The sequence below is a fragment of the Thermobia domestica genome, chromosome 9 (genome assembly GCF_964235325.1).
Source record: "Thermobia domestica chromosome 9, izTheDome1.hap1.1, whole genome shotgun sequence".
NCBI lineage: Eukaryota > Metazoa > Arthropoda > Insecta > Zygentoma > Lepismatidae > Thermobia > Thermobia domestica.
The window spans coordinates 248,349,032-248,421,120 of NC_137462.1; positions in this window are offsets into that span (position 1 = coordinate 248,349,032).

Sequence of the window (72,089 nt, forward strand, 5' to 3'; positions counted from 1 at the left end):
TAAATATATGTTATTAGAGGCAGTAAATGCTACAAGCATATGCCACGTCATTTAAAAAGGTACACAATTGCAATATTAATTGATTTGAATTCGATTTAAATTCAAGTCCTGTAGCTTTCTTAACTCCACAGGAAGGCAAATGACCAATACGTACTCACGCAACGGCAAATATTATATGGCATCATTTTTTTCTATGAACCAGTAATACATACAAAAACTTTACATTTCCAAATGAAACTATACACATTAGAGTGGGCCGATTTTTTTTGAGAGGGGCAATTTCGATTGGCCGGGTTGCGGAAAAGTTCCTCTGGGTTAGTGATAGATCGCACACAAAATTAGGATTTCCTTGGTCCACCCCTTCCTTTGCCTCATGGGACTTGAATATTTTTATAGCTGCGGCTATGCAACCCGCACAACATTACGAAGAAAATTATGCTGCACAGCTATACCTTTTCTTTTTACACTGAAACATTCACGATATACGTTGTTCACGATATACGTGAAACAAGCTGCAATATAAAGTTGACAACATATTTTTCACGCTATATATGAAAAACGTGAATTGACACATAAAAATAGTTTTTCATCTAATTCATTATCATTTTTAACCAGATAGGAACAATATATCATCTCACTTTTCTCTTCCGTTTTATTTGCAGCCTCAGAATGCTTCAGGGTAAAAAAAAGAACCAAAGGTTATAGCTATGGAACACAATTTTCTTCGTAATGTCGAGCTGGTTGCATAGCAGCAGCTATAAAAATATTCAAGTCTCATAAAGCAAAGGAAGGAGTTCACCAAACAAATCCAAATTTTCTGTGTAGACTACCACTAGCACGAAGTAACTTTTCCGTAAACCGGCCAATCAAAATTAAAGAAGAAAAAAGGTGTGCAGAACAATTTTCTTCGTAGTGTTGTGTGGGTTTCATAGCCGAAGCTATAAAAATATTCAAGTCCCATGAATTTACATTTTTGTGTTGCCTACTACAGACACAATGCAACTTTTCCGCAACCCGCCAGTCGAAATCTCCCCCCCCCCCAAAAAAGTCGGTTCATCCTAATACACGTTAAGGGGTCACTTCAAAGAAGTGAAGGTCAACTGTCCCTCTAATCGCTGCCCATGATCTTTATAGTAGTAGAGAGAATGTCTTTATAGTTGCTCTTAAGAAACGTAGTTTAGAGTTTCTACAACACGGAGCTCCACTCGTTACAAACACCCTTAAACATTTTCTTCAAAATGTTGACACGTAGCTCGACTTTTGACACTCGAAAATGTAACTGCAGCATATGAAGTGAAAACCAAGAATGTTCCTTTCAATTCCAAAATAAAAAAAAAAATATGTATATAAGTCCCCAAATAGCTAGATGTGGAAGAATAGACAAATAGCTTTGTGGTATCAGGAAACGATATTTAACCAAATGTGACATTTGTTACTTTAAATTACTTTTTTTAAAAAAAATCCTTTTTCTCTGGGTTACATGCAGAATTGCTAATGGTTGATTTCTATAATTGAGGTTAAAAAATTTTTATATACTTTACAATATGTTTTCAGCTATATCTTAATGTAATCAGAACTATACGGTGAAAATGCTGAAAACTTTTATATGAAAACACCCCTCGTTGCTTCGAAAGGTTCACCTTTAGTAACCAAAGTACAGCATATTTCTACAAGATGTTGCAGCAGCGAAAAAGATGTCTTTCCCGGAAATGTGATAGATAATAGAAAAGTTGAAGATTGCTATTATCGTTCTCCCAATAAAGTAAAAAATACAAAGTACATTTTATCAAATTATATTCATTTCAAGTTATATACTATCTTCTGTCACACGATGTTCGGAATGTACGACAGATCAACCCCCCACCCTCCATGTGAATCATCCAGTGGCTACGGTTTCAAAATTATACTTATTGAAATGTGCCATAAACCAAATATATGGTATAGTGTACCACACAGACTCACTGGTAAAGCGTTCACATCTGTTGAGTGGGCTCTACGATTTCATTCCGGCGTTTAGTAACCAGGCTTTGTGGTGGACAAAACGGTGATTGTTTTCTCGGTGTTTCTCCGTTTCCTTCCTCTTCCTTCATTCAAAAATTTTTATTATAATTGAATTATCAGTTCATCATGTCTCTTTTAGTCTCATTGCATTCTAATGAGACGATAACCTTAATGATTTAATATCATAACAGACCTACGCTACGAAAATCTAGGCCAGAATTCTCCCTGAGCGAAATCTATCCTTTACACTAGTAGGAAATAATAAAATTTCATATTGTATAGAAACGGTTTTCGTCTCCTCTTACGGAAATGTAACAATAGTAGAATGTGAAGAAATACACGCACTAACTGCAACATCAATTAATGAAATAGCGAGATATTAAAAAAAAGCACCACTCTAGTTCTTTTAGTGCAAGTCAAAAAAATAAAAACAAAATTTTACATTTTACATCAAGCATTTGCATATAACGAAGGATGGGTTTACGACAGTAGAATCTACTTTATAGAGCATTCTTTATTACATCCTGAAATTGGAAAAAATGAAATAATGCACAAATGACATTCAAAACTTATAGCAGAGGATATCACTTAACACTGTATTTTCAAGTAAAAGAAAAATACAATTTAATGAAATTTCTAGCTCTATCTAAATATTGATTCCTGTAGTTGTTAAAAAACAAAACAAAATGTGTAATAACTTTATTAGCATACCTCCGCTTTGCAAAAATCGAAACAAATCGTATGCAATAAAAATGTTGCTACGTACCTTTCTCTTCAAGAAGAAAAATAATGTAAAGTTGACAGAGGAAATTCTGTATTTTCAGAGACAAAATAAAAATCGTTATTCTACTTTTGTGCATAATGCTGTTAATAACTGCATGCTTATTTAGGATTTGCGTCTCAATGTTTTACACAACTTCTGAGCAACTCAATAGTCTGATTCATTTTTCACTTTTGAGCGACGATTGCAAATAATATACAATTATGGATATCGTGAAAAAATTCATCCTTATTCTGTTTTCTTGTAAAAGGGAAATTATTAAGTGCATTTTTGTCCAAGTCGAGGAAACATATAAATGAAATGAATTTGAAACTAAAGAAACTATGATTAAGGCAAATGAATGATGGTGGAAGAATTGGTGGAGCGAGAATTTGGAAGGAAACGGAAATACCTCGAAACCCCTGGACAAGATATTATCTACCAATAACTTATTTGGCCGGGGATTGAACAGGGACACCATGTATGTGATATAAGGTCTCTGTAACTAATATACCGTGCCGCTTGCATTTAGTCGCGAAAATTATTTGTGGGCTTTTGTCCTGCTTTTAAAAATTAAAGTAGCCTTTTGTTCGATGGACTTTCTTGCGCGTCCGATTAAATGTGTACATTCATTGAAATCTCGAATTCATTTTCTTGCCGTCTCCATGTTCCATATTCTCTTTTGTTGCCGCTTGTAATCAAAACATTAATTATTCAAATGACTTACTCAGGAGTTACGTAATACACGAACACGCAATTCCCAAATAAGCACGCAGTTAGTTGTATTATACGCGAACGTATATTAATGATTTTCATTTTCGTCTCTGAAGGCAATAGTAATAGGACAAAATTCCATCTGTCAACATCACATTTCCATTCCTTTTTAAAAAGTATGCATGACCACATTTATTACAATTATTGGTTTGGCTTTTTGCAAATAAGAGACATACGAATAAAGGTATTACATTATTTCTTCGTGTTTTAAGAAATATGAACATCAATATCTTTAGAATTACAGTAGAAATTAGAATAGATTGTATATTTTTATCATAATTGAAACGTACAGTTGCGTATTGTTTGCCGGCATACTCTCCAGAAGTGATCACTTTCGCATGAGTCTGTGCTACCAACTATATCAGAAATTTGATTAATGTCATTCTTCAATAATTCTTTATTGAGAATTTTAATAATGGAATGATACATGGGGGTGAAGGTATTGATTCGAGACTTGGGCCCTCTCGTAAAAAAAAGTATAATATATAATAGTGAATCGTCACAATGTTCTAAATGGCACTTTGTGTTTTTACTTTACCGGGGACACGGTGAATGACGATAAGTTTCCTCCAAACAACTTGAAGCAGTTGGCAATGATTATACCCAGTTATTCGAGTCTCAATATAGAATTACGACTTTGGTACACTTCCAAAACGATTTAAGCTTAGCAATAATTACAATTCCGAAATAATCTCCAACACGGAAACAACAACTTCACACTTCGGAAAACTATAATCATGCACCCCGTTAGATATGGTCTGTTAATATATAAGAAGGAAAGTAATATGGAAGTAAAAAAGCTGATAGAAGAGCAGACAGTATAAGTATTGAGAGCAAATAATAGCATTAATTTTATTTTTTTCACAAGAACTAAGGTCAAACACACAATGGTTATCTTTCTTTCATTTGTATTTTTTCAATTATACATATTGGACTTATTTTCTATTTCAGAAAATTTGTGCTGTATCACGAAGAGTTAACTTTGACGATCCTTACACTACGACTGGTAAACTCTATTTTACATAATTAAAGCGCCTTGTATTCCTGGCTGATTAGCTATTTCTAATTTATTTTTGAGATTTGTGAAAATTAAGGTAACAATTTTTGTTTTTAATCTCTGGATGATAGTGCCCATAAAACTTCAAATTCCTTATAGAGTGAAGAACTTTCGGAAACATTATATTTGGTTTAAATATTTATTCTTAAGAAGCTCTATTCCGGATATTACTATACTTCTTCTCGGTATTTTGTAATGACATTATTAAATTTCGTGCAAGAAATTATCTAAAACTGTAACACAATTACGAATTTTATAAAGCAGGGTATTACTAATAACTTCGGAATGTATTCGGTATTCCAGCTATCTTGTAGTAGGAAAAACTGTGGTGGGATTCAACAGATCGCTCTAGCTGTCTTATCAACTGTTGTATAGCCTATGTATGTAATCCGTGTATTGTCAACCGCCATATTGAAACTAAATAAGTACGTATAACACTTATTAGAAACTAAGTAAACTTGAAATTCGTTGAAAACGAAAAGTGAAAAGAAAAGAATTAACTTATTTATTGTAAAATAAGTTCCGCTTCAAGGTTTGGTACAAATAGTGGAGGTTAAGAAGGTTTGTATAAAATTGCATATAGAGTGGGGAAATTAAATTAGCAAGGCGTAAAATAGCAATAAGTTAGTTTCTAAAATTATCTGTTGCACTATATTCAAGAGAAGTTACTTATGTCAGCACCACAATATCACCCTTACCATCTGGTTGACCAAAGCCCTTGACCACTCACTGGGGCTTTGGGTGCCTTAATTACAACTACAGGTCTCACTAAATGATTCCATCAATATGACCCCTCCTTATTCTTCCTTGATATGCTAATCACAATACTAGTTATAATTCAATGATAACGAGATTTGACTCGAGAAAGTACATATCAAGGACTGCACACTATTCAAGTAACATTAGGTATTCGATTAGGCATAATCTTAATCATTGTCTCTGAAGTATTCTTCTTCGTTTCATTCTCCTGACAAGTAGACCTCACCACTTCGCCGTTGCGTTAGCAAAAGGAAACAACTAATGTAGGGTTGAATATAAGACACTGACAAAAATTTTAGCTGCTCATGAGCACTAGAAATATGGGAAAAACGAAATAGAAACATGGATGTGGGAAAGCCAAGTACAATATAATTTGATAGTTGCAAGACCGATATCTTTTCGAAATAGATGAAGGAAAAATAGTTATGACTTCAACTATGTAAATCGAGTTAGAAGGGATGTTTCTATGGCATTCCGAATCATGACCGCCATCTTGAAATCCGCCATATTGGATCGACGTCAACTTTTTCAAATGGAAAGAGGGCCTTGTGACGTATCAACTAACACTGATTGTTTCCACCCAATCTCATACACTAATTAGTTTGTCCATATCTAGAATGGTTTACAACTTACAGTTCTTTGAATGTTTGAAAAATTCGTTGTTTGTAGCAGATAACAGATAACTACAGTTGCAATGAACATAGCTCCAGAGACAGCATTCTTACAGAACAAAATTACGGCAATCCAAGAATGAAAGTCCTCGGTATTCATAAAGTAGTTCTGACCTCGCAACTTCGTGCGTGCGTTTCTACATTTGAACTGAAACTATAAGCAGTAGGGGCAGTACGATGAAGAGAATGGCAATATTGGTTGCCAATCGCATTCCTGGTCGTAGCAGCTACGGTATAAGGTAGGAGCTTCGTGTACCATTCTACAGCGACAGACTCTTTGTAAGGAGACAAGTGCAGGAAATATATTATTTTCAGTGTCAGTTCTACCCTTGGACTTGGAAGTGTTTGAGAAATAGTTATTTCGTTTATTACACTGTGCCTGTAATTCTGTGAGGTACGTGCGTGTGTGTGTATGTTAGGGAGAGAGTGTGCAGGCAACAAATATAGACTAAAAACGACACACCATGGCGTTAAATAAGGCAAACATTGCCATGTACCTCTTGCAGCAGTTGCAGACATTATGATTCAAGCACAAAGCAATAAATATATCAGAACAGGAAAGAGTAATCGCAGATGACATAATTGTATTCCTAGCGGATGAAGAACTAGAATTCTAAATGGAATACACTCTGGATATTCTAGGGGATGCACATCATGAGATAAACAATCAAGAAGCTAGTGTGGAAGCGGAAGGGGCTAATCACACAACAGATTCCGAAGATGCCGACAGAACATCAAGTGTCCAAGAAACTACGTCAAACGCATCACTTCCATCACCATCGAAACGCAAGAAAGGTTGCGAAGACGAAACAAATTATTGACTACATGACACAACATCCAAACCACGGTAAAAAGACAATATGTAACTGATTTTGCATTAGCGAGTGGACCTACGATCGTGTTGTTTAGAAAAAAATAAATTAAAGGACTATCACGCGAAGTCAAGCGTTCTCTTTCACATGAGGCATTGTACGTGCAGTTTATCCACTTACGTGAAGTAGTTTTCCAAAAGGTATCAAACAGTGATCTTCAGCGAATGGCATGCCACGTTGCCCCTGATATTGGGTATGAACAGTTTAAAGCCTCGGAGGCCTGGCTACTGAACTTCAAACGACATTATAATATCGGGCTACGGAAAGTGAGAACCTTTAAAACAAGACTTCAACATGAGCGCCAGCCACACTTAATGTAGACTGCTAAAGAGTATGTGAGTTTAAATATGTCTGTAATGCTGACCAAAATGGTTTTCAATTTGAAATGCATCACCTGAGAACTTTGGATATAAAAGGGAAAAGGAAAATTGAGGCTCTTGCAATAAGTGTAAATGCTATGACACATTCCTACACAATCATGCCTTTAATTATTTAAAGGGAAAGTTAGTTGATAAGCTGTTCATTGTTCTCCAGGAAAAGAACGGAATAGTGCCTGTAACATTGCAGACTGTATTTAATAGGTTAGTACAGAAACTTGGCAATATACATGTGACAGCATCAACATCTGATAAAATGGGATTACATGAAGTGCGAGAATGGTATGTGAATTGATATTGGCTGAATACAGGGAGCAGGAATTCACTTATGTTGGACAGCTGAGAATTATTTAATAATGAAGAGGTACGAAGTACAATAGCTCGACCTGGGAAATCAATTGAAGTGCGACAAATTCCAAAAGCCGGCATATTTCAACCTTTGAATGTATATTTTTTTAGACAATACAAAACATCGGTGTACCATATGTGATTATGCAATAAAGGACGAACATTTCCATTCAAAATTGCATGACAGAGATACTATTGTCACTCTGCATTCCCTTGTGTACAATCAATTTTAGTCTCCTCGCTTCCCAGGAATGATTCAATAAGGATTTTGTAAATCAGCATATATTGATGATCCGAACGAATGGTTCGAGGTGCCGAAGGAGCATACTTTCAATATTCCCGACATTAACTTTTGTGACATTTGTGACGCTTCATTTTTATTAGGTGCTCATGGTGCTCTACAAAATTCTGTTCTGACCAATTTATGAATCTGAGGACTTGCATTTCTTGCATTGCCGTAATTTTGTCCAGTAAGAATGCTATCTCTGGAGCTATGTTCATTGTCACTATAGTTATCTGTTATCTGCTACAAACAACGAATATTTCAACATCCAAACAACTGTAAGTTGTAAACCGTTCTAGATATGGACAAACTAATTAGTGTATGAGATTGGGTGAAAAAATCATTGTTGGTTGATACGTCACATGGCCCTCTTTCCATTTGAAAAAGTTGACATCGATCCAATATGGCGGATTTCAAGATGGCGGCCATGATCCGGAATGCCATAAAAACACCCCTCCTAACTCGGTTTACATACTTGAACTCATAACTATTTTTCCTTCATCTATTCCGAAAAAATATCCGTCTTGGAACTATCAAATTATATTGTACAAGGCTTTCCGAAATCCATGTTTCTATTTCGTTTCCCCATATTTCTAGTGTTCATGAGCAGCTAAAATGTTTGTCAATATCTTATATTCAACCCTACTGTAGGACAGTAGTTGTTTCCTTTTGCTAAAGCAACGGCGAAGCCTTTTTTCACAGTAGACTAGCACCAACAGTAGAAATTTGGTTCATTCTGGCCTCCTGCAGAAATTGTTCTATTTAAGCCTATACACATCCCCCTCCTTAATACTGCAATTCTCCTGGCCTCAGAAGTTACTGTAACATGATCCTATCACAGATTAATGGAAGCTAACCAGACTCAAGCAACATAAGGTCTACTACTCGCAATCCTTTTAGGCCTATATTTTACGCCCTTACAGGCATAGAAATTAGGTTTGTTATAAAGTAGAGTGCTATTATAAAGTGAAGTTATATAAGTACTGTCTAACATTCATATACATTATTTCAAGCGAAATTTGTTGATAGAGGCTTCTGTCGAATTAACCTTACATTTGAGAGATTAGGAGATCTTAAATTATCAACTTAAAACTTTACCAACGTTTCGTTTTAAAAAGTCTTTGGATTTGGAATCCGCCAGTTGTAAGGCGATTCATGGCTGTACGTCGCTATTGTTTCGTGTTTTAGTGAAAGGTCAACATTACGCATTTAAAAACTTTTAATAAAGAATGTAGAAATCGGTTTACCGTTTTGGAAATAATAATTAATAATTAAATATAGAAATATTGTTCGCATCAGTTAAGAAATTTTGCAAAGTGTTAAATAATACTAAAAGAAGCCAATTTATATATGAACAAAAGGGAATTTTGAGGGAGTAAAAATTATCTGTCTGTACTGAAAAGTCGTTTCAAACAATTTTTGTGGGTTCTGTTCACAATCACGGACAGTTTGTTGTTGAAATTTAAATCAAACATCTTCATCGACATTTTGCCACTTCTTTTCTTTGTTTTATTAAATGAATGCCAGGATAGGACCTTTAAAAATACTCCTTAGATAATTGTCTTCAATATTGCAGTTATCAATATTAATAAATTAATGGTTATATCTTTATTTATTGTTACATAGCCAAGAGTGCAATTTTTGTTAGTAAGGTTTTAAATATATTTTAAATCTAGAATATGGAAAAATATGTTGGAAACAAAGACATTAAGGAATGTCCTGAACGCAGCGTTACAGTAAGACCAGAAGATAAAGAAGTAGAGAATAGGACAAATTTGTTTACTGTAAGTGAATTCCAGAGCAAGGATGAACTTTTCAAGGCTATAGCGCCATTGATTCAGGTAAGATAAATATTTACGCATCGAATCAGTTCATGAGTGTTCATGAAATTTTTAAGCTAGAGTAGAATAATAGTTCAACAATGCGTGCATTGTTAACCCTCCATCGCACGCGTGCTTAATTGTAACATTAAGATTTGGCTATGTCAGGCAAAGTAATAAAATATTAGAACTGAAAACATTTAAAAGAAAATATTCAACATTTAAAATCGCTTCAAAACAAAGTACACATTAAAAAGAATATATATATATATATATATATATATATATATATATATATATATATATATATATATATATATATATTGCGGAGACAGACTCCGCGCACCTGGCTTGCTGTTACAATTAAGCACGCGTGTGTCATTTTCATCAGCCGATTGCTCACTTTCAAAATTGCGATCGCTTTCTTCGACTACGTATACATCATCTGAAGCTCCTATTTCATGTTCTATTATAGGCAGTATTCGTTCTTATTCTTTTTCGTCCATATTTGTGTACACCGCACGCTGAGGCAAACTCCTTAACTTTGAAAACACTAAAGCACGCGCGCGGAGCAACACTCCGCACTCGACACTGTTTACTCAGAGCAAACTACCAAACTACTAGCAAACTGCCGATCAAATTCAGTGTAACCAGTGTGCGCGTGCTTGTTAAGAGGGAAGATACGCGTCAGGTTACACCTGGCGGTGGCCTATCAAATTAAGAAAACTAAAATTTATCCTTCCGCTGAGTGTGACTCCGCGTCGCGCGCTACGGAGGGTTAATTGTTCTGAATGATATCACACATAGACCTCATCAAACCAGATGAAGTATGGAAATGAACGTATTATATTAGTTCACACAAGAATTTAGTAGAATGCAAGCAACAGATATGCCGTAGAGAAGAAACAGTAATACCAAAACTCTCGGTGCCACTAGTAGCAAAAAATTGTGCAGGGGCGAGTGGATGTAAAAACGATTAATTTTGTAAAGACTTGAAAATTGGTTAGTGCAAATCGTTTAAGATGTGAAATATAAAATACAGTTCAGCTTCATATCTGACACTGTTGTTTACAAAGCTTACTGCAGGGATTATTCCAACTAAATCGCGAACTAGAAAATCACAGCTACTATATGCTACTCAAACCAACAGTAAGAGAATTTTTAAAATGCAAATCCATTAGACAAAATTAAGATAACTGACATTGTGGAATTAAATGGTATCCTAAAACAACTTTGGCCATTAAAAGCCCCAGGTCCTTGACAAATATATTGATCAGGGAACACTTCCTTTTATCACTTTTGTATTCTACAGCTGTAATGTGTGATGCTCCATTGCGCTTTAAATAAAATAAACACCTCAATACTAAGGGCATGTCATTCAGACACTGCTGGAGTATGGTTTCCATATGATGTAGATATTAGTTTGATGACAACTTGCCAGGCAGGAAATGGGGCCTAATAAAACATTACCACGACACATTCACCTGAGCAATATTTTGATGGTGAGCTTCCACAGCCATGCGAGAATTATCATGAGACCAGCACAAAGCGTTGGGTAAGTTGACAGTACCGTTAAGATGAAAAGTAGATCATAGTAGAATATAATGTTGACCTCTAGATTACTAGGCTGCGTTCGTGACTGCTAGAACTATTCACAAATCTTTGTTATTCTGTTTGCTTCATCCACACTTAATTCTTGGATCAAATATATCTTCTAAGGATGATACTGTTCAAAAATCTCCATATAGTAGATGACAAAAGTGTAGACGGAGTCATATGGCTCATATGCGACCGTCCTTTTTGGTAGTTTCAAACTGCCACATTCACAACCACATTAATACTCATGGTGAATGAAGTTGCACTTCGCGGTCGCCCTCTATGGGGACTTTCTGGCACGCTTCCATGCTTTATTTCCAATTTGAGTCTTGTCATGAGTATCGAAATGAATTGTTGATATTTTGCTACCTGTTTTGAATTACGGTTCTGATACTCTGCTGCTGCTTTCCGTTGACTCATCCAGCTGCATGAGAAAATTCATTTCAACTTTTGCTTGCATTGTAAACATTCCAGTTCCTCAAAACATACGTGTCACAAAGAACCCCAACAGAACAAATTTACATTAACTTGCTCCACAGAGGTAACATTAGACACGACACACTCAGACAGATGCGTTGCACAAGAACACAACTCCAATTGATACTTTATTTCCAATTTGTAAACCACTTTACTTTGGTGATATTGATCAAATTCCACAGAATATGAAACTGTTATAAAAAGGGCAACGCCGTACCACCTTTATTCAGTTGCTTCACATGTTATTATTTAATCGGATTTTTCTTGTCACTGTTTGTCCTTTAGGTTGAAATTAAGACAATTACGATAAACTTTCCATTAACTTCAGAATGTTGAATGTTTTGAAACAAAATAATGACCCATGTGCATCCGCATTCCGCTCATGCGTTGCCCCATGTAGAGGGCGCTGCAGATCTAGAGCTCCACATTTTGTTAATCTAGGCAATATTGGAGGTTAGTAATCAACACGACACCAAGGCTTCCTTTTCTCCCGAGCGTTGCTCTCATTTTTGCATATTGCCGTAAGACTGAGTGGGGCTAGAGCTTGCAAGTGCAGAAATGACGGAAACATTATCTGATTCTGATTATTCTGAAAAGTAAACCCAATTCCACTCCTAGCAGCCAACGGCTCTGTTGCGTTGGTCACCTGATGGTCTTGGCTAGTAGTAGTTTTACTCTTAAATTGTGTTCAGTGCTAATAGTTTGAATTTCTACGGGTACACACTCCAATGGTATCTATAGAAATTTCTAAATAAGATTTCTGACCTTTGACCGGAAGTGACTGCTTGCGATCGTGGGTATAAAATTTAACTGTAATGCGAAATGCAGTGCCTGAAACAGCTCGTTTATCTATCACCGTTCTCAAAATTGCTGAAATGTGATACACTGTGGAGGTATGACAGGAAAATAACAATAGCGTCCATTCGAGACAGTTAATAAAAATAAACTCATAAAGTTATTTTACGATTCAAAGATGAAACGTACTTTAGATGTCAGCTCATTATTTCCTCCTTGGCGGCATTCCAGTTCGAGATAGTAATACTCGGAGTAAGGGTACGAGTCTTTTAATATTAGTCTTACTTAAGTTAATATTAGTAGTATTACGAAATAACTTAAGATAATAATTCAGTAATACGTACCAATAGTTGCATTGTTTTTCACGACATCATGGGTACTTTATATCTGAATCAACTTTCAACTTTTACGAATATCATCCTTTCTACCACATCGCCCCTGCAAAATATTATGTACCGATGCCATCGAGTTTTGCAGTATTCTTGTTTCTTCCTTACGTCATAACTTCTGCTTGCCTTCTGTTCAATTGTTGCGTCAAATAATATTTCTATTGGAATACAATTAGTGGCAAAGTTGCTTTTTCATTTACAAGTGGGGAGGTCATCACCATAGAGTCAAACCTACTAATCCGATTTGATAAATTCCAACACTTTAGGTTGAAAAGATATCGTCTCAATCAATTTCACTCTGTCTTTATTTTTCGTATCTGCACTCGAAAGGAAGTTGATATATGAGTAGGATTCTTTCCTGCACCCTGTATATATACATATAAAGATTCTGCAAAGCTGAGAGTAAATTTAGTTTTTTCTAATTTCAACTCAAATACAAAAGGTGATGGAGAATATCTAAAGAAGTTGCACTCGTTCTTTATTAAAAGTGAGGGCACCGTGGATCAGTAGTAAAGCTGTTACCTGTGGTGTGCAGGATGCTTGGTTCCATCCCCGGCCAAGTGAGTTTGTGGTGAGCGCCATTGTGTCCGTGGGCTTTCTCCGAGTATAAGGTTTCCAAACGCATTCCCATTCCAACAATTACTCCATCAACTTTGTCCTAATCATCTGCCTCCCTTAGCTTAAAGGGCACAATTGTATTACGCAAATTTTAAATATTACATTTCATTTCATAAAATCAAAACTCAATAATTTTTACTGAACTTAACATTGAAAATTTTATGTTGTGGTTTCACTTCTGAGTTAAAACAAGTAGGGGAGATATGTATGTTTTGCCCCACTTTGCCACCTCTACCCCCTAACTGCCCCCAAACATATATGAAGCCGCCACTGACCATTGAACTTTAACACAGAAGGATACCCCCAAGTGAGACTGAATATGCTTTTATGACATTTAAAATCATAAAAACTAACATCTAAAAACTTATAACTTATAGGGCTGTCTTTGATTGAAAAAATAGTTTTTGTTTGATCGAAATCGGTTCAGAAATAGCTGAATTATAAGAAGATAAAGTTTTAGGTTTTTATGACATTTAAAAATCATAAATAAATTTCCAAAGTAAAAAGCAGCAAAACCTGTGCACAGGTGGACCTGAGAGGACTTACGCCTTTCTCTTATTTGTTTGTTTGGTTTGCTTTTGGCTGCCTCTCAGGCTCCTTTTTCTGTTTGTTTCTCTTTCTGCTGCTGCTTCTGCTGCTGCTGCTTCTGTTGTGCCTCCGTTTCTCTTTCTGCTGTTGCTTCTGCTGCTGCTTCTCTTGTGCCTTCGTTTTCTTTTCCCGACTAGCGCTAGTCTCCATTCACGTCAACTCAATCTGATTTGCTGCTTATAGATTAGAGAGTGAAAATCCTTCTTCTGGCTTGGAGGCGACTCGAACCTGCGACGTCCACGCCGATAACTACTTACAGCTGGCCAGACTGCAAGCGAGCGAGCTCGGCTAACACTACGCTCAAGAAATCAAGTGAAAATCGGGCCTTATATATGAACAAATACTTCTACAAGCAACGCCATCTATTAGCGAATTGATAAACTAAGTGATATGTAACGCCATCTATTGAGTAGGTGAGTAACTGCTTGAATGTTCACCTACCCGGCAAATTTAAAACGAAAAATAAGAAAATTTTGGATATCTTGGTTCCTATAAGAGATAGAGGGTTGATATTTAATTTTTGGCAATTAGTGTTTGGCTGACCCATAAGTGTTGCCAACCTATAAAATTAAAAAATCACTAAGTCTAGTAACAAATTTGGTCCTAAGTTTGCAACACTGCAAAAAATAAAATTCATAAATTTGAAAAATAAAAAATACTAGCATAATCTACATAAAATTCTAAGACTTTTTTAAAGAATAACATTTTCCCGAAAACTCAAAAATAAACCCGTAAAAAATTACCGAAATTTTGAATTGGCTGTAACATTGTCAAATATTAACCGATTTTCAAAATTCAAACGTCAATCAATAGAGAAATAAATTGGAATTTTTTGAATGTGTTGTAGGTTGTATAACTCTAAGGATATAATTACAAAAAACTCAAATAAATCTCTTATTTATACATGTATCTTTAAAATTCGAATGACATTCAAAAGTACTGCTTCTCCTTACGCATTGTGTATATCCAAAGATCTCAGTTTTATGGCTTTATCACCATAAAACACTTAGAACATACTTAAAATTACAAGTTCGGATATTGATAATGGAATCTTCTGTTAAACTCGTTCTCTATAGGAAACAATGACTTCTTAAACTCTGTCCATTGATCGTAATTCAAGCTGAATAGACAACCGTTAATATCAAAAACTACTTGAACTTCGGTTTGCACATTTTTCACAATTACATTGAAGTTATTAGTAAGAATAAACTTCTTTTGGGGATCCATTTCTAAACACTCCATTTTTTACTTATGACAACATATTTTTGTTCATTTTCATTCACTTTTGGATTTACATACAGAACTCAACAGTTGGATAGTTTTCTTTTAGACCAGTGTATTTGATTTTTAATCCATCTTTAACGATCTCATCAATCATTTTATCTGTTAAGTGTTTTGTAAATCTAGGTGGAAGAAATATCTTAAACTCTTCACATTCAACTAAAATGCTCTTCCCAAACTTAGTTTTAATCTTTTCCATTTTCACAATCTTATATTCCGTATTTAATTCTAATTCTCTTAATCCAATAACCTTTTTTTGTTCAAGACTTCCAAGGTTGTTTAAAAAATCAACGTGTTTTGCCATCGTGTTTATTATATAGAAAATCAATGAACACTTTTCAATTTTTATCTTCACCAAAAAAATATTTAATCATTTTCGTCAATTTCGTTTGATGGAAAAACTTCCATAAAACAATCGTTAATGAAAACAGTTTGAGGGTATCTTTTCGATACCCTTTAAAGTTGCTTATGGTTAACTGATAAAGGGCCAGTGATACTGACTCTTAGATTCTTGAACCGTGGGGTGAGCAAAACGCTCACTCTTAACATCTCTATATGTCCGTTGATATTTTGCTAACTATCTAAAACTCTTCTACTACTTTCTCATTCTTAGGATCATATGTAAAGTTCTTTCGTCCAATTAAAATCGCATAACATATAGTATTAGCAGCCACAACTTCTGCAAAGTCTACAACAATCTTTATGTTTGTTCTTTCATTTACCGATACATTCTTTCTCTTACTAGAATTAATCACATACATTGGTCTGTTGTCTATAAACTCTTTAGGGTCATAGTACATTTCGGTGTTGCCACATGTTATTCTCTTAAACGCAGTATAATCTTCGTACATCTTGAAATATTCCTTGTTAGCAATATCTAAGTTTCTTGATTCTTTTGGAAATACCTCATTCCTCCCATTCTTAAGATAGATATTCTTTACCTTACAATGATCGAACTTACTTGCATCTGCTGTTTGTTTGCCACTTCTATCAGTTTGGAACATTACAACTACGAAATCAGGCATATCAAATTGTCTAGAATTAAATTGAGTAGTAACATCAAACTCCAAGAAAGAACCTGCAACAGCCTTTTGAACACATTGATAAGTATGGAATGAAAACATGATCTTAGGTTCTTTAAGAATATTCTACTTTAACTTGTTTTCATAATTAGATTCGTATTCAACAATAGGCATTCTTATCTCCATACTTTTTATTGTTATTTTTCCATCATGAGGAGCTGCTCCCGATCCAGTCCATTTGTACAAGACATCGTTATTGTTGTTAGCTTTTGTAAATGTTATTCTCAATCCACCTTTCCACATAACCTCTTTATAATCACTTAAAAAGCCTGGAATTAATCTTAATGGATACAAAACACTAAAGTCCTTTCTTAGACCAAGTTTATCATCTGTTTCAAATCCTGCTTGTTTTAAATATTCAACTTCTGGCTTGGAAATCTTTAATGTTCCGACAGCTGTAGATGTTATTCCAGGTAGCTCAATCTTATCTATAACAACTCCATGCTTTCTAACGTCAATTTGAGAAAAGAAGAATGGGAAGAAGTTATCTACAAGTTTTATAGTATCATTTGCACCAAATGTTCCTCCAACTGATGCACCAACAACTTCAAAAGTCATATGACAATCTGCTTTGTGCGGATATACGAACCCATCACCCACGTCGAAATCAAACTCAATATCTTTGTTAGCTTCATTCAAATTATTAAATGTTCTTGTGTTAGCTTTAAAACTCTGTAACTCGTAACTTTCAACACTCTCCATTTATTATAAAGAAAATCTTGAAACAGCGCTTTGATGGGATATACCCATAAAAGAATCATACATATTAACAATCAAAAACTTATAATCCCCATCCCAACTTAACCTTAGCATTCATAGCAGTACCAACCCCAAAAGCAGCTAATCGTTCACCAATTAGCGCATCACTACTAAATGCTCTTTTCCATGCTTTAGTTTCTAGTTCCTTATCTGCAATATGTCTCGACTCTGTATCTTTATTGTCTCTGTAGTATATATCGTGTTCTTTACAAGCCTCATCTAATGGGTTAATACCTTCATCACCTCTTTCTAATCTTTCTTGAAGCTTAGTCCCAGGCCCGCAAAATCTGAAACCTGGAATATGTAATTCAAATGGGAGCTTATTAATCAAATCATTTACTAATCCTCTTCCAAGCTTCTCATCATTCCAGAATCGTGGTGGTAACGTATTTAAGATCTTAATCAAATACCCTATACCTTTTGGATCATTAGGAATAAATTGCGAAAGCTTATTATTAATCATACTCGCTATACCTACTTTCTCATTGTAAAAGTTATGATTTCCAGCCCTTTCTTCTCCATCTATAACTATTAACCGATCAATTAACTTTCTCACATCATCCATCCATATATATTCTTTAGGTATCTCTGTATATTGTTTAATTCCTTCACCAGTCCTTTTAGGTGTCGTGTTCTTTTTAGGAGTTGGGGGTAAAGTTGGTTTAATATAATTATCCCAAATAGGCTTGATAATATTAATGTACTTTGAACCTCTACTAGATGCTACCTTTTTATCTCGATTATATTTTTGGAAGGCAGCATCTGAGTCTATTTTTATTTCCTTGTACTGTTCAAAATCATCATCATCATAATCTTCAATGGTTTTACTAGTATTCGTCGTTAACAATTCCCACAGACCTTCTGTTCCTTTATAAGTTTTACCATTAATTATCAAATCATCACCATTCACTTTAACTTCCAAATTTCCTATCTTGTTTATTATTTTTCCATCTTCTTCTACAGTTCTTATTCCAAACACAGTATCATTTCTTTTACTATAATATTTCGTTGCAATCTTACCAAATGACTGTGCTGTTGTTAAAGGTTCTACTCCTTCCACTTTGTCTTTAATTTGTTTTCTCATTTGTTTTATTTCTCCCGTTATAGGCGTATCACTACTACTTGGAGAACTATCATAAGTTATCTTTTTAGGTGTTTCTAGTAGACTGGGATCTATTGAAGCCGTCTTATGTGCAACTGGAACAAGTTCAGTTATTAGATTTTTATTTTGTTCTGCTACTTCTTTGATCTCACTTCCCAAGTTTTGAATAGCATCAATTACAGGTTGCTCTTGTGTCTTAAATTTATAGTATATACCTGCTCTTTCTTTCTTCCAAGATTTGAATCCCTTTATCAAGAACTCCTTCAGCTTAATATTCTTATCAATTTCTTTCTCATCCATTTATTGTATAGCAAACGAACGAACGTCAATAATCGTCAAAGAACGTCAATAAACGTCAAAGAACGTCAATAAACGTCAAAGAACGTCAAACGTCAAAAAACGTCAAACGTCTATAAAGTGTTTTATCTTGTTCCTATACTTACCATTGTTTACCTTCCTTGTCATATCAATTACTATGAAACCATAATCTTCTTGCCAACATTTTGAACATATCTCTTTAAACTTATCATAAGACATATCTCCTCCAACAAACTCATTATACACATGTTTGAGATTAGTATCATCTTGCCTGAATATACATAGGAAGTTGACGTTATCTCTTATAAGCTGTTTAGGTACTTTTGAATATGTTTGTGCAAGATAGAAACAGTCTAAATGTCTATGCCTACCTCTTGTAAAGTAATTTCTAACAGTATCTTGATTCTCCAAAATGTAATCGTGAAACACAACAACAGAGTATTTTTCACATTCATCAATAGGTACAATAGAATCATTACCGCTTAAGAACGTTGCTATTTGCTTCTTAAACTTTAGTTCTACCTTTTCAAATCGATCTTTTAACTGCTCATACTTTGGCTGATTCATGCTTTTAGAATATATGTAGAAGTAATTATTGTTTAACCAACCTGGCTGTAATAAAAAATTAAATAGCAAAAACGTTTTACCGCACGCCGACGGACCCACGATAAGGCATCGAACATCATCAGGTATAAGTTCTCCATTTCTTTTCTTAGCTGTTGTTTCTTTTATCATCTCTTTTACATCCCAATTAATAGTTTTCTTACTCATTTATTATAGAGAAAATCATCGCCTTCTACCGGGCTCGTTAATGAAAATTGTATGAGGTTGTATGAGGTTGTATGTTTGAAAGGGGGTGAGCGTTTTGCTCACCCTTAAAATCTCTATATACTCGTTCATGAAGATTGCTTTACCATCACAACGGCCGTCGATTTTCCCGACGTCTATAAAAGACTTAAACTCGCGCCTGTCTTCAATATCAACGTGATTGTTTAAAGCGTCTCTAGTGTTTTGGTATCCAAGAATTCCCCCAACGTCCTTACCCTTGTGCCCGATATGGTGTTATTGATTTTGTTACCTGCTAATTTGACTTCATATGATGCTTGTTTGAAACCCTCGGAATTCCGATGATTAATTTTCTGCTCATAGTACTAGTACAGACCCGGTTCGTTGATGGAAGTTGTGTGAGGTTGTTCATTTGAAAGAGTGTCCATAGGGAGCTCCGATTGGTGCTACCAAAAATATACACGTTGAAGTCTTGGACTTTTTGGACCTCCGAATACAGAGGGGTAAATTTTATGATCTTACATCTTTAAGTTGTTCTCTGATTTTAAGCAACGTATCTTTTATATATTCACCATCCATTTCACCATTCAATGTTATTATCATCTCTAACTGTTCTTTAAATGAGTTAATACAAGTGACAATGGTTTTATACTCGTCTTTCCTTTTGCTTATGTTTAACTTCGAAGACAAACCTGTTATTATAGCACTTCCAGTTGCAAGAGACGTTGTTAATATCGAGTAAATTGTTACAGGTATAAAAATATTAATAAACCCAGTTGTCGCAGAAAGTATAACCGACAACGTGATCAAAGTGTAGTATGCATATTTAACAATTCGTAGTTTTCTCTTTTTCTTCTTTAAACTGCATTCTAACTTTCGAATGACATCTTCTATTAACTTGATTACTTTCTCTCTTGGAATATCTCTAGGTAAATCAAACTCGTTCATTTATTATATAATAAATGGCTAAGGTATTTAAGCTAACGAGTGATACTTCGGTTTTAAAGAAGAAACTCCATTACGAATTAGACAACAAGAGCAACTATTTAAGTATAGGACTAGTTGGGTTTTACAGTACATATCTAACTCCAAACATAACAACAAAGAAAAACAGTTTCTCATATGGTGATAGGCAAGTTTTTATACCAGAAGGACAATACAGCTTAAACAGTCTTAATGAATATTTAAAATCTTAATCCATCAACATAACATTATCAGAAGATCATTTAAGAAATAGAGTTAAAATTGAAACTGATAGTAATGATGTTACAATTGGGAGTATAGGCACTGTCCTCGGGTTTAATGTTTTTGAAGTTTTAGAAAAGAACAAAACACATATTGGAAGTAAGTTGCCAAAGTTTCATCCGTTTGATACTGTAAATGTTCACTGTAATATAGCAGATGGCATGTTTGTTAAAGATACAGAATACACACATAGAGAAACAGGAATTATAGCATCATTATAGCAGAGTTCCAGAGTTCCATTTATGTAAGTTAAAAATAGAGCACAATTGTAGTAAAACAGTAAAATATCAAAAGCATAAACCAATGAGTTTTTGTTACTATGTCAAGTATTCAAATGGAGACTACAAAACCCCTGTTAGTTATATAGGTCCAGATGCTGCGAAAGTATTTATTGAAATGTTACAAAAAGAAGCAATAGAAATTATGAAAATATATAAAAGGGTAGTTAATATGATCCCGCTTAGTGAGGAGGAAATAGAAGTTTATAACAGTTCGGATACTTGTCATATATGTGAGAAAAACTTGAATGACTTACCACCAGCTGTTGAGAAAAAAATAAATATATTGAAGAAAAAAATACAGTTCTACAAGGATAAAGATGATATGAGTGAAAAAGTAGAAGAATGGAAGCATGAGTTAAGAAAATGTCTATATAAGATAACTAAAAATAAAGCAAAGGTAAGAGATCATGATCATTTAACTGGAAAGTTTAGAGGTGCAGCTCACAGTTATTGCAATTTAAACTATAAAAATCCCAACTTTGTTCCTGTATTTCTTCACAACTTAACTGGCTATGATACGCATTTGTTTATTAAGGAGTTAGCTTATGATACACAGAAAATTAAACTGATCGCTAATAATGAGGAAAGGTACATAACATATGAAAAATATGTAAAAGCAGGATCAGAAAAAGATGGAATAAATTTAAGATTTGTTGATTCATTTAGATTTATGTCAAAGAGTTTAGCAGAGCTAACAAAGAATTTAAAGCCAGAACAATTTCGAGAAACATTAAAGTTTTTTCCAATTGATAAGCTTGATCTAGTTACTACAAAGGGCGATTATCCATTTGATTATGTTGATTCATTTGAAAACTTGAAAGAACCTGTTCCATTATCTCCAGACAAATTTACAAACAGATTAACAGGAGAAAAAATGAGCCCTGAACGTCATAAGCTTCATGTGCGAGTTTGTAAAGAATTCAATCTAGAGTTATTGGAGGACTTAACTGAACATTATAACAAAACAGATGTCCTTCAATTAACAGATATATTTGAAAACTTTAGAGATGTGTGTTTAAAGGCATATGGATTAGATCCTGCTTGGTATTATACAGCACCAGGTCTATCGTGGGATGCAATGTTAAAGATGACTAAGATTAATTTGGAATTGTTAACTGATTATGATAAAATACTAATGTTAGAAAAGGGTATAAGAGGAGGAATCTCACAGTGTAGTAAAAGATATGTAAAAGCTAACAACAAATATATGCAAGATTATAATAAAGATGAGTGTTCAACATATCTAGCGTATCTAGACGCAAACAACTTATATGGATGGGCAATGAGTCAATACATGCCTTATAAAGACTTTAAGTGGGTTAAACCATACATAGATATAAAGAACATTCCAGATGACTCAGAAACTGGCTACATATTAGAAGTAGATTTAGAATATCCAAAGCATTTACATAACAAGCATTCTGATTTACCATTAGCTCCAGAGAACATGTGTCCACCCGGCTCAAAACAATCGAAATTATTAACAACGCTTTACAATAAGGAAAGATATGTAATTCACTATAGAAACTTAAAACTTTATATGTCACTCGGAATGAGGTTGAAGAAAGTGCATAGGGTATTAGAGTTTAAACAATCAAACTGGCTAAAGAAATACATTGATTTAAATACCGAGATGAGAACACAAGCTAAAAATGAGTTCGAAAAAGATTTTTATAAGCTCATGAATAACTCGGTATTCGGAAAAACAATGGAAAATATTAGAAAGAGACAGCCCATACAATTAGAATGTGATCCTAAGAGGGTAGAAGCATTAATTGCTAAACCTAACTTTGATTACAGAACAATATTTAGTGAGAATTTGTGTGCTATACATATGAAAAAAGAGCGATTAACGTTTAATAAGCCAATATATGTTGGTATGAGTGTATTAGAACTATCAAAACTGCTAATGTATGATTTTCATTATAACACGATGAAGCCGAAATATGGAAACAATATAGATTTATGTTATATGGACACCGATAGCTTTATATATGAGATTGAGACTGAAGACTTTTACAAAGATATAGCAGAAATAATTGACCAGTTTGACACGAGTGAATACAAGGAAAATAACATATATGGACTACCACTAATAAACAAAAAAGTATTAGGTAAGATGAAAGATGAGAATAAAGGTAAGATAATGACAGAGTTTATTGGATTGAGATCAAAGATGTATGCTTATAGAGTAGAAAATAAAGAAAAGAAAAAAGCTAAAGGAGTAACTAAATGCGTAGTTGCCAAGGAGTTGCAGTTTGATGATTATAAAGAAAGCTTATTTAAAAATGTTAAAACGTATAAGGATATAAACCTCATTAGAAGTTATAAGCACGATATATATAGCATAACCGTTCATAAGCTGGCACTAGATTCCTCGGACGATAAAAGATATATAGCGCGAGATGGCGTAAATACGCTAGCTTGGGGACATTATAAGATAGAAGAGGAGTAGATGTAATTATATGTAGTGTAGTTTTAGTTATAAGTTTTTAGATGTAAGTTTTTATGATTTTAAATGTCATAAAAGCATATTCAGTCTCACTTGGGGGTATCCTTCTGTGTTAAAGTTCAATGGTCAGTGGCGGCTTCATATATGTTTGGGGGCAGTTAGGGGGTAGAGGGGGCAAAGTGGGGCAAAACATACATATCTCCCCTACTAAAACAATACGTACAATTCTGAAAACGATAAATAAAATAAATTTAAAATTAATGCTTAAGAATCTTCTGGTTATGGTATTTTCTGGTTATTACTGGTCATCAATTGTAGTTTACGTGTTGTAGCTTGTGTGATAGTTTAATCTATACATAAGTTTATGTTTCCATCAAAAATACATTTTTCAGCTCTATTAGCTCCGTAATATATATAAAAGACAACTAAGGAAGTTTTTTGTGAAAAACTGTGTTCCATTGGCCTCTCAAACTGTTAGTTGAATGCGAATGGTGATAAAGCGAAGGTCAGTTGTTGATGTGGTATATCCAACGTACTAGCTGGTTGTGGCTGTTCAGTTACATCGTGAACTTGCGTAAGGACAGACTGAACATGGAATCTTCGCAGAGCGTCAGAAGGGTGTGTACCGGTATGCTGAACGAGTTCAAACTTCGTTGCAGTGGAAGATATGCCAGGCCTTTGGTGAGGGTGTCGTGATTACGCCAACAGTGGGCCGATGGTTTAACAAGTCTAAGGACGGTAACGAAATACTCGAAGACGCACCACTTGCCGGAAGACCAACACATGTTCAAAATTAAGATCTTCAGGTAACAATTGAGGTGAACAAGGGCAGACATGTGAGGAACTTGAACTACATTTCAGTGAGTGGAGAAACCCTTTAGCAGCACCTCCATCAACTTGGGATGCACTACAAGTTGGGTCGATGGGTTCCACATGATTCGACTCTGAGCCAGAAGGAAACGTGACCAGACACCTGTGTTTTCATGCTGTCTCGTCTGCGAAAGGATCCACTTCTGCACAGGGCATTGGCATGTGATCAGACGTGGTACCTGTATGAAGCTCCACGGCGCCGTCATCATAGGTTAGCATCTTATGAAGCGATTGCAAAACAGCCCAAACCAGCACGACACCGGAAAAACTCTTCCTGTGTTTTTGGTGGAATATTGTGCATTGGGAAATGCTACCGGTTGGCCAGAGTATCAATGGAACTCTGTACCCTCAATTGTTGATCCGTGTGTAAGAAAAACTCAAAAATCTGGAGCCAGCGCTTCTGAATCGCAAACGGTCCTCTTTTTACAGGACACGCTAAGCCCTATGTGGCTAGGATGACCCGGGACACCATTGTACGAATTGGATCTAAAACATTATTACATCCGCCATACTCCCCAGACATTGCAGAGTCCGATTATCATCTGTTTCATTCTATGGACAATCACCTTACCGGACGCCAGTTTCAATGCCTAGTAGAGGTGCCAAATGCATTTGATAATTTCTTCGCTTCACGGTCCACCAAGTTCTAGAGTAATCGAATCCATGGCCTTCCAGAACGTTAGCAGAAGATCGTAAATGCTGATGGGGACTACTTTTGATCTTCCATTTACGTCTTAAGTTACACATAAATTTTAGAACGTGGTGGGTAAAAAGGCTACAGAACTTTCTTGGTTACCTTTGGTTTTATTCCTATCATTCTGTCTTTAGTAGATTCTAACTTCTTATTTGTGACTCTAGCTCCTGATTTTCTCTGATATAAATCTGATTTTCTAATTCATCTGGAATGTTTAGAATCCTGACATTCAATTTTCTAATATGTGTAGTTTTACAAACAAAGCGACTTATTATTCCTCCCAAACTTCATAGAGCATAGTGGTTTTCAAATATGTAATACTGAGTTTATTCTCTGCTCATTTTGGATAAATAATATTTAAGATTGTCGTTTTCGTGCTTCCTGAAAGTCCACTGTACTTTCTCTGTAGTTTTTGCAACTGTTATTAAAGCTTCTTTTGCTCCAACAGTCATTGATTTTCGCCGTTGCCTACTTCTACAGCAGGCACATTTTGTTCTTCTCTTTGGACTGGACCCCTCAGTATGAAAACCGTTTCATGGGATATAATATCGTTCCCACGATTCCTTCCAAAGAGGCATGTAATATTCTAAACCATAATTTTGTTTTAATCATCTAATAATATGATTTATATTATTCTACACATGCATTAGACATGTGTATATAATTCATATCTGTTATCATTATGATGAAGTATCCGATAAACATCTTGATAAAGTAACTGCTACACAATTCTTATTGTGTTATTGAAGTTTAGAAAGTTAATATTATATTTGGCTAAAGTAATTAATGTAAATGGTAATTATTGCAGTCATAACGATAGTATTTCATCACCTACCATAACAGTGGAAAACACTTAGTTTCCTTTAACCAATTAATCAAAATATTTTAAACGCTACATTCCACAGAGAAGTGCAGTCTAATAGGTATAAACAAGGATCTGGTTTTTGTCCTCAATGCTCGTTATTAATATGTTTTAAGATGTTCATTTACAGCTGTGTACATTGCTGAGAAATGATCACCACCGAAGGTTAAAGGAAATTAGCTTATTTATCTTCAGAAAATAGGTGAAAGTAATTCTATTAATTTGTATGAGTCTCATCATAAGCTAAGCGAGTTATTATAGTTTTCATAGATTTTTATAATATTGTTCGTGTTTATTGTAGGAGAGCCACTGGAAGTGTTTCTCCAAACTACTACTTGTAATCCTGATAGTGCTTTGTTATTATAAAATTCGGAAGAATAATCATTAATGTGCTGAAATTATCTTCAATTCCTCGTGTGCGCAGATTTTCACTGAGTTGTCCCGTTCCTCCCACTTTCTTCATTCTACCATTTCATTCCTTTCTTATCATTACCGTGTCCTTTAGCCTAGCTAGCATAACCGCTGGGTGTAAAACTTAAAGATTTCATTTTAATTCTTATCTTCAATTATTTAGATTTATCTGTTTCTTTTTCACCGTAGTTTAAAGTAGCAATTCAGAAGAATTTGCAGCAGTTCAAAATGCGTTAACGGTTACATAATGTGGTACAGATCGCTCAACGTGCATCCTTCTTTTTGTGTATGGGAACAAGTAAAAATCATAAGGTGTTAAATTAGGTGATTACGTGGTAAAGAATTATTAACTTGACACTTTTAGTGAAGAAGAAATCAGCACTTTACTGTGCTGAGTGGGAAGTGCCGTTGTGGTGCAGACTGATGCAATAATTTGGGATTGTGCTAAAGAAATTCCTGTATACCAATCAACACTTACAGTCCTGCGATCTTCTATGCTATGATTGAAATATACCCGGTATAACTGAAGATATCACTAATCATTTGCTTTCCATCTCTCCTCGAACGAACAACTTTTGTCGGTTTAAACAAAGCAATAGCCTTAAACAAGGAACCAAAGAATAGTTTATAATACTTAAGTCTTTCTTCTGTATTTTATGATAAAACAATACTAGCGTCACTATTAGCACTAGCTTGAAGAGATTTGTACAATAGCCTTTATATATTGTTAGTTTGTTAATTAATCTATAAATCTAAGTTGCAACTATATTTTACGTTTACTCTTACAAAACCATAATTACCTAAATTTAAGACATTGCCATATATTTAACTTTAACAACGATGGTTAAATTCTGTTTTCTCTAATTTCAACAAAGGAGATTGTAGAAGAAAAAGTGCTAAAATATGATAAGATCTCAAAATCAGTGGATCGTCTTGAGAATGAGATCGAACGATTGAAGTCATCTGATAAGGTACGTATAATTTATCAAAAAATTTCCGTTGTCATGCTATTTAAACTTACATCCTTACGTTCCTAATAAGCATAGCTTTTAGCAAACTTTTGAATAGAACTATAAAATTGCAGTCGCATTCAATTGTACTTTCTGTCGGAACGTTTGGAAGATACAAAACAAAGGAGAGTACAATACAATTTACAAAGCCAAGGAATTCTAATGTGATCCCAAGCACTACAGTACCCACTAAGTATTTGGTTACCAAGAACACTTTGTCGCTACAATCCAGGGAAACAATTTCTGCAATAACATATTACCCTTCAAGCATTAGCACACAATGTGAAATAATTATTTATTTAAGGAATGGTAATTCGCACTACCAAATTCTTACTACTTCAGGAAACGTTTATTATTTTATTCACTGTGTAGAAACACGTTTTGTCAATAGCGTCCTTTATATGAAAATTCTAGTACAAAATGTAAATTCGGCGACACACGTAAAAAGTTAGGTTGAAACACCATGTTTCTATAATAATATGATTGAAATTGAAAGAGGGGAATACGGAGCACGTTCAGGAGAACGAAGTAGACAATAAGCAGAGAACAATTTCTGTTCTATATGTAGAATATAAAAATATTATAAAAATAGGATAACTAGGTTAATTCCTGAAGAATCACCTTTAGAGAACTTTAACTCAAAAACTGTTTCTCTATTACGCGTATTATATTTATATGTGAAATCTCTAAATTTGTTTCCAGCTACTTATTCTCTAAGAATGTCAATTAAAAAGGACTTACTTTGTAAAGTAGGAAGATAGTATTCGTCAATTTTATTAACATGAAATAAAGTTAACAATAGCTGTCGTGATCTGATATATACACTCATACAGAACTTACTGTTGAATCAGTTCCCTGTTTCGGAAATATGTGGTCGTAAGAAAACATACTTTTGGAGGGAGAAATGAATACAAATGAAGAATGCATTCAACAAATAATATTCCGTGAGATATTGATTACTTTAAGTACTGTTGATAAAAATAAAGTTACTTGTGCTCTATCTCCTATCATTTCGAAAATACGTGGTCCTGAATGTGATGCTTTTAATAATTACGAGTTCAAATTAATGAATCTGTAAAATATTTCTTTATTTTTCCAGTGGTTTTAAATTATTTCTGCGTTAAGGGATATTGTTTTTTTAAAAATTATTTCACTTCAAATTCAAAATACGAAAAAGTCTAGCAATTAACAACCAGAGATACTTGCAAATTAAAAAAATCGTTCAATAAAATAGTCATGATTCGAGCTTTTATACATATAACTGCATTAAGATTCAAAAAAGACAACTGTTAAATCCGTGTCTCGCTGTTTCTGATGTATAATAAATGTTGGAAACTTACTCCTTGAAATTGCCAGAAATATAAACACTGTTTTATAAGTTTCCAACTATAATTGCTTAGGAAAAACTCGTAATTTTTATAACGTTTAGACTAGACATAATTTATTTTTTCTGTCTTTCTCACGTTTCCAAAATCTATTTACTCAAAGATGAAATCTTCTCATTTGAAAAATGTTAAAGGTGTCTGTTCATAAAAACATTATTATCTAATATTCATTTATTTGATTAACAAGTAGACTTAAAAAAACACGGAGAGAAAAGTGCTCTACAATCTGGACAGGCACTAGGTTCAGCTTGTCCCTTCCGTAGAGAATTGTCCGTAGGAAACATACGTAAGACTGTGAGGAACATACAGCAATCTGTATGGTATACAGCATGGAGTATAAAATGTACGCAAAGTAGAATGCTATCTATTTAGAAAATTTGTTCGTGGGTGCTGCAATCGAATCAGATCTTACTGCCCGAGGCACTAATTCTATAACTCAATCAATTCGCCAGTTTGAGAAGTTACAATAATCTATATATCTTAGTACAGATATTCAGAACGCAAAATGCGTTGCTTTCTGAACTAAACTCATTATGGTCAGCGGTCTGAAGTATTTTTGCTTCAAACAAATCCGCAGTTAACTTCTGATTATCGTCCACTGTCAGTTTTTGGAGTGGTATATATAAATATCCTTGATACCCACTGGAAGCTTCCATAATTGCTAAATATCTGATTTTATAATGATCAAAATGCGTTTTGAATGTCAGGGAGCGACTTATGTGTGGTATTCATAAGTAAAGACGTCCATCATCTTGTCAATTCGAATTTTGTTGTTATATAAAGATAAAATATAATGTATTCGTCGGACATATAAGTTCCTTCTGCTAGGGATGAGCATATTTTCGTACATTACCATGGATTTGTTTTATATATGCACTTGTTTTATGAATTACAGTAACAATTTGCGAGAAGATGGGCAAAATCAACGGTTAATGAAGCGCTCTATAAAGTTACGCTAGGATTTTACTGTTCTTGTTTCTTTTCAACTCCGTGCTTTCCCGAAAAATCTTCGTATCTTAGACTTCACATATTTGACATGCCAATCATTCAATGTCGGGTAGTAGTAACGTTGGAAGAGGCAGTTCATCTTTAGTGCCAAATAGGCGTTTTTCTTCGAAATAAGTAAGAAATTGATTGCTTATTTTGAAAGATGTTTTCTCATAGGTGAGAGAAACACCTATCTTCAAATTATTGTAGAGTGGTCACTGAAACAAACTAGCCTAACCTTTATATCAGTTACAAAGGATATTATATTAGGGGACGTATAAACACGGTTCAAACTAGAAATCATGTTTGCAGTTTGAAAGTTAATTGTATAAACCACCTAGACGCCCAAGGTATATACGGAGAAAAGCAATTGCTGATGAGCGGGGCAACGAATAAACTTTCCAGTTGTGTCTATTCTACTAAAGACAAGCTTAAAATCGTCTCCAAGTATTATGTTAATGATCTAAATTGGATATCATCGTTGGAAGCAACAATGATAATGAAGACGAAAGACTTGGTAAATGCAGATCAGTGTTGCAAACCTTTCGAGAAATAACATGAAACATGTGTTAAATGGAAACGCCGTGACGCACCCAGGGAGTGAGGCACTAACGTTTTGTGCACCTTAAGTTAAATATTGACAAGAACTCTTTACTTTGACACCAAGTCTAGAAGGGTCCGTTGAACAGTACTCCTATCAACATAAAACGAAAGGTGAGTTTGGAAACGGTTCAATAACTCCGAAAAGCTTACTAGTTCAGTATGGTTTAGAACCTATAATGCAAGGCGGTAGAATATGAGAAGCAGTATTGTTTTTATATGGGATCGACAAGTCACGTAATGACCGAGATATTCGGTATCTTGTTAAAGCTGAGCTTTGTAAAAGTAAGTTTTGTAAAACGCTACATAGTTGGTTGGAATCCCAACAACCTGATAAGAAAAATGGAAACAGCGCAATTCGCATGGGTTCATGTATTCGTGGAATTTCCAGGCGCTGGTAGCGATGATGACGTGAAAAGTGACTTCAAAAATGAAGAATGTTATAGAAAAATTCAAATTGTAAAAAGTGTCCGTTATGTGTTTTGCCTTAGATGTAAAAAGGGAAGCAATTAATGTATATTGAAACAGACTCCAAATCAGCCTGAAATTGGTATTATTGTTAAGTTTCTTAGGAGAGTTAAAAGAATAATTCTTGCGAAAACGGAAGGTTAAAAGAAATTTGAACGCGATTGAAGTTACTTCAGTATATCAGTATACCAATCTGTGTATATCAATCAACATCTAACAGGATATAGAAAGGATATTACGAGACAGGCCAGAAAAGTTAAACGGGAAAAGGTTATGCTTATTTGTGGGTGAATGATGCAGGTACAATAAAACTGAGAAAAAGGGTAGATGTCAAGAATGTATTTGTATTAAAAGAACTTGAAGATGTTTTAAATATATAATAGATGGATTATCAATTTTAAAAGAGCGGATTTTATGCAATTATATAAACTCCTAAGTGAAGCTAACTTTAATGTTGTAAATACCTCTTGTAATGTAGAGGACGCAGTTTATATCTTTTATCAGATTTTGAACACAATGTTTGATGTAACTGTTCCCAGGAAAAGGATATATTCATAAAACAGATATAAATATTGGTTCACAAAGAATATTATAGATAAATTCAAATTAAAAATCTATTATAAAAAAATAAAATTTTTCTGAATAGGGGAAGGCGTTGTACCTGTGAACACTTTTAGAGTCTTCGAAATTGTGGTGCTAATATTCAGCACTTTTTCCTCAATTTTTGTCGTACATTTGAAGTGTCATCTCTTTGCTATCAGATAGGATAATTTTTAAACGTGTTACATAATTACAATAGCTTTTATAAGATAAAATAAGAACAAATCCGTTTTGTTCACAGGTACATTATGGTCGTGTACCTTTGAACAGACCCTCTTGTAGAGATCTGCACCGAGCCCAATCCAGCCCGAATGTGCGAAGGCCGAGCCCAGCCCGGGCCCTAAAATTTTGGAGATTTTCGGCCCGATAGGTTTTATAAAGTTCTTGTCCCAAGCCCGGCCCGGGCCCGATAAATTTTAAAAGTTTCATTTTGTAATATTTTTCACGGGCACACTTCTTCAACGTTTGCCTTTATTCTAATTATCGTTTAATGAAAATCAATAATTATTGCAATTAATCGGCCCCAGCCATCCCACCCAAGCCCGGCCCGCGGGCCGGGCCGGGTTTCGGGCCTCGGGCCGAGCCCGGCCCGTGCAGGTCTCTCCTCTCCTGTGTTTTTGAAAAGTGATAATCACAATGTTTCTACGGCAATAATATAAAAAGAAACCACAAATATTAACAGTTATAAATTGCAATAAAAGGTTTAGCTATAAAAAGCTACCCAGAATTAAAATTTTATCAATTAAATTAAAAATTGAAGAGAATTTAAAAAAAAACTTGTGAGCAATAAAGTTGAGCATATACAACTCTTAACATTATGTTATTTAATAAGCGAATATATAGATGCTACTTAAAATTATAATTAATAACTTAATATCCTAACCTAATCTATATAAAATATATCAATTGTTTTAACTACTTACATTGTGTAGCTTTAAACAGTATTATTTATCGTTCAAAGGTACACAATACATTAATGTTTATAGGTACAAGAGGGTCACCATTATGAAAAAAAAGTTCTCCACTAGCTTAAGTATTGAACAGAAGTTAAAACTAAAAATATTACTGTATTCACCAATGATTCTACCCCAAGTTTGGACAAATAAATATCACAAGTTTCGAAAACCGAAGAGCACAAAACTCAAAAGGTAACTACAAAAATCTTCGTTTTGGGGGTGAAAAAATTAAAAGGAACATTACTCGACACAACACTCAGTAAACAACAGCCAAACGCGTTTGTAGTGCTTTTTTTAATTTAATCTTTCAAATGAATTTTAATCACTGCACCTAGATAGCTCTGAATTCGAGAAAAGCACAGGTGTTCAAAGGTACAACGTCTTCCCCTATAATAAATTCTTCCCCTATAATGTCTTGTTTACAATGTTTGTAACATTATAACGTCTTCCCCTATAATGTTCGTACAGATCAGGAGAGAATTAAAGAAAAATGATAAATATTGTATATTCTGATTTTGTAAAGCAAATTGAAAAACCATTAGATGTGATATCCGTTCGTTTTGGAATTTATCTCAAAACCAAGGGTGGATAACTTAACGAAATGTGCAATATTTACAATTTGATATCTGTTGCGGTTACTATTTTGTAACCCATTTCTGCACCTAGTTAATAACGTTATTGGTCAGTGTAACTTTTAAAATGGTACGCTCTGAATTATGTTACGCTGAGTAACGTTACTCAATGGAACATTCTGCATTTTGGTATTGTAGTTACGGTCACCAAGGGATTAGCGTTACTCGAAATACCCACATATGTCGTACCTGCTTGAGATTGTTAAGATAAAACTGGTTCCACTGAATACCAGTTCTCTCTCGAACCCAAAGGGTTTTGTTCCTTGATTTTAGCGATATGAAACTTATTGAAATTCTGCAGAACATTTTTGTGTAAGTAGACATATTTTTGTTATGATGAGTACCATTTCTATGTTTCTCTTTTCTTTATCGGTTACCTTTTGTACCTGTATTTCATCTTCTTCAATTCTGATGGTCTTGGAGTTACGCTTGAGTAACGTTTAAACATCCTTGGCGACAGGGAGTCTAAGGTTGGCTTTAAAAGAATCTCCATTATACTAGTAAATAAATTCCACATTTTTCAGTCTGTTTTCTTTTTCCTCATACTTAAGACAGTAAACACCTTAGGCCCTCAGGCACATGTCTTTTGAGAATAGCATTACTTTGATTGCTCTGTATTTAAAAAGAGGAAAAAGAGAAATGATCAAAGAGTGAAGTTTTTAATGTAAGCTTATTGATAAGATTTTTACTTCTTGTGATGACACTGCCGATAGTTGAGTTGATTTGGAGTTTAACGTCCTTTTCGGCAGCGAGGCTTTATGAGACGGGACCTGCTGATTAACATGGAATCTAAACCACATGTGCTCACGCCGGGAATCGAACCCGGGTCTTCCAGGCGAAAGGCGCTTACACTTAGCGCTTAGGCATGAAGGAGCTCACTGTCGGTAGTCGCCATATATGTTTATTTTACAACAGTCTTGCACTGACCAATGTGGTTGAAGCTCGAGCTCACTTCCCAACAAGGATCGAACCCGGAGCTACATACACCAAAGTTACACATATACTGGCCCCCAGGGAAGCAGGAAGGATATTTCATTTGCTTGCAAGCAATTTAGTTTATAAATCAAATACATATCAGACATCAGTGGCGTAGCGAGAAACTCATCAAGGGGGACCAACACACAAGATTTGGTAGAAAGGATCTTTTGAGGGGTGCACCAATAACTACCAGTAGGCCTACATTTGAATTGAATTGGATTTTTTTAAATGCCTTTAGGCACCTGTGGTGTGAATGAGGAAATGCCCTGGAAATCCTAAGTATTTGTTCTCGGTGAATCCTTTTGTTGAACTTGTAACATGTTCATTGTATTGTTTAAATACTTATTAGTTAACTTGCGAGAAAGTGTCATAGTCGAAGGTTGTTCTACTTGTAGAACTGATATTAAAAAGTAAATAAAAGAATTATCATGGAAACAAATTTTTCATGTTGTATTCAGAAAACAAACATAGGGTTCTTGCGGTTCTAAATTGCGGTTCTGAAATTAATATATCGCAGGCATTCGTTGATATAGTAGCCTACATGTTGGTTTTCACCAGGTACATTCGTGAAGTGTCCCCTCGAGATTCGTGTAAAATTGATTTAAATACAAAGTTCTCTGCTGTCTAATGTGTATTGTACTAAATTTAGCTGCCCATGCCGGTAATTGGCATATTTATGGGCCTTCATATATCCGGAATTCTATCATACACTACCATAACGCTCGGACACAAAATTCATTTTAGTTTCTTTAGATGTTACTCACTGGACATGAATATGGGCATATGAAAAACAAATTGGATCAAGTACTGCTTCTGACACATGTTACCTATCCCGGCCGCCATCTTAGATCCGCCATATTAGATTTTACTTTTGGTTTTTCAAATGGAAATAGGTGCAAGATTTACATCGGACATTTACGTTTACATTCACTGGTGTAATGTATTTTACCGTAGCTTGTACCATTTGGAAGGTATTACATGTTCATTCCCTCCAGCCACTTTGCGAATAGACATTGCAGGTTAATATCAGTTACGCTTACTTTTTTGATGTTGACAAATCAAAACAATTTCTAACTGGTAAACTCCTTACAACATAGGTGTCATAATCTTATTACATTTCCATGAGTGATTGTTATTACTTCCATGTTGTACTATAATAAGAAAGTATTGTATTACTGTCAAAATGCCTAATGTAGATCCAGATACGGCCAGATTTGGGTGAAGATCTACCATTTCCGTATTGACATCTGTGTGTCTGCATGTATATAAGTTCAGTGAATATTTCATCAACGGTAACACATAAAAGATTGCATATACACACGGGGCCCTGCACAACTTTCTATTTGGTTCAATATGAAGTACTTGACATTTAATGGTATATACAAGCTACGATAAAACTCAGTACACCAATGAAATTCCGAGAAAAGTTTACATTAATTTGATGTATCATTTGAACCTATTGCCTTTTGAAAAACCGAAAGTTAAATCCAAGATGGCGGCCAAGGTGGGTAACATATGTCAGAGAAGGAGTACTTGATTCAATTTGCTCTGCATATGACCATATTCATGTCCAGTGAAATCTAAAGAAACTAAAATCAACTTTGTGTCCGAGTGTTATAGTAGTGTATGATTGAATTCCGGATATATATGAAGGCCCATAAATATGGAAATTACCGGTATGGGCCGCTTAAATTAGTACAATTCACATTGGGCCACGGAGAACTTTGCATTTGAATCAATGTTACACGAATCCCGAGGGGACACTTCGCGAATGTACCTTGTCAGTCTCCATACAACTTGGAATCGCTTAACATTAGTTTTACGGGAAGAAAAAACAATATCATTTGGAACAACTTTCCAGTTTCGATCATCTGTATTTCCTCCTTATTTATTCGGTGTAAGGACCTCAAACTTATTTTGTTGGATCTTGCTTATCGAAAGGTTTTTAAAACTGCCTTACTGCCCTCAAAGTCTGAAATTCAGGGTGGGGTGGGGGCGGATGCCGTCCTGCCCCATTGACGCCCCTATCTAGCGGCTGTCATATGAAACTATCCCACGGCCTTTAACGTGGTTTTAGTTATACTTATTGCGGACTCTTGACTGCGAAAATATTACGTTTGAAAATAGATTCATTTGCTGAGCAAACCTGAATCTTATTGAAAATGGACTTGGATCCATAGTGCTCTGAACGCCTCAAATATTACTTTTCTTCAATGAATTATTGACTTAAAAAACAACCAATTACATAGGCTTGCAGAAAATATTCTAAAGTTAGCACAACATGAAGTGTGCTTCAAACTATCATTACTTTTCGAAAATTTATTATTTTAAGATAATTTTATTAGTATGAGTGTTCTGAAATAGTAATCAAATTTTTGCAATTAAAAATCACACCCGCCTCCATGAAACGCGATCTTAGCCCTTAAGAGCATAATTAGGAAATTTTCAGAAGCAGTAACTCCGAAATGACTTGTTTTAAGGCTAAAGTAACCGCACAAGCGTATTTCTGGTAAAGTTCTAGCCTTAAAACACGTAACATAACTCCATTTGTTTTTGAAATTTTGAATTCCAATCAAAGATGCCAGCCATGATGCTTGATAGCACTATCTGATGTGTCAGACCACTTAAAAGTTTCATCATTCTCACTCAACCCGTTCTCAACGCACAAGGGTGGTGAGGACTTTTGTTTCACCATGCGATAGATTGTGTGAAATCTCCACAGTAGGTAGATTTTAAAATCTACCTAAAAAGCTAATTACAACCAAGAAAGTACTTATGAGAATCACTGGCAAGAGGGTGTAATAAAAAGAGGTTGGAATATGAAATAAGTTGAGAATTACTAATCTATACTGAAATATTCTGTACCCAGCACAGTGTTATTAATCAGGATAAAATAAATGAAAAGGTCGGTTGCTAGTAAAGAGCAAAAAGTCCTAAGAAATAAGTTATTACATGATTTTGAAACATGTTAAAAATCGTGTTTTAAACTGTTCAAAATGTTTAAGACATTTTTTTTCGTCTGTGTTTTAAAACATGTTTAAAACGTTTTGAACATATTTTTTTATGTTTTAAACACATGTTTTGTTCTTTTTTTAAAAAAAAATAAAACTATTTTTTCCAACCCTTGTCTGGTGCCTAAGTAATATAAAACAAAACCATGTACCAAATTGGTCGCCAGGTTGGAATTTTCGATCGCCAGATCGCCAATGATGACTGAATATTTCAGTTTGGCGATAGACATTTGCATAAATTATATCTTGCAAAAAATAAATAAATAAATAAAATAGTAAATAAAAAGAAGGAAAGAAAAGGAAAAAGAAAAAACTATATGATCTTGTTGCTGGATTCAGACTTGAGGTTTCGTGGCGTCCCTGTAATATATAGCAAATCAATATATAGAAGTCATTACATATGCCGGCATGAAAAGGTAAGAAATATGGCGTTTGAAGCGAATAACTGACAATGTACAGGGCCAAATGAACACATTCTCACACCCAAGATTATACTTCAGCCCCTTCACCTTCCGTCAAACAAAATATATTCGTAGTTCTTTTGTTGCTGTAAAGGCGAACCTGTCCTTTGCCCTGTCGCTTTGTAAAGTATAGCGATCTTTATTCTTTGGACAATGGGCTATCTGCGCACCATATTTCGATTATATTCAGCCAGTAGTTACGGAAAAATAAAATAGAACATACAAGGCAAGCCGAGCCGAGCCTATCGCCGGCCGAGCTCGGCCATCACATGTAGTGATGTTTATTCCTTAGATGATTGGGTATTTTCGCATCAAGTTTGGTTTAAATTTAGCTGATAGTTACCGAGGAATAAAGTATTACATACACACACACATAATTACAGTACATCTGGAGTAAAAGTACAACATCCGGTCAGCTTACGCCGGGAACTAAAAAGAAAAGTCCTAACATCAGGATCACAAATAGAACATACTATATGTAAGCGGAATCCACTTTCAACATCGCAATATTAATGGGGGAAGGGGGCTTGAGCCGGGTGATCCTTCCTGACTACGCCACTGCCAGACATGACCTACAGCTTAAGGGGATGTCTTCCCATCATCAGAGGCTTCAGAATCTTCATAAGATAACATGTAAAATTTAATTCATAAATATCTTAGAAAATACTGCATTTAGGAACTGGTAATTTTGTTGCCAAAGAGTAATACAATTCAGATGACTCTCACAATTTTGCACCTAATTACTTGGATTAATTGTAATGCATTCTTCCGTATTGAGTTACTGCAGGTAAAGAGTCAAAAGACCACTTGCAAACCTCATGAATTACTATGGATGACATTCTTTGAAGAACAAATGCTGAGGAGGGATGTATTATGACAATTTGAAAAGTGAAACCCGTGTCTACCCCTCCAGTTTCATAATCATTTATGCCTTGAGCAGTCTCCCTTTCCACTCCCACCTCCCACTTCCCACTGATTTCCCACAACTTTACGTCACAACTATCTGAATGTGCTTTTTCGGAAAAGTTGGTATGATTCACGGGTCAACAAAATACTTCGTAGAACAAAGATTCTTTGAAACCTCAGTATGGAATGTCTTTCCAATTGCTTTTCTATATCTTTTGTTGCTTGAAACGGATGGATTATCCTTCGAAGCAGTAGCTCTCTTCTCTTCCACTCACAAATGTACAACCAAAGAAAGTCTAAATGTTTCTTATATATTTGCCTATTTCTTTTGTTTTCTGGAAGGATAGATTTCTTTTCATTTTATAATATTTATCACAAAAACGCACACAATACGATGTTTCTGTGGTTAGAACGGATTAATTGTGTGCAGGGATGGCAAAAATCAAGTTTTCGTTGTAAGTTTTTTTTTTTTTGGGGGGGGAATAACTAGAGTTTGGTTTATCAAAACTCCATTATATATTTACCATATTCGCGTGTGTCAGCGTGTGACAAAAATAAATAAATAAATAAAGTATTTCATGGATCATCACCAAATTTGGTAAAAATACAAAACGTCAAGAATTAGGAAGTGAGTTTGTTATTAAAATAGTCTTCTCAAACCGAAAGTGGTTTAAATAAACCATTTCCGGTTTGATCATTGATCATCATAGATCGAAAAACGTAATACGTATTAAGATCCGGGTTTCTGTTTCGTAAGAACATATTTAATCTCTATTATTAACTCTCTACTAAAACCGGAAGCGGTTCATTCAACTATAATTTCTCGTTTCAATAAATATTGGTCTAGATAGAGCAAGAGCGGTAGGTGAAAGCAGTTTTCTCCATTCGGATAGCTCTAAAGTGTCTCAAAAGTGCAGTGGCGTAATGAGGGGTGCTCACCCGCCTCAAGCTCTCCCCATTAGTGTTGTAATGTTGAAAGTGGATTCTGCTTACATGAAGTATGTTCCATTTGTAATGTTAGAACTTTTCTTTTTAGTTTCCTTAGTAAGGATAAGGGACCTTGTAGTTTTACTCCAGATGTAATTAAGTATGTGTGTATGTAGTACTTTAGTCCTCGGTAACTACCAGCTAAATTTAAACCAAATTAGATGTACAAGTACCCAATCATCTAAGGAATAAAGATCACTACATGTGATGGCCGAGCTTGGTCGGCGATAGGCTCGGCTCGGCTTGCCTTGTATGTTCTATTTTATTTCTCCGTAACTACTGGCCAAATATAATCGAAATTTGGTGTGCAGATAGCCCATTATCCAAAGAATAAACATCCCTATACTTGGTGGCCGACTCGGCAAAGGACAGGCTTGGTTCGGCTCTGTTTGTATGTTGTACTTTATTTCTCGGTTACTATTGGTCATATTTAAATCAAATTTGGTTTCCATGTATCGCTTAAGGAATAAAGATCATTATATATTATGTCTGGGCTTGGTCGCCGACAGTCTCGACTCGACTTGTCTTGTACGTTGTATCTTCTTTTTCAGTAAATACTGGCCGAAATATTTTAAACAGGGACGCAAGTGGAATGCAGGACAAAAATGTCCTTCTCTCCTCTTGCCTTATGTTTTCTTACTTGACAAAAGTTATATTATTTTGCTTGGTGAATTCTTTTCCTTCAACCCTCAGAAAATCATGCTTTTGCAAAGCTCTGCTTTCTTTTAAGCCCCAAACAGAAACATGATGGCAAAAAGTTTCGTAATGTGTTGCTATTTTCACTGCTCGCTTCTCATTTTAGATAGTGTATATTTACAACAAAGGGGGGAAGTGCACCTTTGCAGTCCCTAAATCCGGCCCTGTATATTATATATATATATATATATATATATATATATATATATATATATATATATATATAGATAGATAGATAGATAGATAGATAGATACAGTGGCGGTTCCAGGATATGAACAAGGGAGGGGCTAAACCATAGCTTGCAGCTTTATCCAGTGTAAAGCAGAATTGAAGCCCATTTTATCCAGTGTATACCTGATCGTCAAGGGGGGAACTATAGCTCATATAGCCTTCCCTCGGATCCGCGCCTGTATACAAAGGCGCCGATTTCTCTGTAAAATGGGGGGCCTCATTTAGATGGAGAAGGCATATATGAGGATTTTAAAACAAATTGCATTCAAATTATTCCAAATATTATATCTTCTTAAATACAATAAGGGGGCCCACATGTGCTTTGGGGGGGGGTCCCGGGTCACCTTGGTCCCCCAGGATCGGCGCCCATGCCTATATATATATGAAATGCTTGTGTGTGAACGCCACCTTGATGAGTTTCTCGCTACGCAACTACAAGAATACCAGGAATGAACCACTTCCGGTTTCAATAGTCATATCCATAGAACAGGAATTGTAACAGTAAGAAGCGGTTTTCTGCATTCTATTCAGCGTCCTAAAAATAGCTGCCATCTTCTGTCTTGGGCCTCTATTCAAACCGGAAGTGGTCGAAAATCAGAAACTTCCTGTTTTAACGTTGAGAGTTATAGAATAAATCTATAATAGATAACAAGAAGCTGTTTTCTGCAATCAGTTAAGCGTCCCAAAAATATACATTTCGTCTGTATTCTAATCCCTCTACTAAAATCGGAAGTGGAAGAAATCTATTACCTTTGGGGGTTTCAATATTAATTGTGAAAATATTGCACTACAGAAACCTACTTTGTTTTATGAACTTTTTTTTTTACTTTGTTGAGTAGCCCTAACCTGTATTTTCTTTTAAAACATGAAATAAGTCAAACTGGACATCATACGTAAACTAGTTTTACAAATGATTTACGAGTAGAGCACAGATTATTTACCACTCTGCCCATTCAGTACTGTCTGAGCTCGACTAAGTCAAGCGGAGTAGCGCGTCTGAACAAAGGATTATGAATTAGGAAAACTAATATATAACAGTGGAGTATACTGGTTTGATGGCTTGGGCTACCACTAACCTTTATGACACCTGTACATTATTATTATTATTATTATTATTATTATTATTATTATTATTATTATTATTATTATTATTATTATTATTATTATGATTATTATTAATCAATTTATAATAATAATAATAATAATAATAATAATAATAATAATAATAATAGTAGCTCTTCTTCTTTGGAGTAACGAGCAGTTGCTAGTTGGGAGTAGTTCCTCTTTAGTAACGCCTATGCTCTTCTTGCTGGTCTAAAACCTAGAGCCCGCTCCTTTGATGGACGTGGTCCCGGGACGATTTTTGGTGAAGGAATAAATCTTCATACCCAGCACACGTTTTTCTAAAGCAAAATGAGATATATCTGAGATACTTTCAGCCAGTGTGGAAAAAAATAACAAGGAGATATCCTTTCACCAAAGTTTCGTTTACCGATATTTGTGTGCTGCAAAATTTCCTGCACGAAAGTATCAGCACAGGGGAGGGAGTTGGATTGCTTTCTTCAGTAAGAGGAAGTAGTATTCTTTTGTTTGTCCAGATCTGTTTTCAGTTTATATTTTAATATTAAAAATCTACTTCATATTAATATTCAAAGTCTACTTTCATTTCTGTCATATTTTCCGTTGCTTATTTATTTTATTCAGGTTTATTTTCCTTTGCAATTAAATTAGTTAATCTATAAATGTAATTACTTATCATTATTGTATTCTTTATTTCGTAAATTATCTTATAATACAAATATATTATTAGTGGTGAGCTTATGTCCGGGGAGCTTTTGTCCGCCTTTGCATTAACATAGGTGAGCTTAATGCCGGTGAGCTTATGTCCGCGACCCGAAAATATACACCAAGTTTTGACTTATAAATATTTTACATAGTGTATATTGAAATATTGTCTTCAATGTGGCCTACATGTGTAAACTTTCAACATGAGATTGATTTTACTAACTCCCTTCCCCCTTTTATACTTGATGAATTGCAACCTCAAACAGCATTATTCCTTAAGTAAAAGGAAGGCACATAGCACGTAACCGGACTCCGCTAGTCTACCGCAAGCTTTTCCATTGTCTCAAGATACTGAATCAACGCCGGAAAAGTACTTTAGCTCCCACTGGGAATTGAAACCAAGGCCTATGTGGGGATCAACAGGATTCAGATTCCTCCCCACAAAACATTGCAAGTCGACGAACATTTGTGAACTTTCTTACTATAAGTATACTTCTTTGTCATCGAAATGATTGACATAGCCTAAAAATTTTAATATCTTTAGCTCTATCATGTTTAATAAGAGGCACTAATTAACAATTACTTGTCGTGTTTTCGGGCGTTGAATAACACAGGTTAAATACTACATATACGTATTAGACCTGCAAAAATCTTCGGATCCCTCCAAACAAAAAAAAAAAAAAAAAAATCTGGGCGCGTGCCTGGCGTGCTCTAAACATTAATTTATTTATGTAAAATATTTCAAATGCAGCTTCTAAGGCCAATTTACGACAGAATATTTTAACATCAAAGGCAGGATTTATGCTTAAAGATAACATCCCGACATTCACTTTGTGGAACAACGAAAAAAGCTGGTAAAACCGGTCAGGGTAGCAGGCCACAAGCTTTGAACCCAGGATCTCCCTTTTGTGAAAGAAGAACTATGCTATGCTATGCTCGCTAGACATAATAATAATAATAATAATAATAATAATAATAATAATAATAATAATAATAATAATAATAATAATAATAATAATAATAATAATAATATAGTTTGATTCAATATAGTGAACAAATTGGGGATGTGCCTGGATTAAGAATCAGCAAACAACGGTGAAATATTCCAAAAATAATGCAGATTGATAGCCAATGACGTGGCCATGCATCACACAATTTCCTAGCTATTTTGTGGGCTTTGTTTTAATAATAATAATAATAATAATATGATTTTCACAGGCTTGCGCCCACCATTCATGGAACAGTTCTTACATAAATTAATCCTACTCTTGTTGTGGACAGCGAAGAGCGCTATGAAAACAAAGCAAGATGAAGAATGAAAGAGATTGTCTATTTTCCCTCCCCTTTGCTACTTTTGTCTCACTCTGTGCTTCCCCCTGACCCTGCTATCCCCTTCCACCTGCCTTTTTCCTTGTATGTGACTGACTTCCTCCTATGATATTCACAGAAATCGATCTCTTTTTTCTCCCTGTCTCTACTTCATATTTGCAATAACAACATATGAAAGTGAAATATTCATTCTGCTTCACCACCTGAAGAACGAAATTCAATGTGACCCTCTGAAGAACAACACAATAGATACCATGTCCGAGGAACTCTCCAAAGATCTGATAAAGAAACTTAAACACAAAAGGCTGGTGGATCTGATGGATTACCTCCCTATATACTTAAGGCATGCTCTGAATTACTTATGAATCCACTATGTTACATCTCTAATATGATTATAATAGCTAATTTGTTCCCTACATTATGGAAAACAACTCGAGTATGTCCTGTTTAGAAATCTGGAGATAGTAAAATAATAGAAAATTATCTACCCATAGTAATATTATGTGCACCAGCAAACATATTTGAACAAATGTTGTTTGATCGAATTCAAAAGCATGTCAAATCAAAAAGCTTGGAGTTTCAACTTGAGTTTTACCCTGGCAGATCTACAGCGGCAAATTTCATTAATTGCGTTCAATACATGTATACTATTTTTCATAGTCTTCGTATGTCCACTCAGTCTACTTTGACTTTCCCAAAGCGTTTGATAAGATTGATCATACTATATTAATAGATAAATTTCATAAATTTACATTATGTTCACAATATATAAAACTCTTTCAATCATACCTTACGGATTGAGTACAATATGTAATGTACAAACAATTTAAGTCCGTAGAATATAGATGTAACCTCGGACCTGTCCTTATAGACTATGTTAACGATATATTTAATACGGTTAAATATCCTAATTGCCTAATCACGCAGATGACAATAAGTTAGTTATCGAAGTAAAAAAACATAGAAATAGCCAATGTGTACAACAAGATATTGATGAATTGTATAACTGGTCAGTAAGAAGTAGACTTTAATTTAATGTTAAGAAGTATAATTACATTGTTTTAGTAATATTAAGCATAGTCTGGAAGTTCAATACACAATTAAAAAACACAATGTTCGGAGGGTAAATTATATTAAGGACTTGGGTATAATATTAGATTCAATACTTACATTTAACAATCACGTGGATTATATAGTAAACTGTGCATACAAACTTTTAGGTTTTATTATCAGAAATGGAGCAAACTTTAAAACTATTGATTCTATTAAAACTTTATTTAATAGTGTAGTAAGAAGTACGTTGGAATACGGATCCTTAATATGGAAAATTTTTACTTTCTGCTATTCCAATAAAATATAAGCGGTTCAGAAAAGTTTTCTACGTTATTTATATTCCCAGAAATATCAAATCTCAGCTATAAGACATAGAAATAATACCAACATTTTCGAAGCGAATTTGATTATACTAAATTATCTACTAGGCAAAAAAAAATAAATGAACAAATATTTTTATACAAACTGGTTAAAGATATATACGATAACACTTCGTTTTCGGGACTATTAAAATTTAACGCAAAAATGGCTAATTCTCGACAGATATCTATAATTATATGATACACCTAGAACGGAACATTGCAGCAATTTACCATTTGGTTCGAATGTGCCAAACATATAATATTATATCACAGGAATTGCCGTATTTAAATTTTAATATGTCATTTAGAACTTATTGTGAATTGTTGCGATAAAATATTTTATGATTTTCTAAAAAGTGAATTCCTGTTTATGTAATTTCATGTATTTTTGCTACTGTAGCTATTTCAATTTTAAATAGTTTGGTAGAAACTTTATATTATAATATTTATCTATATTCTTATTATTTTTCTTTTAAATGTACTACAATACTAAAATTATAAAAAAATGATTAGGTCTTCTGCAATTGGAGAATATATTCTCTGTTGAAGACACTAAATAAATATTGTTCTGTATGATTTCGGATTTTAACTTGTCTATTTAGAAAAAAAAATTAAATACATTATATTATTCCACTTATTACGAATTTATTGATCTTTAAAGTACAAATTGAAGAGTCTTGTTTAATATGGGGCCACTTTGTCTACCTTTTCCTTTAAAGCATCAGGAATACAGGCTTGCTCTACCTGTCCATATTACCTTTCTGTTTTTACTAAGGTTTATACTATATTATGTTTTCCTTCTTCACTGCTTCTGTAACACTGGACTTGCGGACCTATTATTGTTGTTTTAATTTTGAACATAATTTGTGTATTTTCTTGTACATAGTACTTGTAATGTGATGAATAGTGTTCAGTTCATCATTGCTCCAACCATAAAGCATGCTCTGGGGGACAATTTTCAAAAGTTTCTGCTGCACCACGGATCACTGATCCAATGACGAGAAATGTCTACATGCAAGCAATTTCTCAAGGTTCAGAATAGGAAAGAAATGTGGTTTAAGTCTGAACTAAAGAAAGGATGAATAAATTATTCGCGTTTCTTATAGAGAGATCTGACTCAGACTTTACTATATATGACAGTGATGTGCTGTATAGCACCCAGGTTGTTGAAATAAGATGAAATTCTTACAACATCTTGCATTAAGTGCAATTCTGAAGACTTCAATATTTTTAGTCATATATATCACATCTATATAATTATGATTTTAAATACAGAAGATGATGCAGTACTCCTTTCTAATTCCATACCGACTTAAATGAAGGCATTAGCATCATTAACATTGTGATATCAATATAATATAATAGTAATATCTACTATATTAATATTATAATAATATTTACTTAAGCGGGTGAACTGCTTATAAGCATCACGGTCAATATAACGTTTATTGGGTAAACCGCTTTTAAGCGTTTCTGAAGCTTATTTTCCTTTTCTCCTTTTATAGACTGCTTATACGCGTCAAGTTGAGGGAAGAAAACCTGCTAACTATTGACAACATTCCTGCTTGTTTACAATATGATGGGCGTTCCTTTTGCGTACTATATTGTATCGTGCATTGTATTGTCATCTGTTCTCATTGTATTGCGGCTGCGAGCACAACTTCTGCCACGGTTGCTATTACAAGGAAACTTGATCTTGACGAGGCTATGGCAAATTTGCAAAGCGATTTGAGTGTAACAAGTGGAAATTATGATACCTCTGAAATACTTGTACCAATTATGATATTAGTTATGCATTACTTACTTGATTTTGTAAATGAAAATTACCCAACACGTGATAAACCTACGACTGAAAATTCCCCTCTTAAGGGGTTAATAGCAATACTTTCTTGTTAGAAATAGAATCTTATTAATTAGCAAGAAAAAACGTGTGTCCATTTTCTAATGTGTTATGTCCACAATACCGCTAATTTCCTAATCTAAATGCAATTTCTACTTTTTCAATGATTTAAGTCTCCAACACTAAAAGTCATACTTAAAAGATTATTTTCTTTCCTCTTCAAGGCTTCACTGTATAATAGAAACTGTATGAGATGTAAGAATATAGCTTAATATTCAATATGATATTCATGCATACATCTCCGCCGGGAATTGATTTCTGGTGTTTCGTGTCCAAGGGAAGCACGTTAACCTTAGGTTCAGATTATTTTATTATTTAAAGAGTAAATATACAATAATTTTAATATAACGTTCTTTTTTAATTCTAGGAAATAAAATTGTCTAGAGAAGTAATCAACATAAAAGAGGAAGAAGTCTTAGAGTCTTTAGACGATTCTTCAAAATATTCCATTTTGACTTACCTGAAAAACCTAACACAACATGTAACAGAATATTGTTCCCGTTCAAGTCTTCATGGTCTTCAGTATTTAGGAGAAAGAAATGCATCATGTCTTGAAAGGTGTGTATGTCAAAAGAGGTTTGTATGTCAAAAGGTTAAACAATGATTGGTGATAGATGTTTAGATCATTGGCGATTTCATGATTGGTTATTTGCGGTCTTGCTCGACTATTGGCCAGAATATCATCCAGTTTTGCAGTTGTTGGTCACCTACTGTGAGAATGATATTTGACATCGAAATTTTCTAGAAGGAAAGTGACTGAAGAATGTTTAGATTGTTGTTACTGATAATGGTATCAAACATAACAGTACAAACGTCTTCACAAGCCTACGAAACATTTATTCACTTTTTAAATGAAATTGGAAAATGTAGCGCAGTTTTGTGGAAAACTTACTGATTTTCATAGTGTAACACCCTACGTCTGATTATGGAATTACAACCACTTCCATTGCGCATCTTGCGCATTAACTATTAGCTGTCAAATGATATAGGCCCGACCTGCACCGATTCGTGTGCAGTACCTTTTTACACTACATGATGTTAAATTTGAATCTACTACATACGATGTATTAAGCAAAAGTGTTGCCCTCAACTCAATAAAATATGGCGGCAACATTACATCCGAAACAAAATATAAAACGAATTCCAGATCCAGACAAAAGCTCTTTAGTGAACTTTGATTTACTTAAAGATAGAACATTTCAAAATGTATATAAGCTATCTTCCTATTTTCTGGCGATTCCGAGGTATTTTTCTCAAAGATGCATCATATAAATCTCTCTGTATCCTGACTAATTTAATACAACTTCTAGGGCCTAAAGGACTTCTGAACTAAGCTTACTGGATACTTAATAACATACGACTAGCGACATATTAATCCAAGATCATGTACATAGGAGAAGGGACAATTATCTCCCATGGATTTTTTTATCTTCTTAGTTGTTCGAAATACGTGTCAAAACAGATTGCATTGCTAACTCAGATACTTATATTAAATATTATGATGTCGTATTACCTTTACTGTATAGTGAACGAAGTTAAATAATATGTTTAGACAATTGTTATTTTGCATGAAATATTATGTGCATCAATTGTGTATATGTGTGTGTGATGTATATGCGACCGCTCGTATATATCAGTCTCTTTACACTTGAAAAAATCTTTCGCTCACTCCTATTACCTCCTTCATGCAGTGCACCTTCGTAACAGTAGAGGTAAAACCGATAGGGCAGCTTCATTTATTATGTTTTAATTGCACTTTCCTGTATGTGTTCTTTCCTAAACCTCTCAGTTGCGAATACTACTGGCAGACTAGTTGGTGAAAGTCTATAAAGAGAATGAACATTGGAGATTAGTGAACATCTTAATGAGCTTAATGTCCAGACACGCTCTTGTGTACGGGGCTAGTGCTAGTTTTATTTATTGTATCGCTTAATGAAATGCATAATAATATAAAATGTAAAAAACTACGGTTTTATAAATGTACATTATTGTCAGTTAAGGCGGTGTCACGGTACTCTTGACGTGGATCACTGAAATATGGACAAGACGTTTTTTCAACCACTTTAGGAAAAAATTCTGAGGAAATGAAGAACTCCAAAAGTCTTTTTATACAATCTGTTAATTTGATCAGATTAAGCTAAATATTTGTTAAATATGACTCAAAGATTTTTCGAAGAGGAAAAGAAAGTTGTATCTACATCGTCTAAGATTACATTAAGAATAAGAGAAGCAAGTAATAATGTAGTCGTGAGTTCGGAAGGAAATAAAATAGGCTTTCATTTGACTAGATTTAAATGTAAACAATTATTTGCTTATAATTTCACCAAATTCCTCAAATTTTCGTTCGTATTTGTTACACATATGTCTATTTCCCTTGGTAAAGGAGATAGTTACTATTGAAATCGTCCGTATATATGTGATACTTATAATGTTTTAGAGGTTATAGTAAATGGTTAAGAAAAAGAGAAAAAAAACCTAGAAACTTACCTTTAGAACCCCGACAAGAGAAGTTTCGCTGATCAGAAACTAGGTTGGCAACTAAAACATTATGTTTTCGGTCACATAAAAAATGTTGGATCCACCAAGTGAAATAAAGGAGTTAAGTTTTGTATACAAGCTCTTACGACAAATTGTAGTGGTTTACTGGCTTGTGTGTCTGAATGAATATTTTTCTCTAATCCAATAATGTATGTTTATTTCCCTCCCGTCCAAAGCAGAGAGTATATCATCAGTAATACTGGTAAGGGCTGTAGAGGTACTGAAAAGTTAACGAAATCCACATTAGGAAGTGTCTAAAAGATTATAACTTCGATGGTGTCCACATGTTTGGTTAAATATATTAAATAACCTTAGTTAGGACAGGAAACATTGAAATACGTCTTAAATGTTCTTCCTTCACATTTTAGGGTGCTATTTTCCACAAAGCAAGGACATTGCCGGTAAAAAGGGAAAATTTAAATAAATTTGTAATTTGGGAGAGAACGAAAGGCAACTCGTTTTATCAAAGTTATGTTTTTCTTATCTTAATCTGTAGCAGTAGATTTCATCCTCTTAATCGCTTTCGTTACAACTTCCTTGAGTAAAAGAAACGAAACAAATTCTTTAAAATTGAATGTTGTGCATATTAATAAATGCTATATTTATCTGTGAGGTAGAAGTATCAATTATTGTACAAGACAATCATTGAGGTAATTGTCAAAAAGAATCAATTACATCATACTGACCTCCGTTACTGCCACATATGTCAGGCAAATTCAAACGTCTTCAAAAAGGGAGGTATTCTATTATCGATAAAGATATAAGAAAACTTTAAATTCGAATTACGCATAGCTTGATTTATGCAATTCTAAGGATCCAGTATACCCCAAATTTGTCATTTCACTTTGGTGGGTTTAATTTCCGCGTTTTCCTAAATTTACTATACGCTCTGTAGTGACAAGCCATTAAGCTTCTAATTTTATCTGTAATCCAGGGCAAAGGAGGGCGAGAATCATGTTTTTCTCTCTAGAGTTAATGAATGTTCAGGACATAAAAAATCAACTCATTTAAATAACACAGTTGGTGATCCACGAAAGAAAACGAATTCGTTAAGTGTCAAGGAAATAACTCAGCATCAGACAAGAGTGCTTCGTTGTTAATTTTTCCTAAATATTTGTATAAAACCTTTCGACTTGAATTTGGGAGTCTTAACAGAATAGAAAAAAATAAGATAATGGCGTGCAATTCCAGGCATTAAAAATTGACCAGAATGAGGAACTCCATTACTATTAGAAGTTATGATTAACTCGAAAAGTGAATCAGAGGTAGTAGTATGAAACGCAGTTTTTAACGGAAAGATGTAAACATTTAATGATGAAGTAACTTTCTGAAATGTTTCTATTTCATGCATAGGGAAAAATAAATCGCTGTTCATGTCTCCAAGGATCAGACTATGCATATAAAATAGAGATATATGAGAAACTTCTTCAAAATTGTTAAATGATATTCCTGGTGGGTGATACACGCACATGCCGAAGTAATTTTTGTTTCTCGATATGCATCTTAAGGATAATGTACTAAGATTCGAAGTTATAATAACCAGATGATTGGCGAAGGATCTTTGACTCAATATCATTTGGCAAGTAGATTACAATCTCACCAGCTTTTGTTAATGTGACCGTTCCGAGTTCTTTTGAAACTATATAAAAATATCAGGTCATCAGTAACAGTTGGCATCTAGCACGTTTCAGAAGCTAATATTCTATGCATATGTTCGACGGAGTGAAAAAACTTTGAAATTACTATAACGGCTTTGTTTTACACAACTGGTAAATTTAGTCACTACATACTCTAAATAATAACAGATAACATAACCGATACTTAAAAGTATATATCATAACATTCTCATCTAATAGAATCTGTTCTCAGACGACTTAGGTCATATTCACGAACATATAAAAGGTCATCTCGGGCAAGGTGACATCTGTCGTACAAATACATCTATTTAAATATATAATGCAACACTCAATGTACTTTAACCTATAATACAAATCAGATGAAGAATAATACCTCTTTTTTAAAATTATTTTGTTAGTTTTGTGGAAACTAAATTTTTACAAAATAATATCACTGATTTGTAATTGATATTTCTCATTCAAAAGTGTCAAATGATCTACATCCTTATATCATGAATCTTTTATCTTATTTTCCAGTTAATGGATCAGTCATGACCGATATTATTCATCGCAATTTTGGAGAAGGAAATAAAGAATCATACTTTACAAAAGTATGTATCCATAATCCTACTTTAGTTGCCTGCCATTAAATGTGTCCTAAGGCATGATACAGTTTCCAAAGAATTATAACTCCCTTTTCAGCATATTATCTTTCGGAATATAATACCCAGCCATGACATAAGATGTTTCTCTCACATTTACAGAAACATGTACTCTTGTCCTATACATTTTTCAATACTTTTTGTCAATTCTCAAATTTAAGAGTGTGCTAAGATACTCCTTCCGAGACCTCAGAGTAGCGTTTCATAGAACACATGTTTTGTGAAAGAGAATAACCCATCCACAGGACCATATATCGTGTTAAGCAATCATATAAATGCAAATTGATGAAATACTCTACAAATTTGAATTTTACCAATTCTTATGCATCGAAGGGGACAATATAGTATAGATAACTTGCATAAAAAGATTAAATCTTTTAGCTTAATGTCCCACGATTAAGTACTTTAGTCTGAAGCAGTAAATGATTAATGAAAGTGAATGATTGTGAAATTGTATTTTAGTATTCTTACCCATATATATATCTTATACACTGTTAATATTTTCATAATATTTCCTATGATTTTAAAGCTAATCATATGCACTTTTGAAAAATATTGAGATGAATCTACATACCAATACCATGATGGTAATGGGGTTTCTCAATAGCTTTGGCTTGGTGCCCATATGTAATGAGAAATCATGAGTGTTGAAACAGAAATGTAGATTTGCAAAAGTTAGAATAAGCTAACTCCATGTTACTATATCGTAAAATTCTAGAGCGTACTTCCTAAAAATTACGTTTGTGTAAGCACTATGAATGGAGGAGAGATGAAAGAATATTCTAATTGAGTTTCTTTCTTTAGGTTATTTTGGATGCTGTGCTTGTGTTTGAGCTTCACTGGATGCTGTTTTCTTATTTTAAATTTATGGACAAAGTTTGAGTCGGCACAGGTTATTCTGATAGATACGAATATTTCTGTCAAGAACATTCCATTCCCTGCCATAACTGTTTGCAGCGATTACAAATTGGACAACTCGAAAATAAATATTTCAGATATTAGAGAACAGTATGATTTCCAATGGGATACTGAATTCGAGTAGTAAGTATATTTTATTTCAATTTTAGATCAATATAAATTAGAGAGCTGTGTGAAAAATCGTACATGAAAAATTATTGCAATCCATTTAAATTTCTTTACTTAACATTTAAGATTGATTTTGTAATAAATTAGAAAATCAAGGAAGGAATTTAAAAAAATGAACTAAGAATATAAGTATTTTAAAAATACATGCTGTCAACGCAGATTAATTTGATGAAAGAAAATTAAAATACATATTTTAATAACTTTTTGTAGTCAACTGTAGTGATTAGCGGTTTAAACCACGCTCCCTAAACTTCTTTGAACCGTAAGAAAGTATTGTGGAATAATAAAGAATAAAATATGGTGTTCAGGAAATGCAAATTGTAAACTTCATAAAACCTCTAGCTTTAGAGGGCAGTACTTTAATTGGAGTTCTCGGTACACGAATTCTTAACTGCCGGATACTTAAACTTCTGTACAACATGAACAAGTTTAGAGACAGCTATTATCTGGTTTAATAACATTATGAAGTACCACATGGGTATAGTTAGAAACTGATCATATCACTAATATTTTAAAAGCGTAACAGAATGTGTCCATTTGAAGCGCAGAAAAGATTCTAGGATACAATATCCTAATATCAAAATTTATGTCGTAGATATCGTAGATACTGAATCAACCATACAAAATAGGGATTTGTACGTAGATTTGGATAGTATAATGTCAATTGTTTTCTTTTATTTTAGTATATTCGAAAATATTTCTTCAAAGGTTTTAAGTTAACAGTGTATACACCCAGATTAATAATACGGGAATCGTTGTTAATACTCATTTACAAGCAAATTTAGATTATCCGTAGTTTTGCGATCTGTAGCTTTACCTATGACTACTTACATATATTATTTGACACATTGAGATAATATAAAGAACTAGAGATGCCCTTCCTTCTGTCAAAGTGTTGATTCGAGTGTACTCTCGATTGTAGCGTTCGATTCGATATATCCTCTCCCAAGATGGCGTATTCCGCAAGTTTCAGTCAGCTGATATATGTAACAAAACGCACCTATCAAAACTCAATTTGTATACTATATGCAAGCATCAGGTAACGTTTAATAAAGATTGGTTAGCCAAAATGTTTTTTTGAAAAGGTGCATTTGATTCGTCATAGATCGTTTCCCATCCAAACTTGAGGAAAGGTGGTGACAAATAACTCATATTACTGACTTTAGGTTCTGTTGCATAGGTTTAGAAGTAGTCTTTGCATTGCATTGGTTTATATCTTACAATCTGCAAAACGATAATTGTGTTCAATACGCACGTAATATCGCTTTATAGCCAGTATTGGCGTTAAGAACGACTAGCATTGCCAGTGCTCTTCAAGAAGAAATATTCCAACACAACACAGTAAAAAAAAACTGCTACATTATTATCATATACACTGTCAACCCTGTCGAAAAATGAACGACTTTAAGTGTCTTATAAGTATGTAGTGGGTGGGGGTGGTCGGTGGCCGGTTTTCGAAGTAAGACGTGCTTAAGAGAGCTTCAAACTGGTAAACCCCACCATTCTTTATGCGTATAAATAATGGTGGGGACCTTCCAGTTGGGGATTCTCTAATTTGTAATACGAAACCATAGGCAACTGCCTGTTAAGACCTTACCTGATCTTTGAACACTTTCAATTAAATTTTCCGCATGAGCTGAAATTGAACTTATTTTAATTTTGACTTTTGTTCCTTTTACAATGAGCTTAAATAGAACTTCTTCGTAGCTAAGCGATTTGCGTACATCTTTTTGGCAGAAGATACCCGGATTTGATTCCTGGCGGAACATGTGGTGCGAATTCCACGTTAATCAATACAACCCATTTCTTATAGCTTCGTTTCTCAAAGGGACGTTAAATTCCAGATCAACTCACATGTTAACTTGCTCACAGTAGTGGTCTTTCCTTTCTTTCCGTTGGGTACAAGAATTAAAACTTCCAAACTGCCACTGCACAGAAATCTAACAGTATTTAAGTGGTATCACAGACAAAAGAAACCGAAGAAATAAGTTATTCGAAGAAAACACATCTGACCATCCTCATTACAAGCGTATGAACAGCAATGACCAAGTTAAAAAATATCAAAGTTACGGTGTGTAATGTGAAAGAGAATTGACATGGCTTATAGCAACTTGCTTCAATTCATTCAAGGAGCAATACGAATCAGACTTATGCGTGAACTGGATCTCTCTGCAGAGTCTATCGTACTCATCACCCACGAAGGCCCATCAGTGGTCTGTATGGCAAGAAAATAATTACCTCCGAGACTTATCTCGTTTATTTATTTATTTATTTTTTATTTCACTTTCCATTGCCCCCGACGAACTAATGCTCAAATTAAGGGGCAGTATAATGTACTATGTATATATTTCAATAATAAAAAAACTTGACTACCGTATATATGTTTGTCAGACACTAAAAAGAAACAAATGAAACAAAGAAAAACTAAAGAAACAATAATGGAAGTAAAATACAATTATATATGTGAAATGGAAACAAATAGTTTTTTGTTCCAATCACAACAATAAAGTGATTGGAAGCAGACGTGTCTTTCGTGTTCTGCGTAATTCTCTTCGTTTAGTGTAGGTGAACTGAGGTTTTGTGCTCTTTGTTATGAAGTGATGTGTGGTTGAAGTTTTGATGGGACTTTTGGTGAAATCAATTTTCGAATCGCTTCAGTGGTTTAGATGATTGACTGAAAATTTGCTATTTTATGATTGCTATTTCCAATTAATGGTCGTTATTTTTCAAACAATATTACATTTCCAACAATGTAGTTGGGTGTAATTTAAATTTAAAATTCAAATTTAAAATTTTATAACTATGGAAGATGATCGTGACTCATCTAATGATACCAGTAATCCTTTCACTGCTATTACTGATGATATCAATAAAGACTGCAGGGCCATTGAAACGACGCTACTGGGGATATGCCTTTTTTTATGCAACTTTTAGCCGATGTAGATGAAATTCGGTATATTAAAGCGATCAGCTCGAGATCAACATGGGATTTCCAAATTGCAATTGATAAGGGTAGGGTCATAATTAGTCTTACAGATAGCGTTATCAAGTTGAACCTCGTCGGAGGAACAGGAATAGGACTTAAATACTGGAATTGTATTTGAATGGATACCTGTTAGAATGGATACTCGCTGTAATCACAAAATTTTACTGTAGATAATAAATGAGAATTAATTATTGCGTTGGACCTTACAGTTAAAGAAGTTACAAGTTAAGTATGTGTGGCCAACTGTTGAACAGAAAAACTCAACGCGCCCGTAGAATAGTAATCAACTCAAGGACAATAACTCCGGAAATTTTTGAAATTTTATTTTTCGGATTCGCAAGTTAAACAGACACAGTTAAATATTTAATTCTTAGCTTGGGATGTTAAAATACAAATTGTGGCCCTCTATGCATTGAGGATACGGCCTTGTCTCAATTTGTAACCGGGCATCAAATACACGCATCCCAGATAAGTGAAGTTGAGAAAGGCACAAATGATAAACATTCACAAGGAGTGTTTCAGGAAATCATTACCAAATTTAGCATCGGAAGCGCGGACAGATAGAAAGTTTACTTCTTTTAACGGTCTTCACTACAGCGAAATTAAACTACGGCTAACTTTCTAGTTTTCTCCAATATCTTCATAACAAATAAAAATATTCTAAAAGCAGAAACGTAATGAACTACACAATGCGATTTTGCATGTGATACCTTCAGCATAATTCACCTAATTCACGCTATTTACAGAACCTGCAAAAAAAAAAAATAAATCCATGTACAGTTGCAAATCCAAAGTAGTTAGATGAGCTGTGATAACGGTATCACATGCAAAATCGCATTGTCTAGCTCACGACATTTCTGCTTTCCGAATATTTTTATTTGTTTTGAAGATATTGGAGAAACTCTAAAATTAGCGATAAATTAATTTGGCTGTACTGAAGACCCAGTTTACACAATGCCTATAAGCAACAGAAAATAATAATTAGAAAAAAAGTTTAAAACATGAATGATAATGCGTCGATAATCTTTAAACCACAGTGACACCATGATAGAAAAACCAGAGTTTTTCCTGCTTGGTTAAATCAACAATTAAAGGTGTTCTATGAAATGGAATGAAATCTTTAAGTTTTACGTCCCACGGTTATGCCGGTTAGGCTAAAGGAGACGGTGATGATGACAGATAAATGAAATGGTGGAATGAAGAAAGAGGGAGGAAACGGGAGAACCCCAAGAAAACCCACGAGCACTGTGTTTGTCCACCACAAAGTTCACACGGCGTAAAGGTGTTTTAGTTCAACTCCCACTTGAGTTCGGTACACATTAAAATATTATGTAGAAAAACAATAGGAGAACCATAAAAGGCCGTAAACTTCCTTTGAGCTGGTCGGAACCTGAATTCTTGGCTTTACGTTAGGGATCTTGCATTGTTTGTCCTAATCCTCTTTTCGCCTAACCAATTATCTGCCACTTTTATGACAGTTAATTGATAAGATTTGTGTCCGCAATTTTAGGCGAAATAAGGTTTCTCGTTTGAACTAATCCTCGTTTTGTCTAAAATGGTAGACTATTAAAATATCGCGAATATTTCATTGGGGGAAATTTCGAAACAAGTATTTGCTTTTGGAAAAATATTTCGACATTTGTATTACGGTTAATTTTCCTTTCTATCTTGAGAACATTAATATTAGAAAGATTTTTCATTTAATGTCCTCACAGCGTGCATAATGTCTTTCGTTTATAGGTGAGTGTTTTTCAAAAGTAGTTTTTACTTTGGAGTTTGTTTCCAACTATCTCATATTATCAAAAGGCTGCTAATCGGTATCTTAAAGGAAATATAATTTGTGTTAGTATAAACTGAAATATCATTTGGATTTCTTATTGCTGTTTGTTTCATTTTTATGTAGATGCAGAAGTTACTTTATTGTAGTTTTTCTGATCTTTCAGAGAATTTCATTTCAGTTTCATGCTTCTTTAAAACTGTTTATGCATTATAATGGATCCTGTTGTGATTCTATATGATTTTAATTCATATAAAATTCATAAACATTTCGATCTCTCTCTCTCTCTCTCTCTCTCTCTCTCTCTCTATATATATATATATATATATATATATATATATATATATATATATATATGGGATAGATTGGGAATATACATATAGGATGCCAAACATGCAGAAGCTACTTCTAGTCAAAAGTATTGCTCGTTTTGCCAGCAAATTTTGGTTCATAGTACAATTATTTAAATTAACATTTTTTCATTAGTTTGCAATATTTGCAATATATATTCATTTGAATATTTAATAAGTATCTGGAATGAAATTGAAGGATGTTTTTATATGAATTATGATCAGAATATTTCATGTTCATAAATTATAAACTTTACTAACATTTTAACTTTTTTTTGACATAGTGTGAGTAATCAACACTACTGACAATTTCTAGGTTTTACGTTCACAATGTACTAAATACATAAATAAATCACCTCAGAATATTGTCTATTTATATAATAGAGTATCATTTCAATTCTCCTGTTGTGAAAATATGTCGTACTATGATCTTCAAACCTGTTGAAGTGAGTGTTATTTTTAATTTTAAAATTATAGCCATACTGCAAACAAAGAGTTTCATTCTATTACAAATTCCTCCTCAATAAGTTGCAGATACCTGCTACGCTCATACCAGATAAAACGTGAACGTCGTTTATTCTTTTATAAATGTTGTAGTGAGTGTTTCGTAAAATTTTCACTGACGATCTTTAACTCTGTAAAGAACATATTTGCTGTAAAGAACATATAGTATAACTGGTGTTTTTTTTTCAAATGTCAAAGTACATATCCGGCTAGTTCTGGATAGAGTTCACTTAAGATAAATTAGTGGAATTCAAAGGTATTTTTAATGTAATATTATCTCTAATTCTTCGAATACTTCTAAGTACACTACGTATTAGATGGAAAAGAAAATAATCATTCTGATAATTTTTAAGTTATAAATTTGTTTGAGAATAATAAAATATAACAAAATAATAAACCTAAAAACGTGATTGTATCCTAAATTTAGTTTACAAAATATAAGTACACGTTTGCAATATACACACTGACAATACACTTTTATACATTAATTTGTTGCAAATTGCATATTTTGTAAGGTAGTTATGATAGTTACTATACGGTAATAAAGTTAAAACTTAAGATACATTAAACATTCCTGCTCAAAAGATACATAGAAATCGTCAGAATAATTTATGACCACATCTGAAAACGAACATCTGTAAAATGAATAAAATAAATAAGTAATTATTACAACGAGCCAGGCAGACCAATATGTTAACCTTCAGTTTTTTTTTTTTTTAAAAAAAAAGACTTATCATTCTCTCACAGGTTTCGGTTTATTTTGTGATTGTGATGGATCTTACAGCAAAATTGATCAAATACCGATATCTCATGTTACACGTATTAAACTGTGATCTATAACATTATTATCCATTCTTTCAAACAATAAAGTCACATACATAGTATATTCAGCTGTGTAGTATAAAGTGTGTAAAGTATGCCCTTTGGCTTGTGAAACGATGTTATATAAGTCACAATTATGATGAATAGATCGGCGTCCAAATGAGATAAATGATAATAGATATAATTCATTAATTGTATGAAAGTAAGTTATGAATATAAAATGTTATTAGAAATGATTTTTATTAGAAATGTGCAACTAACGCCTCAAAACATCTAAGTCGAATATTAAAATGATTTTAATTTATTCTTAAACCATCGTTCGTTACTTTAATGAAGAAGGAAGCAGACACAATCAGTATCACAATTATTCGTCAATGTTATAACTACGTTATTGTTTACTGTTATTGTTGCTGTTATTGGTATTGTTACTGTTATTGTTTATAACAACGTTATTGTTTACAATATAATAAACTGTACTGAGTGAGAGACACATATCTACTAATGTATAATAACGATAGAAATATGTTACATGCATAAAGACAAATTACGACGTACAAAGTCGAAGAAAATAAATGATCATGTTCCTATAGGAAAAATACATTTTCTTGTTTTTCTTCTTCCATATGTAGTTTAACTGTTCGTTAACTATATACGTAGACATATACTGGTAAGGAATATTATACACATATATATTTGTATATATAGTATGATGATATTATCAATGTCGCAGTGGGGATAGTAAAAAGTAGAAATGTTCTACTTTTCTCATAAAGCCTTCTCTTACTCTTGCACGCTTCTCTTATGGATCTGACTTCTCTTCGCCCTACAGTAAATGAACCATGGTCTCAGTAGAATAAAGTACAGAAACTCTAAGACGCTCATCAGACTGGCTCCAACAAATAACCCAAATACTCCTCCGGCACTTACTGAAATAGAGCATGGTCAACACTTTAGTTTTATTTTAATAAAATATCAACTTTGTATATTTCTTATTTTAAATGTTTAGCGTGTTTTAATATTTTTCATCATCCATGAAAGTACATTATTAAACACTATGAAAATAAAGTTTGCGAAATACATGTGATGACCAAAAATTAATGCCTGAAATTGATAATGCTACTTACGCTTAATTTAAAATGAATAAATTTGTCGAGTTGGGTATAATATTCGATTTTAAGGGTGTAAACAAATGATTTTCCTTCTACATTTAGCTATATATAACATAAATGTATGGAAGTATCATACAACAAGTATGTATCGTTAAGTAGTTCTATGTTTATATATTTGAAATTTCACATTTATTTAAAATGAGTGTATGCCGAGACTCCATAGAAACTAAATACGAAAATTATGTTAATCAGTGTTGAAAAAAGAAACAGACATCCAAGCGGACATGGTCATATTTCTCGCCTTATCTTCAATTTCAGGTTAATGGCTGCAGTCATTACCATATACACTGGAACAGCACCTCTCACACGAGAGATTTTGTATCGACTTTGCACTTCGCCCAGGAGTAGACATTTGTAAATCACACAACTCCTCTGAATGTGGTCTATCTGTCAAACAGAAGTGTCTACACGGTCCCTCTTGCATAAGTAGAACAAGAAAACATGTGAGACATTTGAACTTTGAATATCTTATATGGAGAGAAATCATACCGGATGAACTTTCAGAGTTATGCAACACATGTGACGGCAAAATCACATATGGCATGGTTCTCGTACTATGGAAGAAGGAGAGGATTCGTCCCAGGGATTTCAACTGCTGTGACACGTGATAGTCATTAAACTTTACTCTTTCTTCACTACAAGAAGGAGCTATTGTAGGCCACAAATAATGCTAAAAATACGAAAATATAAACATCTACTCGATAGATACGTGTCAGTCACCGTAGCCAATGAATCGAGTAGTACTTGGAGCCGAGAGGTTCGAAATTCCATTAAAGAACTAGGCCAACGTATCGCACACGTGAATGGTAGCGAACGGACTACTGGTTTTCGGATACAACATACCAACGTAGAGGTTGAACGAGGCAATGTGGATTGAAGTTTAGGTCCATTACCTTCTGGCAATTACACTAGTCAACAAATTTTAACTTCTTTCTGCCACATGACAGAAAACAAATGATCTTGAAGGAACTTCGGCCGCTGAATTCGAATCTGAAATCTGTTTTAATCTATCACGCACAGTTTTCCCGTGACAGAGGGATTTTCGGGAAATTTCGACCCAAATTTCCCTTTTTCTTCATTTTTTTACCTCTAGCTCGGGTACCTTAGGCATATACAAATACAAATTATATTCTAGGTTAGCCTGATTTATACTTAGTAAACCCAGTAAGTTTCATCTGAGTCGCGTCATTCTTCATTGAGAAATAAATATATTTCTATAAATATATGCTATGTGTACTGTCCATTTTACCATATACAATAGGTGCAGAGAAATCACATGTAACTTCCACGGGAATTATAATATAAGCGAGGTTTATACTTCATTGGATTTGTAATGAAACATACTTTACAATGATGTACACACCATGTCCGCCATTTTTATAAGAGGGAAATTCTAGAGGGATTTTTCGGGAAATTCCCTAAATAAAAGTAGATTTTTTGTCTCATGTCACTGTTCATATAGTGATACAGAAGCGGGAATTGCGCCAGAATATAGATTGATATCAATTCAATAAATCAATAGCTCACTAGTAAACAAGGTTTTTGCCACATGAAAGAAAACATCTGATCCTAAAGGAACTTTGGTCGCTGAATTCGAAAGTGCAATCCGTTTTTCTCCATCACCCACAGTTTTTTTGCGTGACAAGGGCAGGGGGCTGAGAAATTCCCTCAAAATATACCTTCTTTTCCAAATTTTCATACCACTGGCCCTTGAAATATAAACACAAAAATGGCACCATATAAAACTTTGATTTATACTTAAGAAACGTCGCAAGTTTCAGAACAATCGCATTATTATTTCTAGAGAAATAAATATAGCTGCATGTATGTTGTTTGTACTACTTATTTTAAGACGTGATGTTGCGTTCTTTGCACCGAAAGAAAAAGCACAATTTAATTTACCCATACAGGCACAAATACGAAAAATGAGGGTATACGACATGGAGTAAGAGGTCTGTGGTTTTCTACCACCTGGCATGTGATTGCATTGATACAGCTGTACAACAACACGTGTTTAGCTGATGCAGTAAAGCTGCGCAAAATCGGACTCTACTGATAAATTGTCAGGCCCATGGCAAATAGATAAGGAAGTGTTGTATAACTGCATGCATATTGTAGGTTTAGTTTTAACTTGGATTTACCTGTGACAAGTGGTCGTAAGTGCGTGTGCATGTTTGTTTTCTTTCTCCGCTATGAAGAGATCGCGGCGTGCTTGTATAAACTCACCGAACACTTTCTGTTACGTGTGTGGAAAATATACTGTGAAAAGTCAGCGCCGTGCATTAACAGAAACGTTAAAACAAGCTTATTATAGCTATTTTAGGTGTCATGTGGGTGATCAAGACAAAGTGTGGGCTCCCCATGTGTGCTGTGTAACCTGCTATTCTACTCTTATTAAGTGGAAAATTGGCGACAAAACTCGAGCTATGCCTATTGCGGTGCCAATGGTACGGCGAGAACCAACCAGTCATGCTGAAGACTGTCATTTCTGTCTAACAAAAATTTGAGGTCACTCTGAACGAACAAAATCTAATATTGAGTACCCAAATTTTCCATCCGCTCTAAAACTCATACCACATGAACCTGAACTCCCAATCCCTGATCCATACGGACAGTCAGAAGAATCTTCTCCAGCAGAAGAGCAAGTAGATGAGTTGCCCGAACCATCAACTTCCTTTGATCCAAACTATAGCCCAACCAAAAACACACCTCTTCTTGTTAACCAGTTCAGACTGAATGACTTAGTGAGGGATCTAAATCTGAGTAAGCAACAAGCTGAGTTGCTCGGATCGAGAGTTCAAGAATGGAATTTACTGTCTCCTACCACCAGAATTTGAATTTTCAGAAACCGACATGAACAATTTTCAGGTTACTATATAATGCAAAATTCCCTCTGTGCATGTACGAATATAGATAGTTTAATGGATGCACTAGGTTTCCAACACATCCCTGAAGAATGGAGGTTGTTTATCGACTCCTCTAAAAGAAGCCTTAAGGCTGTTTTGCTACATAATGGGAACACTAAACCATCAATTCCAATGACATATTGCGTAGAGATGAACGAAACTTATGAAAGTTTGTCTATGTTGTTAGCTGTGATACATTATAACAAGTACTGTTGGCAAATTTGTGGTGATTTAAAGGTCATTGCTATATTACTGGGGCTTCAGGGAAGATTTACAAAATACTGTTGTTTTCTTTGCTTGTGGGACAGTAGGACAACTGAATCACACTACATTCAAAAAGAATGGTCCCCAAGAGAAACATATATGCCAGGGAAACACAATGTTAAGTATTCTTCCTTAGTTAATACAGAAAAAATTCTGCTGCTGCCTTTACATATAAAATTAGGCTTAATGAAAAACATTCTTAAGGCCATGGACAAGAATGGAGAATGTTTTGCGTACCTTAGAAGTCAGTTTCCAAAACTTAGTGACGCGAAAGTAAAAGAGGGGATATTCGTCGGGCCCCAAATTCGGAAACTATTAAAGGACAACATCTTTGAGACAAAGTTAAATAATGATGAACTATCCGCCTGGAGAGCTTTCAGTAAAGTGGTGTATGGATTTTTGGGAAATCATAAGGCAGAAAATTACCGTCAATTGGTTCAAGAGCTTTTGGATAGCTATCAAAGGTTAGGATGTAGAATGTCCCTGAAAATTCACTCTCTTCATTCCCACTTGGAATTTTTCTCCGAGAATTTAGGAGCTGTAAGTGACGAACAAGGGGACGATTCCATTAGGACATTCAAAAAATGGAGCAACGTTATCAAGGTAAATGGGATCCTCATATGATGGGCGACTGCTGCTGGTTTTTAGTTAGAGAAAATGACTGGCACTACAAAAGGAAGAATTAATTGTAAGTACAAATGTTTTATTTTCATATTTGTAAAGCAGTTGTGCATTTGATCCATTGTGAGTTATTGATATTTGTTTTTGTTGGTCAATATTAATTTTCAGTTTACTATCTTAAATAACGTTTAAAAGGCGTTGAAACTAAGAATTTTGTTGCATACTTTTGGAGTTAAAGATGAGTTTTTCAATAGGATTAATCTGGCACAATTTCCGTTTCTGTATCACTATATGAACAGTCACATGAGACAAAAATCTACTTATTTTAGGGAATTTCCCGAAAAATCCCTCTAGAATTTCCCTCTTATAAAAATGGCGGACATGGTGTATACGTCATTGTAAAGTATGTTTCATTACAAATCCAATGAAGTATAAACCTTGCTTATATTGTAATTCCCGTGGAAGTTACATGTGATTTTTCTGCACCTATTGTATATGGTAAAATGAACAGTACACATAATATATATTTATAGAAATATATTAATTTCTCAATGAAGAATGACGCGACTCAGATGAAACTTACAGGGTTTACTAAGTATAAATCAAGCTAACCTAGAATATAATTTGTATGTTTATATGCCTAAGGGTACCCGAGCTAGAGGTACAAAAATGAAGAAAAAGGGAAATTTGGGGGGAAATTTCCCGAAAATCCCTCTTCACGGGAAAACTGTGCGTGATAGAGAAAACGGATTTCAGATTCGAATTCAGCGGCCAAAGTTCCTTAATGATCAGCATTCTTGTTTCATGTGACAAAAACCTTGTTAACTAGTGTTATTAGAGGAGAATTTTCTTTTATAAGTTATCGTGGAAAGTCAATTTTATGTTTCCTTATATACTTTTCTGTCTTTTGCACTCACCATCTTTTTTATCGTTTACCCTTCTCTATTTTTCTACGCAACATATTTTTTTAAATTTTTTCTCTCTTATTCTTTTCTATTTTCACAATTACCACATAATTTTGTTTATTGGGATATGTCAACTGCAAAAGAAAAATCGTGTTGTATTTTCAGGTAGCTAGGTCTACATAATATTCTTCTCAATAGCTCTATCAAAATGTTAAAGAGGAAAGAGATGTTCAAGAAACATTCTACTGATTTTAAGACAGATGGGAAATCGAAAGAAGTTTACATTTCTGGTCGCAAAACTATTGTTTACCTTTATATTGTAAATTCAGTATATACACTAAACGAAATGTGGTTTCGAATGTTCACAAGAAGGACAACAAAATTAACGCTTCAATCTATAGATGCATGTAAATTTCATAGTCAACGAATGTATAATTAGGTTCAACAGTGAATGGGTAATGAAATGTAGCTGTTGATGGGAATTGAGTCAGGAAAATCTGACACCAGTGAAGATGGCTCAATTATCAATCCCGAATTATTTATTAAAATTTGTGAAATGCGGATGCAGCATAACATACTGTGCTATCCTACATTGCGTATGCAGAAGGCAACGAATGATATGTACAAGTGGTTGTACTCATTGTATATATACAAGTTTGTAATTCTGTGGAAGTCAAGGTCCGTCGACCCTACGGTTCCTTCCCCCTTTTAAGGTCGCGTCATAACTACCCTTCTTTGAAAACCGAAGATGTAGTAAAGTCGTGACGTCACCGCGGGAGCAGAAACAACTTTCGCCCAAGGTCCTTCTCATTCACCCATGTTTGTTAGTTTGATTTTTGCAGGAAAGCGAATGATTCTTGTTTTCCTGTATTGAGAAAAATTAATTACTGTAGTGTTCGTGTTAGCTTATAAGCATGTCGAATTGTACGATGAGTACTTGCAATCATAGTAGAAATATCAAGGGTTCCGAAGTTATTTATCAGGTATTTCCCTCGGATCCTCTGTGGAAAGTTTGGCAAGAGAAATGCTGTCGGAAAGACACCTTTATAGTTAAAAACGTCAGCGTCTATTCCGATCATTTTATTCCCGAAGCTTATAAACGTGATTTAAAACGTAAGTTTCTAAATATTTCACTCAAGAATAAGTTTAAATCGATGTTGTGCCTTCACTGAACTTATCACTGTCATACTTAACCGTGTTCCTGTAAATAATGAAAGAAATAAGTGTACGAAAGCTAGGTGTTTAGAGTAAAAACAAATCAGGCATTTGGATACAGTCAGATGAAATAACTATTATGACCGGAAAAAATAACTCTGTATGTTCCGTTTGTTCTGTGGAGAGTGAGGGGCATGAAGTAAAAGAATAGCTTCCTTTCTGCATGAAGAGAACGAGAAAGTAAAATTAAATCTTTAAGTTTTACGTCGCATGGTTATGACGGCTGGTCTAAAGGATATGGTGATGATGAATGAATGAAATAGTGGAATAAAGAAAGTGGGAGGAAACAGGAAAACCCCGAGAAAACCCACGCACACGGTGTTTGTCCACCACAAAGTTCACTTAGCGCACAGGGATCGAACCAAAGACGCATGCAACAGAAGTGAACGCTCTACCACTGAGCCACTGCGGCCCAATGAAAAACTAAAGTCTGACAGTATGTACAAAGCCAAAATAATAGTCTATATTTACAAACGAAGTTAAAAGAATTTGAAAGCAAATATAATAAAGAATTAATTTCAAAGACCGGTTCTAAAATATAATATTGTGATCGTTTCAATAGAGTGCGTAATAACCGGTGGTGGATATATTACGAAAAAGTTTTATACAGGGCAAGTAAATATGCTAATAAATGGCAAGAAAAAACTAAGATGGATTGATTAAGATATTATTCGTGCATTAACACAGTGGTGCCCACCCCCTTATGTGAATGACGCACCCCCAATTGTCTATCCGTAGGTGTTCTTCCATGAAAAAAAATATTTTCGATTAATTTTTACACCCCCTCAAACATATTTATATAGATTTTTAACCCCCCAAATATTTCAATGACGCAGTTTGCGTCATAGCCCTCCTTTGTGGGCACCCATGATTAACACAACGCACCACCGTGATAAATTATACAATCATCTGCGGTTACATGTTCTAATCCGCGTACCCAATGTGTCAACACTTCGACATTGCATGCAAAAATAACCATTTTCTCGTGGTATTCTTACACCAGTTTTGAAAATTTTGACGGAGCAAGGGCGCTGCTTAAAGAGTGTGAAGAAATTTTCAGTGCTTATATTTAATGAAATGAAATGTTAATGGGCGCGTGTCCTATGACGAAGAGGTTTAGTTAATTTTTGAACAACATAGAAATGTCCAGGTGGCAATGATTCGAGACTTAATACATGTGTGGAAACAGCCTGTGTATTATGATTTCGATAAGACTATGAGTAAAAACTTACACTTCGAAATCATATCGAAAGTTGAAGTCTTAGGATTAAACATAGTTGCAATTCTTTCCAAGTTGACTGGTGGCAATGTGAGGCTATGTTATGGTCTCATTTTACCTTCTTCCCGGTGGATGGAAGCAACAACAAATAAGATGTATTTTGAAAATTTTACAAAAAGAAGTCGAAAACAAAAGCATGTGATTGGCCGACCATTTGATGTCCTAAGAAAGACACTTCTATGTTGAAACTATTCGACAATGCTGCGACATTCTTCAGAATTTGGTTTTTGAATAGAAAAACACGGGAACTTCGGAAGAAGGATGCTTTTAAAAGGAAGGAAGGATAGTGGATGCAAAGCTATTCTTCAAGTGCTGCACAATTCTAAAGTAAGTACGTATTGTACCTGTTTGTAGTCTATTTTTATCGCATTTTAAAATTTGTTTTCCTTTGCAAATCGCTATGGCGGAACATTGGCTTAGCCTACGATATTTGTCCCTGCTTCACCGCGGTGACGTTACACTACAGCTGGAGAAAGTGGCTACGCAGAAACAGCGAGTTATGAAGGGACCTGTAAAAGCGCGGAACAGTGTCGACGGACCTTGTGTGGAAGTTAACATGGATGATGATTGAGATAAAAGAGATATTATAAGCAAGGATATATATCTCTATGTCTGCTTCTGACAGATTTCCAAGTATGTTAATTAACTTTGATAATTTAAATTTATTATTGTTAAAGATTGTTTAGTTCATTTACAGTTGCATATACCAGAATTTAATATAGTTGTATATACATTATACTCGTACATGTAATTCTTATTTTCACCATAACGCATATTGGTTAAGTTATGGAGTATATATCAATTTTAATGTAAGTAGTGGAAACTATTGAAGACTGTACTGGGTATAAAACTGTTGTGTGTACCATGGAAAAAAATATTGTAATAAAATATTAGAAAAATATTATGAGTTTGCTTTCAATTCATATAGAGAATTAGGTTCCAAATATTGGACAATCCTCAATGCACAATGATATGAATTATTAGAAAACTCATGATCAATTATGGCGCCCATATTGGCAATCTATGCATTCTGCAGATCTATGCATTCTCGGAGAGTGGTAGACTTTTCAACCGTTTCTCTTAGGTATTTTTTCATTAAAAAGTCAACACTATTATACAGTAAAATCGATTTGCGGTTCAGTGTTTCTTCGAACTAAATTTGTAAGGTTGTTAAGTCTAATATTCCACTTCTATTTGTCAATTATCCAGTTTTACCAAATGAGGACAACTATTACATTACATGATTTTCCTATACAACGGTATACTTCCACCAGTAAAATCCGTGATACAGTATGCATATACAGCAATAATAAGTTTTCAATAATAAATATCGATAAATAAATAATTTCTTAGTAATTTTTCAGCTTTCTTCTTATTCCTCTATCCGGTAGGTTACATACGGATCAATTCTACATAGTAGAAATGTGCGTTCTATAAGCTTTATAACGATATACATCATGACACTGTGGTACTTAGGATGATCATAGGTCGCAGGATGTTCTTATATAAAGGTCTATTTCCTCCATTAAAATCGGTGATACAGCCTATAAAAGCTATCTCATATTGGAACACTTTCCTCGGCCTAGATCTCAGTGGCTCTTGTACATTTTACATACAAGTGTCTAAGGTATATAATAACGAATTTTTGTTGTGCTGCTGTACACACAGTGTTGCCAGAGATGAAATAAATTTTAAAAAATCGAGATTTTTGTGATTTAAAAAAATCTTATCCTTCTTCTTTTAGTGGGTGGACAAAATGGGAAGAAATGTTACATTGTTGAAATCGGCGTTCTATGAGCTTTACGACGATATACGTCATGACACTGTGGTAGTTACGATGGTCGTAGGGCGTAGAGTGTTCTCATGTAATGGTTTATTTCCTCCATTAAAATCGGCGATACAGCCTATAAAGGGTATCCCGTATTGGGATACTTTCTTTTTCCTAGATCTTAGTGGCTATTGTACATCTTATACACAAATTTGTAAGATATGTAATAATTAATTTTTAGTTTCGCTGCTGTATTCATGAACTATTTTCGGAAAAAAATAGAATTTTTTGTATTTTTTAAAATGTTTTCTCGTTCTTCTAGTCGATGGGCAAAATGGATTCGTTCCATCTTTGTATTCTAAATTCCATAATCTTTACAAAAATGTATTACTTATTGGTCTATGTTAATTAGGAGGGCCACAGAAGACGCATAAGTGAAACTTTGCGAATAGCAGTCGCGTGTGGCATCCATGTTGGAAAATTCTCCATAGCGGCCTTACCCCATCTCGGTAAGTGGTAGACTTTTAACTATAGTTTTCCTCAAGTATTTTACCGTAAAAACTCGTTAACAGAAATTGTATTGCAATTTGTTCACAGTTCAACAACATTTTGCCTAGACTATAAGTATCCAACAACTAGAAGAAAGATTTTTGAATTGTATAAAAATACAATGAAGATATTGAAGAAATATTTATGGTTTAGTTACAGTTAATGTTTTATCTCTAGAAGTGCATACTTGTTATTGCGTATTATGTCAGAATGACTTTGATGTAGTTTGGCAGATATTTCTTTTAACTTCCTTATCGTTCCTCGGCACGAGTTTAAATTTTAGTTTTATATGATAGGTTGAGTTGAACTCTAGTTTAAAACATTGTTTTTTTGAAAGAAAAGACAACGTATCACGTTTACTTGTTAACAAAATGTTATTTTATAACTTAGTTTACGTAGGATTTCTAAAAGTGTTTATTACTTATGATTCAAACTAGGATTAGATTTATCCTCTTATTTATGTTTAGAAAAAATCAATGCTCTCTGCACAGCGTTCAAGATCTTCAGTTAAACTTTCGTTGAAAAATCTGACTTTTAAGACCAGCGACCACTCATTCTACGTTTGATCAAACTTTATGCATTGAAACGCGTTGACAATAGTTAATAGAACTTAATCTTAGCTAATATTTGCAATGCGCAACTTCATTTATAATGTTAGATATGATTATGAAGAAAAAGGATTGTTTTGTGTAAAATAAAATAAAGGCGTACTTTTAATGGGCACCAAAATTCTCAAAAGATAGGTAACGCTAATGTCAAAAATATATAATAATCCTCTTTTCATCTTGTTTCAACCATTAATTTCAACTTTAAAAAAATATATGTATTCAGAATTGTCAGAAGGCCAGTTCAGAGTAACTTTAGCTAAGTTATCGGACTTTAACAAAAATTCGTATGTGACTTAATCAAGATTGTAAAACAAACTCTATTTACATTTGCCATCGATTTGAGAATATAAACTGCTAACCATTAAAATTGCAACATCCATGAGTTTGCGGAAGAGCATGAAATTAGTACGTTGTGTAAGGGATGATTGTAGAGGTAAATGATAACGTGGCAAAGACCGTTGTGTGTCACGTACGTCTACTGTCTGGGAAAATGTATATCAGGCAGGCCAGTGAGACGCGGATGAGCTGTGAGTAAGCGTAGTCTTAAGTGTAGTGTGTCAAAAGCAGTCCGAAATGGTTCGATGTCGAATAAAGCAGCGGTTTTAACGGTTTCGCAATTTGATCTGAATTGTTGCATACAATGATTACGATTTATCGTTACGACAGATCAGTGCAAGATTAGGAAGGAATGCACCAACCTTTGCACTGCTGTGGGGCAAGAATGTAAAGGAAGGCACAGTCGAGCGGTGTAGATGTTTTCAAAGTCCGCGTCAGACGATGGACCGCGAGGACAGACGATTCATACGCATATTCCTTTCAGACCGTAGAGCCACATCAAGACGGATGGCACAGAATTAGGGGGATTTTAAGACGTCCAGTGTCCCCACGTGCTCATTCGTATGGTGGAGCTGGGATTTACTTCGCTGCCTATTGCTGCGGAAACAGTAGGCGCGCCAGATATGATCGTGCATGTATAGAGGAATGGAATGCCGTATTCTTCTCCGATAAATCCTGCTAAGGTCTTCAGCATCATGACATGTTCGGCGGTACCCTGGCATTTTCTTCAGAAAACCTCCAAAATGCATTGCTACACAGGCCCTTCACTGGGCATCATTCCTTAGGTGTTTGCTCTCGTCTCGTACGCATTTGGGGACATTGAACAGCCAATGGTATTCAAGCCTGTCACTGCCCCATTAATATTTGGACTGCATAATAGGATAAATTGCGACCTCATGCTTAAGGAATGTCCTTACATTCTCGGAAACTAAGCACGTGCCCATTCTTTCGTGGCCCACTCGTTCGTCGGCTGTGTACCGATTGAGAATGAGTGGCCCTTGGTAGGTCACCGGCCGCCTTATCACAGGTTCCATCCACCTAATATTGTACAGCTTTGGCGCCGAGTAGGAGCCATTTGGGACGCTATACTACAAGCAGTCATCGACAGACTCATTCTCTCCGTGCGTCGTCGTGTTGAAGCAGTTCTGGAAGTACGTGGAGGCTCTACACGATGTTAGCACTTGGAGGTTCTGCAAACCTGCTACGCATGTCACGTGTCACACCTCCGACGTGTAAGTGTAATAATATTACTGCAATTTTAATGCGAGGAATGTATAAAGATTGGTTTTGGAACCCAACCTCTGGCAACTTAATTGATTTTACTAGATCATCATAATTGCATGTAAATTATTTCAATTACTTGTATATGAAATTGTATAAGGATTTCCGCATAAAAGACACTGCATTCATCCCGATATCGGAGAATTAATAGTTTAATAATATAGGAACTTTCAGAATGTCA